The sequence below is a fragment of the Mus caroli genome, unplaced genomic scaffold (assembly GCF_978045245.1).
Source record: "Mus caroli unplaced genomic scaffold, Mus_caroli_1 scaffold_17, whole genome shotgun sequence".
Taxonomy (NCBI): domain Eukaryota; kingdom Metazoa; phylum Chordata; class Mammalia; order Rodentia; family Muridae; genus Mus; species Mus caroli.
In genome coordinates, this window is record NW_028227272.1 from 56,285,857 (window position 1) to 56,357,945 (window position 72,089).

The window sequence follows — 72,089 nt, forward strand, 5'->3', positions numbered from 1 at the left end:
TCCCCATTCGATATTCATAGGGAGGAACTGAGTATAAGAAGATCTTAGTTGTCTGTGTCCCTGTTTGGAGGTGGGGGAGGCAGGGTGGGTAGGGAAGGATACAGGGAACCAAACACAGAAAGGCTCTCTCGGACATAAATGCCTCTCTGCTGTACTCTGTATGCCCTTTAAATCTAGTCAGCTTCCAGTCCATACTGCTACTGCCTGGGTCACTGTGCAAGCCCCATTCAGGGGTTGGGGGGCAGTGAATTTTCATCTCAGGTTAGTTGAATTTAAGTCAATACATTGGATGCCATTTTGTTGAGGTAAATCTTCTCCCTAATAAGCCCTGGCAATGAAAACACAACACAGTTAATATGAATACATACTGTGTGCCTAGATTGGGCAGATTTACCAATACACTAGGATCTTCCACATCTATGAGACCCCTTAGAACTTGTGGTTTCTCCAGGCCATGTGCTTCTACTCTGCTTTTCTTGCTCTTCCATTTTCTCCTTCTTCTCTCTCCTACCTTCTGCTACACATTCTCTTTTATCTGCCCAATCATCAGCTCTCCTTTATTTTACAAATTAAGGTGGGTAGCAGGTTTACAGGAAATCACCTGAGTGCTGACTCACTCCTTGTTCACAACCACTCACAGGAAAAAGGAGTTAATATGAAATATAATTGGCCCCAGCTCTTTGTTGTTGTTTCCTGTTGTTTTATGAGAAAAAACACCATAATGTTGGGGAAGTATGGAGGTGAAAAATACCTGGGAAGTGTTTAAGAATATGTGACAGAAATATAGACATTTCCAGAAGTCCTGTTAAATCTCACATAAAGAGTCATTTTAGGGCTGGAAAGATGGATCAGTGGCTAAGATGATTTTCTGTGCAAGCATGAGGACCTGCGTTTAAATGCCCAGTATCCATGTAAAGAGTCAGGATCAGGAAAAAGCAAGTCTGGGATTAGATGGCCCCCATTTTGTGCCACAGAGGCACAGCAGGAAGGGACTTTTATTTGAGACAACTCCTGATGACCACAAGTCCGGTGCCAAGCAGGCAGAGGTGGAAATAGCATATCCAAGATGTCCTTGCCTGGTGCCACACTGCATGAATGGGCATCACACTCTTGAGACCACTCCTGAGACAACCCCAGACACTCACAGACCACAGGCATGACTAAGATGTGTAAGTAAATGTGATGGTAAAGAAATGGAAGATTAAAAGAAGCAGAAGGATGTATGCATAATGAAGAGAGGCAGAACATGAGGGAAGTGAGGAACAGCCTGATGTAAGTAGAGAGTGATGTCAACTATGGCCATGTTGAGACCCTGGTCCTCATTGCCACTAAGAGACCTATCTATGTCTGTGGCCCTGCAGCAATAGAGGTCTAATATTACCAAAGGCCAGGCAGATGTCCCTGGTCTGGGTTTCCACCCAAGTCTGTGTTGATGCCTGAGGACTGTGCAGAATTGGCCCCACCTGTCACCTGGATATTATGGGAGAGCTGTTCCTGATGGCATGAGAGCAAGAGAACTGCCCCAGCCCTTTGCCAACTGCTATACTAGGGAGATCAGGTCCTGCCCTCATTGACTGCAACAACATTCAGAATAGCAGGCCCTTCATCTCTCTGGGGTAGCACAGTAGAACTGACCCTGGTAGCGGGGTGACCAGTGACAGGCCCCAGAGAGTGAGCATCTGAGGTTTTTAAAGAAGAAACTTGCTGTGCAACTTGTCTGATGGGTGGTTCATTGGTAGAGGGAGAGAAATCTTTCCCCTCATCACCCTCCCACATTCCACCACCTTCACCACCTATAGTGGGCAGAGGAGCTGGCCCTGGGATTATGAGAGTGGGAGACCTAATCCTATCTCTTACTGGCTGCAACACTCAGGAGAGTGAGTCCTGCACCTTACCTGTGCAGGAAAATAGAGCTTGCCCTGGTTGTTGGGGTTGCAGGTGAGCCACTTCCAGGGACATCAAAGTGGGAGAGATTTCCTAATGCATTGTTTGCAGCAGCACTTAGGAAAGTGGTCCCTGAAACTCCTTCTGGGCAGCACAATAGAGCTGGCTCTGCTGGCATGGGTATGGGTGACCTGGATCCAGGATACTAAAGATAGAGAGTTAGCTATACCCCTACTGGCTGCAGCATTGGAGGAACTAGCAGCAGCAGGGTTGGAGAGCTTAACAAGGTAGTATGGGTTTAGGAAAGCTGGTGAACTGATCAAGTCAAATACTTCCAAGTCTCAGATCAAGGGCTTTGAATTGATCCAATCCACCAATGAACTGTAGGCTAAGATTTCTCAAAACCTACTTTAATATGGGTGCTTAAATACTCCAGCCTTCCTTATTACCCACTGACCAAAGGTAGGGGAGAAAAATGGTTAATAGGACAAGGAACTTGTGGACCTGTTTAGAAATAGTTCTTTGAGGGCAATTCCAATGTTCACTATCAGGATATCTGCAGTCCAGTTCAACAGTGTCCACATACATGAATCAGCAGCAGAGGCTTCATCTAGAAGAAACCACAAGTCTCTGCAAGTCCAAGGAAGTGGCAAGCAACAGCAAGAAAACCTTCAGAAGTTCTTTGGTGCACTTTTCTCTATAAAGTCACACGTGAAGGTCAGCAAAGACCAGTGTAGACCAGCGAAGTGTTGCAACGCCACCCAAGGCAAGGAAATTGTCAGTGAAGATCAGTGAAGTATTGCAAGGTGGACCAATGCAAGAGCATCCTCATACTTTCTGTGGGACTATATTTATATATTTTCTAAACATCATTTACCCTCTCAAATCTTAGCAAAACATCACATGACCTTTTACAAGAAAGCCTCCAACAAAATACCACATGCCTTTTCAATAAACATCCTCTCATATGTGTGCTTCAGCAAAGCATCCCCTCATAAGACAGCTTCCAAAAAAATCATATGACACAACTGAGTCTCCAAAGAAACCAGAAATTTCCACTTATTATCACCCTTTCTGTTAAAAAAAAAGCCTTTTCTCTAACATTACCAATCCACATACAATAGAAATAATTATAATAGCCATTAAGCTAGACCATCATATTTTAAATAAACAGCTTATGTACAACATAATCAAACAAAATAATATTAAATTTCTACCGATATACAATACTTCAAATGAAGCTACCTTAAATTTCTATCAATATACAATAATTAAGCAAAGCAACCTTAAATATTCCTATCAATATACAATAATTAAGCAAAACAATCTTAAATTTCTATCAATATATAATAATTCAAGCAAAACAACCTTACATTTCTACCAATCTCTGATCATAACCAATAATAACCTACTACTCTAGATATAAACTATAACATATCAAACAACCAAACTACCCACCCCAGCTTAAGGGACTGGGAAATGTCTTTATAATTGCTTCCTGCTGAATTGAAGCAAAGAATTTCTGTTTAGGGCCCAAGGAGGTAAAAGTCTGAAAAAGGTATCTATGGCATTCGTTGTCCAATCCTTGTGTTGTCCAGTCTCTGTGTTGTCTGTCCAGTTAATGTGCTGCCAGTCTCTGTTTTCTGTCCAATCTATGTGTTATCCAGTATTTCTCTGATCAATCATTTGGGCTAGCCCTTTTGAAGTTGATTTGCATGCACATTTTGGAGAAATCAGTAACTGAGACAATCTAGGGAAGTGAAATACTTGGGCTGTTTCTTTTATGAAGACATTCATGTTTCTGTTGATAAAAGGGTTTCCCTTGTTAGATCTAATCTTTATAAGTTTTGATGGTAACTATATTTGTTTCATTTCCTGTAGATACATAAGTATAACCACATTTACATCGTAAAACTATTATAGATTTCCATTCTAAGGTCAACAAGCCCTTATTCTGTATTGCTTGGCCTGGGTCCTTGGTTCTTTTGATAACCCAGTGTCTCTCAGCTGTTATTGTTCCTTTTTCACCAACATTCAGAAAATTTAGAGTTAACAAAGCATTATTTAGTCTGACCCTGGAACTTTTACACTTACTTTTTGTTTAATAAGTATCACTTTTAAAGTATGATTGGTCTTTCTATAACTATCTGTCCTGTAGCATTATATGGTATACCAGTAACATATTTTATATTGTATTATGCAAAGAATTGTTTCATCTTCTTGGATGTATATTCAGGAGCATTATCAGTTTTAATTTTTGCAGGTGTAATTGCCATCAATTCCAATTAAATGTATAATTACACAATCATACATTAAAGCAGCTTTCCATTGAAACCCTGAGTACATGATGGTGGAATGTTGTATATACAATTATTTTCCATCTTCTGCAAAAAGAAAAACATTCATCTGACAAATATTATTTTTTTTTTATACGCTTACAGGTGCAACCAACAGGTACCTTAAACAAGGTACTTATAGACATGAAGAATTTCTGTAGAGAATAAATATTCAATGCAGTATTAAAAATTACATAGTATATATAAAATTTATCTGAAAGAGTTTGATTGTGCTATAAATATTTAATTTGCTGATGTAATTTTAGTATATCATTATGGATTTAGAATACCAAACAATTAAAAACTGCCATTAAAGTGCACATTATCATTTCACAATCTTTCTATGAAAATTATATAAACTAAAGATTATACTTCATCATTTAGCAATATATCAGCTTACTATATTTGATAACACAAGGTTAGAAATTTTGATATATTCAATAAATAAACACCAATTTTATCTGAAAAATATTTATGGCTTCATGATTTTTCTCAGAGCCCCTAAAACTTCCTTGTTTCTTAAGCTGTAAATGAAGGGGTTTAGTAGAGGAATCACAATGGTGTAAAACAGAGAATACATCTTATTCTTATATTTACTTGGTCCAGACCCAGGGCTCACGTACATAAAGAAGAGAGTTCCATAGAACAAAGAGACAGAGAGCAGGTGGGCACTGCAGGTGGAGAAGGCTTTTCTTCTGCCCCTCTCAGACTTTGTTTTCAGGATGGAAAAGAGGACATGGGCATAGGAGACTGCAATACTCATGAAGGTAACAGCTTGTATTACAGCAGAAAAAATGAAGACCACAAAAGCATTAATAGATGGGTCAGTGCAAGAAATTGTATAGAGTGGCAGGATCTCACAGTAAAAATGATCTATTATATTGGATTTGCAGAAGGTTAATCTAAATAATAAACCTACATGAATTAGTGGATGCAGAAAACCGATTATATATGAGCTACTAATCAGGCAAGTACACACTCTGTTGGACATCACCACAAGATAGAGCAGAGGATTGCATATGGCTACATAGCGGTCATAGGCCATCGCTACCAGAAGGAAACATTCTGTGGTTGCACTAGATCCAAAAATATAATATTGGGCCATGCATTCAAAGAGGGAAATCATCTTACCATTGTCTAAGATATTAACAAGCATCCTGGGAGTCACAGAGGATGAAGTACAGGCATCAGCAAAAGCTAAACTTCCAAGGAAATAGTACATGGGAGTATGAAGATGAGGATCCTTCCAGATGAGAAAGATTAAACCAAGGTTGCCCACCATAGTGGTGACATAGATGAAGAAGAACAGGAGAAACAGAGGGACTTGCAGCTCTGTACGATCTGTTATTCCTTTGAGAACAAACTCAGTCACCTGGCTTCTGTTCACCTCCATAACATCTCTTCTCGCTGTTCACTGAAATGAGATTTAGATGAAAAAAATATTACCAAGTTTCAAACAGGATGGAATGAATGTTAATATCACATCTTCTCTCTTAAATGCTCTTTAGTAAACACTTATGAATATAGAAACTTTCTATTTTTACAAATACATCTTGCATACAAAGATTTTTTTAGAATGGTTTTGAGATATAAAAATTTTAATGATATGTTTTTATGAGAGATATTGAGGAATACAGTATGTCATAGTAATTATAAGTTGTATAGATAGTTATATTTTATGCACCAGTAAAAATCAAAATTATTTAATGCATTATGCACTACAGTTATTTTAAATAATACTGAAAAATGTTACATTAGTATCAGAATATATTTAGTTATTTAGTTAATAAATATCCAGCAGATTGGCTCTGTAGCATCTTCTAACATAAGCCTTTTTCTTTTTAATTTCAAAAATTTTGACACTCAATTATATCTCCGAATTACTGGGTTATCTGCTTTTTAAAATTTTTCTCTGCAGTGTTGGACTCACCAAGAAGCACACTCTCAGGAATCCATAAGACTATGCTTTTTCATTGACATCAATAAGCAGCATATCTGAAAGGCTAACCATAGAGGTCTTCATGAATTCACATGACTGAGCTCCAATTTCTGGTCTATAAGCACCTAAGTGTTTTTCCATCAGGACTGAAAGCATCAGACCAGATATTTCATAGATATTCTTTTCAAATCAGTACTGCTTTTTACTGCATTTTTGAGGATAAATCCTCTCAACAGATATATTCCTTGTATATTAGCCCTTTTATGAAAAAATTAGTATTAGAAGATTCTACTTTGAAAAAAATTACCTTCAAATAAAGTACTGTATCCTCGCCTAATCCTGGTACAGAGATGTGTGGATGTGTATATGCAGTGGAAATTAAAACATCGTGAAGAACTCTTAAGATGAAGGACAAAGATAGCACAGACAATTGCTCTCTTCAAGTTAATCTTCTTTAAGAGAGGTTGGGATAGAAAGATTTTTTTTTTCACATCTTAAATGTTATCTCTGATGTTAACAATGAAATTCCCTTAATGCTGTGAAAAGAATCCCAGTAGAATAGCCAGTCCCCAGGTATTTTGCAAAAATTAAGAAGTTACTGCTAGGGAGCCTATTATAACAATTGTTTCTCATGTTTTCTTTCTTTCAAAAACAAAAGCATTACAAATTAAAAATAATAAAATTGTATTTAATTGAGATCCTTCTGGACTTTTAGACGTAACTGTCTTTCCAGGTAAATTTGGTTTAGGATAAAAACAACTGACTACAAGTTCTGGAGGGAGTGTGGGACAAAGGGAACCCTCATTCACTATTGATGAGGTTGCAAACTTCTTTAGCCTGTATATAACTAACTATGCTTGTAGAGCTTAAATAATTATTTTCCACATGAGATTTTGACACTCCCTTCAAGAGCCAAAGACCATCAAACAAAAATCTCAGCATCAGACAGGAGATGCCCTCATTTGAGTTATTGGTCAGAGTTTTCTAAAATTTTCCAAAAAAAATTATAAAACATTTTAGGCTATTGCTGTTGCTCTTTGTTGCATCCAAGGGTAGAAGGTAAGCCCCTATCACTGAAGATACCATGCCTGAGCTAGAACTGGCCTGAAAGCCTCCTCCCTGAGAATAGAAAATCATTATTCCAGAAGGTAGCATGTAAGTTTCAAAAGGATGGAAAGCAAACCATAATCCTACGTAGGAATGGTGTCTATGAACCACAACAATGACCAGCATGGTAAAATAAAGTAATAGGGAAGTACTGGGAGCATGTGTACCTTGACAGTACCTAATATTTCTCTAATTGGACCTAAGACATGTCCAACAATAGGGAAACCATGCTTAATACTGGAAACCTAGCTAAATACCCAGTGCTAGTGAAGTCATGGTTCTTGAAGAACCTACAACTACCACTTTATTAAATGAGCAGAATATCTAACTAAACTCTAAACATTTGCCGGCATAACCACAGGTAAGTGTAGTCTCCGTCCCTCAAGAACTTATATTTGCAATAGACAGAGACCACTACAGAAGACTACAACCAATCAAAATGCAGCTGTGGTGACCAGCCAACACATCTACAAAACACACCCACAGCTAAAGCTCAGGAAATATTATAGAAGAGGAGGCTAAAAGAGTATAAGAGCATGAGTATCAGGAAGTGTACTGTGAAAGTGTGTTCTCTCGTAATATCAGAAGCTACAGCCATAATGTTTCAGTAACATGACTGGCTAAGCATGAGCCAAACAAGACTAACAACAGGCATTCCAAAGTTGATGGAGGACAGCCCATGAGGCCTCAAACCTACACAAAGAATTACAGCAAATAAGGAATGCTAAGTCCCACTGAAATCACCTTTCCCATTAATATCAATTAATGAAAACAGAAGGCATGGATCTAAATGAGAGCAAGGGCAAGTTTATAGGAGGGATTCGAGAGAGGAAATCGAGGGAGGGACAATACAATTATTTTATGATTTTGAAAGTAAAAGAAAAAAAAAGAGAATATAAAAGAAATAGAATCAGAGTAGAAGAAATGAAACCTTCTTCTATTACTCTTAGGTTTGGTATTTTCATGGTGTCTCACATTTCTTGCATGTTTTATGTGTGGAACCTTTTAAATTTAACATTTTCTTTGACCAATATATATATATTTTTTGTCCTATCTTCTATGCCTGAGATTTTCTCTTTCATCTCTTGTATTCTGCTGGGGATGCTTGCTTCTGCAGTTCCTGTTCTCATTCCTAGGTTTTCCATCTCTAGGATTCCCTCTGCTTCTGTTTGCTTCTATTTCCATTTTTCAGGACTTGAACAGTCTTGTTAATTCTTTTCAACAATTTGATTGCATTTTCCTGTATCCTTTAAGGGATTTATTCATTTACTCTTTAAAGGCCCACATCATCTTTATAAGATTAAATTTATGGTCATATTCTTGTGCTTTGGCCGTAGTAGGATAACCAGGGCATTCAGTAGTAGGATAGTTGGCCTCTGGTGGTCCCACAGTGCCCTGGCTGTTGTTGATTGTTTCTTATGCTGTCCTTTAGCCTTCTGGTTGTCCCTGGTGTTGGTTTGAGCTCCAAACAATGGAACTCGGGAAACTGAGCACTTCTCACGTATTCTGGCTGTGTCCCTGTTGGACCTGATGTTCCAGGGGCCTCCTCAGGAAGGCAGGAAGAGCTCTGGGCCCAATGATAGATCTCAGGGGATAGAAATCAGTTCACTACTGCTAGCTATGTCCCTGGGGGAACACAGCAGGTAGTGGATTGACTGGGAGAAGATCTCACATGGATGTACCTGAGGCCTAGCAGGTCTTCTTGGCAAGGCAGGCAGATCCATGGCTTGGAAGATGGGATTCAGGGGACACCTCTGCTGGCTGTGCCCCATGAGTAACCTTCACTGTGCATACTTGTACTCAAGATTTCAATCCACTAAGCAATAAAATTGGTCCATTAATCTCTTGTATTCCTGGCTACCCCTGCCATCAAACCCTCTGGTTCATGTTGTGCTTTATGTTGATGCTTATACCTTGCCCCATCCAGTTTTTAAAACTTCAGATAATAGTGTTACAATAAATAAATAAATAAATAAATAAATAAATAAATAAATAAAATATTTTAAAAAAAAGAATCATGCTAATCCCCATTATAGAGGTTGAGGACTTTGGTGACATTTGTCCATTAAAAACAAAACAGGGCCGAAACCCTGATAATTAAGGTTGAAGTCTTCCATTGCTAGGATAACCTTCTGAGCTTGGCACAAAATGGGGGACTTCCTTTACTATCAGGGCTTCTCCTCTGAACTTGTCTTGAGTCAGGCCTGTGCTAATGCTACTGCAGGGCAACCAGCATGGAGCTTTGAAATGCTTACAGGTCAGGGTATATGGACAATCAATTAGCATACCCAGTGCAGGACTATGATCAAATCAATCAGGCAGCAGTGAAAGCCTGGAAAGCATTGCCTAATCGAGGAGAAGTATCTGGTAACTTGACAAAAATTATTCAGGGAAATAATGAGCCGTTCTCTGAATTTGTGGCTCACATGATGGAAGCGGCAGGATGCATATTTAGTAATTCTGAGGCCGCAATGCCATTAATTGAACAATTAGTTTATGAGCAATGTACCAAAGAATGCAGAAATGCTATCACACCATGGAAAGGGAAAGGAATACAAGCATGGATGAAAGCCTGTAGAGAAATAGGAGGACCCCTTTCAAATGCAGGGCTGGCTGCCGCAGTTTTGATGGCACAAACAAAAGAAATAACCTGCTATAATTGTGGACAAACAAGTCATATGCAAAAGCAGTGCACAAAAAGTAGAAAGAGTAGGTTTGAAAAGACAGTACCAGGTATTTGTCCAAAATGTGGGAAAGGAAGACATTGGGCAAATGAATATAGATCAGTCAGAAATATAAAAGGAAGGCCAATAACTCAGTCTAAAGTACAACAGACAAAAAACAGAATGAGGGGCCCCCGTCCCTAGGGCCCCTAAATATATGGGGCATTTCAGACCACAGTGTCCATGAGGTCACCCAGAGACCGAGGAGAGCCACTCCGGGTTCAACAGGATTGGACATCTGGGCCACCTCCAGAGTAATTCTTACACCTCAAATGGGGTGCCAACCTATTTCATCAGATTTTAGAGGTCCCTAACCAAAGGATACAGTGGGCCTACTGTTGGGTAGGTCCTCGTCTGCTTTGAAAGGATTGATGATACATCCCGGAGTTATAGACTCAGATTATGAGGGTCAAGTTAAGATTATGTGTTCTGCACCCCGAGGTATCATAGCCATTTCTCCTGGAGATCGCATTGCTCAATTGCTGATTCTTCCTAGTTTGCATAAAATGTTTCCTAGTAGCCAGGATTCCCGAGGAGATAAGGGACTTGGTTCTACAGGAACTAATGTGGCATACATATCTTTAGATTTGGATAATCGTCCCACTTTACAATTACAAATAGAAGGAAAAACCTTTCAAGGTATAATGTATACAGGAGCAGATAAAAGCATTATAACCAGTAATTGGTGGCCTGCTTCTTGGCCTGTTAATCAATCGTCACATAGCTTACAAGGATGAGGATATGAGGCTACCCCAACTATAAGTGCAAAATCCTTACAATGGAAAGATAAAAAGGAAGGACAGGGCTTTTTCAACCTTATGTACTCCCTTTACCTGTAAACTGGGGAAGAGATGTGTTGTCAGCCATGAACTTTATACTGACTAATGATTATTCTCAGAAAAGCAAGGAAATGATGAAAGGAATGGGATATATACCTGGACTAGGTCTTGGAAAAAAATTTACAAGGCAGAATTTCACCAGTTAAAGCCACAGAAAAAGCAGATAAGAAAGGGCTGGTTTTTTTCAAGGGGCCGCTGAGGAGCCTTTGCCCATTCCGTGGCATACAGAGGACGCGGTGTGGGTTCCTCAGTGTCCTTTACCCTCTGAGAAGTTAAAAGCAGCTACAGAATTAGTACAAGAACAATTAGACCTGGGACATGTGGAACCCACACAATCACCCTGGAATACCTCTATTTTTGTTGTAAAGAAGAAGTCAGGTAAATGGAGATTGTTACATGACCTCAGAGCCATTAATGCACAAATGCAAGTTATGGGTCCTGTACAAAGAGGACTCCCCCTACTCTCGGCTCTACCTAAGGATTGGAGAATTATAGTAGTAGATATTAAAGATTGTTTCTTTTCCATTCTATTGAATGAGAAAGATCAACCTAGATTTGCATTTACCCTGCCTTCTATTAATCATATGGAGCCTGATAAAAGGTATCAATGGCGGGTATTCCCCCAAGGAATGGCAAATAGCCCTACCATATGTCAGTTATACGTAGGAAAAGCTTTGCAACCAGTTAGAGATGGTTTCCCCTCCTTAAAAATTTGTCACTATATGGACGATATTGTGATTTGTGGACCTGAAGAAGAAATTATACAGCAAGCTTATGGCTTGCTTAATGAAACTTTAAAAAATAATGGCTTGATTGTTGCACCAGAAAAGGTACAGCAGTCTAATGTTAGTCATTTTTTAGGAGCCACTATTACTCTACAGTGTGTTACCCCACAAAAGATTAGTATAAGAAAAGATCATCTAAAGACATTAAATGATTTTCAAAAATTATTAGGAGATATAAATTGGATTAGACCTTATTTAAGGATCCCTACTTCGGAATTAAAACCTTTATTTCAAATTTTAGAAGGAGAATCACATATTACCTCATTGAGACAATTAACACCTGAGGGTTCTGATGTTCTTAGGAAGATGGAAAGAGCTATCCAAAAGGCACAGTTAGATTGTATAAATGAGCAAGAACCTTTGTACCTAACCAAAGAAACTTGACATTCCACAGTTGAAGGGTTTGGGTGTTTAGTTCTCCCCAGACAAGATCAAAGAAGTATAAGCCCTGCTGATAAAAGGAGTCCCCCATTTGCTCTGAGCTCAGAAGGCATTTCAGACAATGGTAGTCTTTGACCTTAATTAGCAGGATTTCTCCACACCAAACTAACCAAAAAGCAGAGACGGAATATCCAAGCTATCAAACTGGAAATGAAGAGGAGTGCATAGTAGACACTGAGGAAATGCAGAGAATCATAAGGACAGACTTTAAAAAGCAGTCAAATAGCCCAAAGAGTTGTTTGTGAGCTTTGAAATCTGGGGCTGAGAACATAGCAGAACAGGCCAGGACATGCCCGGGCAGGCCTGTCATTACATGTCCAGACTGGCCCGGCACCTCCCTATCTCCCACCCTCAGACCTAAGTTAAATGTTAACAGGCTGCTGATGTTAACTGTGCTTGCCTGGAGCACTGCTCCAGGGGTGGGGAAGTACAGTCTGAGCTGCTGAACAGCTGAAGCTGGACCAATCATGTGAGACCGCACCAATTCCTCCCCAAGCCCCACTCCTTTTCTATAAAAACCCCTAGCATCCAAGCCTCGTGGTCAATCCACTGTCTCCTGTGTGAGATACATTTCGACTACCAGCAGCTTCTGCAGACTCTATTCACAACCGAGGAGAGAGAGAGGATTCTCCTCGAGGCTCAGAAAAATGTCTGAGACTAGGCTGGGTGCCCTGTCCAAACTCCAGCTGAGATAGATGAAGGATTCCCAATAACCCGGCCTGGATGGGATTATAATATGGCACCAGGTAGGGAACGACTGTCCAATTATCATCAGGCCCAGTGGTGTGTCTCAGAGGTGCTGCTCGGTGGCCCACGAATCTGGCCAAGGTAAGAGAGGTTATGCAGGGAGCGACTGAGCCCCCCTCAGTCTTCCTCGAAAGGTTCATGGAGGCTTACAGGAGATATACCCCATTCGACCCCACGTCTGAGGGTCAAAGGGCCTCAGTGATTATGGCCTTCATTGGCCAGTCGGCTCCTGACATTAGGAAGAAGTTACAGCGAATTGAGGGCTTGCAGGATTACACCATAAGGGATGTAGTTAGAGAGGCAGAGAAAGTGTATCATAGGAGAGAAACAGAAAATGAAAAGTTAGAGAGAGAGAAAAGAGAGGATGAGGATAGGAGAGACAGGAGGCAAGAAAGGTTTTGACTAGGATCCTGGCTGCAGTAGGAGAAAGAGATAATGGAAGAAGAGGTAGACAGGGAACCTGGGAGACAAAAGACAGCAGGGACCAAGGAGACCCAGAGAAGGCAGGCAGTGCCTGGAGAGGAACCAATGTGCATATTGCAAGGAAATGGGCCACTGGAAGAGCGACCACCCCCCCCCCCCAACCAAGAGGTAAAGGTGCTTTCTCTTGGAGAAGATGAAGACTAGGGGGAATGGGGCTCACCCCCCCCCGAGCCTAGGGTAACCTTAGAAGTGGAGGGGACCCCCGTGGACTTTCTAGTCGACACAGGAACAGAATTATCAGTACTCAAAACACCTCTAGGAAAAGTGAAGAAAAACGAAAAAGCCTTGGTGATCAGGGCCAAGGGACAAAAATCGTATCCATGGACCACATCCCCAAGTAGTAGACATAGGGCGAAATCGAGTAACTCATTCGTTTCTAGTCATTCCAGAGTGTCCTATGCCTCTATTGGGGAAAGACTTACTAACCAAGTTAAAAGCACAAATAACTTTCACCTCTCATTGACCAGAGATTTTCTGGGGAATGAAAGCATCCCAGACTCTAGAGCTGTCCTTACAACTAGGGGGGAATATTGACTTTACCAAAATAAAGTAAAGCCCCTGAGGGATTACAGGACTGGTTGAATCGATACCCTCATGTGTGGGCAGAGATGGGAGGAGTGGGGATGGCAAAGCTGCCCCCCCCCCGTGGTGATTGAACTTAAGTCTGGGGCCACCCCTATAGGGGTCCGACAATATCCCATGAGCAGAGAAACTCAAGAGGGTATACACCCCCAAATCAACAAACTGCTCCAACAAGGGATTTTGGTCCCATGCATATCCCCTTGGAACACTCCTCTACTTCCAGTAAAATAAAACACAGGGACCAGTGACTACTGTCCAGTCCACGACCTTAGAGAAGTCAACAAGAGAGTTCAGGACATACACCCCACAGTGCCAAATCCTTATAATCTCCTCAGCACCTTGCCTCCCGGTCGGACATGGTATATGATCCTGGATCTCAAAGATGCATTTTTCTGTTTGAGGTTACACCCCAACAGCCAGCCTTTGTTCGCTTTCGATTGGTGAGACTCCAAGAGTAGACAAGCCAGACAGCTCACATGGACGAGGCTGCCTCAGGGATTCAAGAACTTGCCCACTTTGTTCAATAAAGCCCTACACTGAGACCTTGCCCTTTTCCAAGCCAATAGCCCACAGGTGACTCTTCTGCAGTATGTAGATGACCTCCTCCTAGCTGCAGAAACAACCGAGGACTGTGAAATTGGGACCCAAAACCTCCTGGGCAAGTTAGGTAAACTGGGGTATCAGGCGTCTTCTAAAAAGGCTCAGTTATGCCAGACAGAAGTGACCTACCTAGGATATGTCCTGAGAGATGGACAACGGTGGTTCACAGAAGCCAGAAAACAAGCTGTTATGCAGATCCTGGCACCAACCACTGCTCGCCAGGTAAGAGAGTTCCTGGGGACTGTCGGGTTTTGCAGACTCTGGATTCCCGGATTTGCCACACTGGCAGCTCCTTTGTATCCACTAACCAAAGAGAAAGGAGATTTCAACTGGACCAGAGAACATCAGCTAGCCTTTGAAACTCTCAAAAAGGCACTGCTGCAGGCTCTGGCATTGGCCCTGCCAGATTTAAACAAACCTTTAACCCTATACATTGATGAAAGTAATGGAGTGGCAAGGGGAGTCCTTACTCAGATTTTGGGATCATGGAAGCACCCGGTAGACTACTTATCAAAGAAGCTGGACCCTGTGGCCAGTGGATGGCCCTTCTGCCTGCGAGTGATAGCAGCCATGGCTGTGCTAGTAAGAGATGCTGACAAACTGACTATGGGCCAGAATGTTACCATAGTGGCCCCACACTCTCTTGAGAGCATTGTCAGGCAACCACCAGACCGCTGGATGACCAACGCCCAAATGATGCACTACCAGAGCCTATTGCTGACAGAGCGAGTAAGTTTTGCACCCCCAGCCATTCTCAACCCCGCTACCTTACTACCTGAAGATGACAAGGCCCCTGCACATAAGTGTGAAGAAATACTGGCAGAAGAGACTGGAATCCAGCCAGACATCACAGACCAACCTTGGCCAGGGGCGAAGACCTGGTTCACCGATGGAAGCAGTTTTGTGGTAAAAGGTAAGGGAGGGCTGGGGCAGCAGTAGTGGAGGAAAAGTCTGTCATATGGGCCAGCAGCCTGCCAGAGGGTACATCAGCTCAAAAAGCAGAACTAATCGCACTAATTCAAGCTTTAAGGCTGGCAGAAGGAAGGGCTCTTAATGTCTATACCGACAGCCGGAAAGCTTTTGCCAAGGCTCATGTTCATGGAGCAATATACCGATGCTGTGGACTGCTGACGTCTGCGGGCAAAAATATCAAAAATAAAGAAGAAATTCTCAGCTTATTAGAAGCTGTTTATCTGCCCCGTTTGGTGGCAATTATCTATTGCCCAGGACACCAGAAGGGAACTGAGCCCATTGAAAGGGAAATCAAATGGCAGACCAAAAAGCTAAAAAAGCAGCCCAAGGGCCAATGACTCTGGTGGTGAGAACCCAGCAGCCCGCTGCTGAGGAAATAAATAAAAGAACCCTCACAGAAGAAGAGGGGCGAGATTACTTAGCTAACATACACCATCTGACTCATTTAGGAACTAAAAAAATACTAAAATTGGTTAGTAAGTCCCCCTATTACATTTCTGGATTAAAAAGAATTGTAGAAGAGATAGTAAAAAACTGTCGCGCTTGTGCACTTACCAACACTGTGTCTAGCAGGCTCCAGGAAGGAAAATGACTATGAGGAGACAGGCCTGGAGCCTACTGGGAAACCGACTTCACTGAGGTGAAACCAGCTGGGTATGGAAATAAATATCTCCTAGTTTTTATAGACACCTTCTCAGGATGGGTCGAAGCATTCTCCACCAAGAAATGGCTAATGTAGTGGTCAAGAAGATACTTGAAGAAATCCTTCCCCACTTTAGGATACCTAAGGTAATGGGGTCAGACAAAGGACCTGCCTTCATCTCCCAAGTAAGTCAGGGATTTGCCAGACAACTGGGGACAAATTGGAAATTACATTGTGCATACAGACCCCAGAGTTCAGGACAGGTAGATAGGATGAATAGAATGCTAAAATACTCTGACTAAAATAGCCTTAGAGGCAGGCAGAAGCAATTGGACAGCCGTTCTCCCTTATGCCTTGTTCAGGGTTCGCAATACACCTGGACCCCTTGGCCTAACTCCATTTGAATTAATGTATGGGGCGCTCCCACCCATTTTTATGACCATTGGGAATAAGAATTGCCCAGATGTGTCTTTCTCTCCTTCTTCTAGTCTTTTTGCTCGATTAAAAGCTCTCGAAATAGTAAGAAAAGAGGTGTGGGAACAGCTAAAAGAAACCTATGTTGCTGGTGACACACAGATGCCACACCAGTTTGAAGTAGGAGACGCAGTCCTGGTGAGGAGACACTGAGCGGGGAACCTAGAGCTGAGGTGGAAGGGACCCTACTTGGTGCTACTGACAACGCCCACCACGGTCAAAGTGGAAGGAATCCCCACTTGTGTCCATGCATCCCATGTCAAAAGAGCACCCCCTGGAGTCAGCCATGATGAGTGGACTTTGGAGAAGACTACTAACCCTCTTAAGTTGCATCTGCTTTGTAGGAGCAATCCCAAAGGACTTCAACCCCCACAGTCCTGTTCAACAAACATGGGAGGTACTCAATGAAGGGGGTAGGGCTGTATGGACAATCGCTTAGGTACACCCTCTGTGGACTTGGTGGCCTGATCTTTTCCCTGACATCTGTAAGTTGGCTATAGGAGCCCCTCCTGGGTGGGATTTGGAGGGGTACTCTGACATTCAGAGGGCACCTTTAACACCCCCTCCATACGTAGAAAAACATTCGAGAGACCCATGGGGTGGTTGCTCTAACCAAAGGGATAGAAGTATGCTTCAAACCCATCCCTTCTATGTCTGCCCCGGGCCCCACCGAAGTCAGTCCCTCAATCCAACATGTGGAGGTAAGGCTGACTTCTTTTGCAAGAGCTGGGGTTGCAAGACTTCAGGTACAGCCCGCTGGAAGCCCTCCTCAAGCTGGAACTATATTAGGGTAACAGCCAACTATTCCCTAGCATCTTATGTACCTGGAAGATTTGACCTAGACGAATGTACTGACTGGTGCCATCTGCTCCATGCACCTTTACTTAACCAGAGAAAAGAGCTCTGGGATGGACAAAAGGGTATAAATGGGGTTTTAGGATTTACAATGAAAGATATGAGGGATTGTTCACTATCAGATTAAAAATAGAGACCCCCTACAAAACTTTAGGCCCCCCAACCAAGTCCACACCCCTCACCCATACCATTACTCAGCCTACTCCGGTGATTGCAGACCCCCTTAATATGGCCGCTATCACCCAACCTCCCACTCCTCAGGTACCTCTATTACCCCTGCAATTCCTTCAACAAGACAGAGGATGTTTAACCTTTTATGCCCTTAATAGAACTGATCCAAGCACTACTGAGGACTGCTGGCTATGCCTGTCCTTGGGTCTGCTTTATTATGAAGGAATTTCCTTCAAAGGAGATTTCAACAGAACCAGCAGCCATACTTCCTGCTCTTGGGGAACAGAACAAAAACTGACCCTGACTGAAGTATCCTCTGACCCTGACTGAAGTATCCTTGAGGAGTCCAGGTCTCTGTATAGGCACCCCACCTTCCACCCAGAAACACCTATGCAGACAAATTCAGTCCGTGTCCAGGACTGAAGCTAATTACTATCTTGTACCTTCCCTGGTTGGCTGGTGGGCTTGCAATACAGGACTTACTCCCTGTGTATTAACTAAGGTTTTTAATTCATCTCATGATTTTGTGTCATGATCCAGCTATTACCCCGAGTATATTATCACCCTGCATCCAGTTTAGAAGAAAGCTATGCTGGCCAGCAGTCAAAAAGAGAACCAATTACTTTAACCCTGGCTGCATTCATGGGAATAGGTAAGGCAGTAGGAGTGGGGACGGGAGTGTCAGCTTTGATAGAAGCAAGGGAATTCAGTCTTTGAGGGATGCTGTCAATAAAGACCTAGCAGCAATAGAGAAGTCCATTGATGCTTTAGAAAAATCTTTGACCTCCCTGTCTGAGGTAGTTTTGCAGAACAGGAGAGGTCTTAATTTGTTGTTCCTAAAGGAAGGAGGACTGTGTGCGGCCCTTAAAGAAGAGTGCTGCTTCTATGCAAATCATACAGGAATAGTTAAAGACTCTATGCAGAAACTGAGAGAAAGATTAGAGCGAAGGAAACGGGAACGGGATGCTCAATGGGGGTGGTTTGAGTCATGGTTTGAGTCATGACCATCATGGACCATTCCTTCCTTTAGGAACAACAAATTAAGACCTCTCCTGTTCTGCAAAACTACCTCAGACAGGGAGGTCAAAGATTTTTCTAAAGCATCAATGGACTTCTCTATTGCTGCTAGGTCTTTATCTTGGATAACTTCTTTGATTTCCACTGTAGCCGGACCAGTCCTTATGATATGCTTAGCTTTAGTTTCCGGCCCTTGTATAATAAATAGAGGAATGGCTTTCATCCAGAGTAGAATCCACACAGTAAAACTCATGGTTCTTCAAAGGCAATATCAACCTATAGTTCAGGTAGATGAAGAGTTAGGGGACACCAATCTCTAAAATTCTATGATTAGAATTAGTCTAAACAGAAGAAGAGGGGAATAAAAGGAAATAGAACTTGAGACCTGTGATTCATGTAACGTATGTCAAATAACCCAAAGACTTGTTTGTGAGCTTTGAAACCTGGGGCTGAGAACATAGCAGAACAGGCCAGGACATGCCCGGGCAGGCCCGTCGTTACATGTCCAGACTGGCCCGGCACCTCCCTATCTCCCACCATCCCACCCTTCTGACCTAAGTTAAATGTTAACAGGCTGCTGATGTTTAAATGGACCAATCATGCGAAACTGCGCCAATTTCTCCCCCAGCCCCACTTCTTTTCTATAAAAACACCTAGCTTCCAAGCATCGTGGTCAATCCACTGTCTCCTGTGTGAGATACGTTTCAACCCGGAGCTCCGCCATTAAACTACCTCATGTTGCCACATCAAGGTGTTGTGTTCTGTTCGTGATTCTTGGGTGCACGCCGAATCAGGAGTTGAGTGGGGGTTTCCCCACTAGGTTCTTTAGCCAACAGAGAGGAATAAGAGAACTGTAGGGAATACAACTTGGAAAGGAAAAACTCAAAGTATCATTATTTGCAGATGATATGATAGTAAAAAGTGATCCTAAAACCCTCTGTGGAACCCCTAAGTTAATAAACACCTTCAGTAACATGACTGGATACATGATTAACTAAAAAACAAAAAAGATCAGTAGCCCTCCTATCTACTCCTGACAAATATACCAGAAGAAATCAAGACAACACACTTTATAATAACCTCATACGTTAAAATATTCTGAAATAACTCTAACCAAACAAGTGCTTAGCCTCATTGTTTAATAAGCAAGAGATCATAAAAATAGTTTGGACTCAGAAAACTGTAATTTGAATTCACAATCAAGGACAGACATCCACATGGTTGAATGTCTGGCTGCGTTGCAGAGGGAAATGAAATGTATGCCTATTTGGGATTAGTGGCCAGTGAAGTGGTAAAGACAAGAGAGACCAACTGTGTGTGGTTATAGATGAGGGCACTGACACAGATCAGCATGACCAGAACAAGGAGAACTACTCTGTGACCATTTATCACACTCTTAATGAAGGTTACTTCCAATAGATCAACCAATTCACAGAGTGCTAGGGACATTAGGTAGAGAGTAAGCTGTTCTTCTGGTAATACCCACACCCATTCATAGACTGCAATAGTGATTCTTATTGGAAGGAACATCTAATTTTGGGGCTGTATGGCAGTGGAAATCACCAGTAAAATTACAACAGTGGGCATTGTCTTGAGTTGTGTATCATCAAGGAAGGCAAGACAGGCTCAGTTCATATATAGCCCTATCTATGTAAGTATATAATTCTGAGAAAGAAGAGTGAGTCACTGTCCCATAGCCCTATTCTAGTGGGCTCCAAAATGAGACATTTGTGAACAAAAGCTGTTTTAATTTTTTATTCCTTTACCAGAAAGAAAATAGTTTTGTGTTTGTATTGGGGTTACAGTGAGCAGACACATATTGGCACATACATATGAGAGTCAGATGTCTTCTTCGAGTACTTCTGTACATTGGGTGTCTCTGTGTGTATATGTGTGTGTGTGTGTCTTCCCCTGAACCTGGTGTTTACAGATTGGTTAGACTAGCTAGATAGCAGGCCTCAGGATTCTTCTATAGCTTCCACATTGGTATTATTTGTAGGTATGCCCTGTCCTATCTGTAGGATTGTAGGCCCTCATTTGCTCTACCATGGGACAGAGTTGCTTGGGGAAGCAAAATGCTGAGAGTTTGACTGTACTTATCCCACAAAGCTGCCAGGGCAGGTGCTAGTCTATAGGGAAGCACTGAGATACTGCTTTAGGGGTGAGAGAAAGCCAGAGCTGATTTGAAGGTCCCTGGGCCTGCAATGAGGCTGGGGCCATGGGGTTTTCAGACTCTTGGACATCCAGGTGCCACTGAGAGTCACAGAAGAGTAGAGAATGGAGTCAAGGGGCCCATGGGCTGGTGACAGCATCTAGCCGGGGATTAGAGAAAGGGCAGGAAGGATTCCAGCTTGTCCCATGGGGATTGTCCTTATCTTGATGGAGGCAGGCTTGGTGATGGTTGTGACTAGGAGCATAGAGAGGCCTAGATTAGGCTACAGCTTTGTAGGTGAAAGCCATCCTCATGGCTTCTCACAGCAGATCTTGATGGAAAGAAGACAGGCTATAGTTCTAAACTGTGTATTGTCGTGATAGAACATGGATTTGTAAAACCATACCGCACTTTTCAGGGTGGGCCTGAGATTAAATACCTTTTGCAGGGAGGAATCTCTGGGAAGAGAAGTTTGTTGGCTAAACCCTCCTGGCTTCTAGGTACCTCATTAGCATGAAGAACTCTGTTTTGGTCCTATGTGACCATAGGTCATGTCTTTTATCTGACAAACATGGTACATGTTCCAAATCAGGAGTCTGTCAGGGAGCTGGGAGCCACCTTGCCCACCAAGTCTTTGGGTCTCATCCTGCTCTACTTTACCAAACTTCCTGGCATGGTTTTAAATCCCATACCTACACAGCTTTCTTAATGAATGTTGCACATCTCAGAGCTTCATACTTGTATCGCAAGAAGTTTTTCACTTGAACTATCTACATAAATATTATCTACTTCAATAATTTTTATTAATTTTTAGACAGTTCCATTCAAGTTATTTTGATCCTATTCACTACAACTCTACCCAATATTCCTCCCATATCTGCCCCCTTTCCCTATTCCTTTCCTATTTATGTCTTCTTCTTTCCATTTTTTTAAAAAAAGAAGTGCCTATCTCACAGTACATTGCTCTTCCTTTGGCTCTTAAAATTGTTCTGCTCCATCTTCTCTAGCATTTCCTAAGCCTTAGTTGTAGGGTTGTGTTGCAAATGTATTAATTAGAGATAGGCACTCAATAGTCAGTTTTGATCTCTGCATTTTGATCCGTTCTGGCTTTCTATAATTCTATCGACTGCTGCAGCTCCTGCTGGGGGAGGGGGAGGGAGAAGAGCTTCTTTGATGATGCATCAGAGTTACACTTATCTGTGGATGTAGGGATCAGCATTTATAATACAGTTAGAAATTATACATGCGTAAGCAAGTGGCAATAGTAGGTTCTCCTCTAAAATTGATCGTTTCCCAAACTACCCATGTTTGGCTAAGTTCACTTTTATAATAAATCTATTTAATATTTTGAATTTGCATTTATATAATTTTCCCAGTTATTTTAATGCCTTTACGCCATATCATTTTCTCTCTTTACCTTGCTTCATTACTCTGTTTCTTAATATTTCTCATTAATTTTATGTATGTATATATGTACCTGTCTCTACGTGTGAATATGCATACACGTGTGTACAAATATGTAGTAGGACCATAGGCGACCTCACGTTCAGTCTTCAGGTATCTTCCACCTCTTTATCTGGGGTATAGGATCCGTCACCATTCTGGAGTTCAGTGAAAGACTAGACTAGCTAGCCTCTCTCCTCATATTCTCTCTCTCTCTCTCTCTCTCTCTCTGTGTGTGTGTGTGTGTCACCAGCTGTGTCCTTATTCATATATATCCCTTTCCCTATTCCTACACCTATTCTTATCTCCTTTTCTCTGTGTGTCTGTCCCCGTCCCTCAATCTACCTCTATATAAAATGTGTTTGGTGTATAAAAACATATATGTATGGGAGTACTTGTATATGTTCATGCACACAGAAGAAATAGAAGAACATTGGTTATTCCATTTTATGTGCTTGAGACAAACTTTTTTTCCCTAAACATGAAGCTATGCTGATGGCCAGAAAGGTCTAACAATACTCCTGTCTCCATTTGTCTCCAATACTCGGATTAAAAGTGCATAAGGGGCTGGGCAGTGGTGGTGAATGCCTTTAATTCCAGCCCTTGGGAGGCAGAGTTAGGCAGGTTTCTGAGTTTGAGGCCAGGTTGATCTACAAAATGAGTTCCAGGACAGCCAAGGCTATACAGAAAAACCCTGAATCAAAAAACCAAAATTTAAAAACAAAAAGTGCATAAGGCCCAACATTTGAATGGGGGTGCTGGAGATTTTACTTCAGATTCTCATGCTTGGGAAATACAGTCTTTTCTGCTGAGCCAACCCTTTGGCCCAAACTAGATATTTTTTATATCTCATATAAATTTTACAGCCTCCACTAAGGTATTAAACTAGCTTGAGACTATTTTCTGTTTTAGATTGTATGCACAAATGGTGAAGAAAATTTTAAGAGTTAGATCAGTTGCACGCAAATTAGCAAGATAATCTTCAAGCTGACTTTAGTAGAGAGCATGTTCTCATTGGGCAGTTTTAATTAATTTCAAATAGTTCATATTTGTTAGGACTTAAAATCTCTATAGAAACATATTGATGTCAGAGTTGGGAAATCCTCTTAGGATTTGACCAATGTCTTTAAGTTTGTAGTCCAGAGTCCATAGCTATTATAGTGTATGATCTTCAAATTTTCCTCCCATTTGATCCAAGATCAAGTTACATAGGTATTCTTAAATTCTGAGACCTTCGCTATTAAGCAAATATGAACTTTCAGAAAGCACAACTCAGTGAAATGCAGGTAAGAAAACTAACTTTTTAACCTTGAGTACAGGTATGATAAATGTTTACCTTTCTAATTTTTAAATAAATGATCATTTTCCCTAGATTTTGACTCCTTTCTTGACTATTTATTCCATCTTAAATTCATATATATGTGGGACCAAGTTAAAGTTTTAATGCTGTAGTCAGTCTTATTTTATGATTATAAAGTAGAATCCACAAATATATAGGTAAGATCACAAATGGATTAATTAAATAATTGAGGCATATATTAAGAGTACTTGTCAGTAATATCTTATATATGTCCTGAAATTATTTTTCAACAAGTGTATTTCTACTAACATCTCTCAATGTTTTGATTGCCAAACAACAAAATCACTTTGGCCATAGAACTTATATTATTCAGTTTGTCACCCAATGTGTCCCAGTGAATCTCTAAGTATTGACAGTAGCATTCTAAAGCAAAATGAAACTTAGATTCAAAACTCTACAATTTAAGCTTTTTTTTTAAAGATTTCAAACCATAAGTAAAGAAATGATCCTACCTTCATGGGACTCTAATGTGCCATAGTACACTTGAGAGAGCATAATTTTCTAAAGAAATAAAATCAGAAAAGTCAGGGGAGTATATAAGAATCCCTCCTCCAAACACTTGATGACATATTTCACAGAAGTAGAATACACCTAAACTCAGAATGCATTCAATGTAGTGAAAGTGTTCAAATACATATAGAAAAATAAATTAATGTAGATCATACACAAGAAATTCTGACTTTTAGCTAACTCTGTGGCCCTAGTCTCTAATCCTTGGTATTTAGAAGATAAAGTCATGGGGACTGAAAATTGAAAGTTTATCTGAATTTCAGAAAACCTTCAAGGAAAGAGAGGTTAAAAATGAAATTGTCTTAAAAATCAAAAATTTAAAAAAAAATGGACTGGGAGATCAGCTCAGTGGTAGACAAGATCGGTATAACCATGATTACCAGCATATGTAAATTAACCTTACAAGCGAAAGAAGGACTTAGAGCTTTAAAAAAAAAATAGTGTGATTAATGGAATAGAATCAGTATTTACAAAACTATGTATGATAAGGGATGAAAGAAGTTACAATCATTATTCTTTCAATTTTACTTTATATAGATATTTAGATATCTAAATTTAGATAATTAAATATCTATAATTTTCTTTAGAAATATGTATGCATTCATTGGTCCATAGTAGTATTTGTGAAATTCATTAAAATAAATTTAATTTATAAACAAAATATGTTTGAGAAAATGTTTCTTTCCCACTGAATACATTAAAAAGATTGTTAAATAAACATACAGTTATAGAAGTTTTTATTCTAAATTTATTTTGATGATCTTAACAAACCTGGCATGAAAATTATTTTAGAACAATAAGTCAAATATATGTACACTAATTTTTATGATATAGTTACATAAATGCATTAAAATTTTTTTCTACAGAAATAAGTTCCTTTTTACAATTATAAAAGTACACCTGTCAATTCTGAGTTAAAGTTAGAGATAATAGACTCCAAAATTTTAAGAAATATATACTTTCAACAACCTTCATTCCAGAGAAAATAGCAGGTACAGTAAAAAGAAATTTTCCTCTTATAGAAAAAAAGGAAATTATATTCTGACCATTACAATTTTATATCTTTGTGATTCCAGTGGCAACAGACAAGGTGAGATGGCTGAGAATAACTATTCTGTGACAAATGAATTCATCCTGGTGGGATTCTCAGATCACCCAGACTTGAAGACACTTCTGTTCCTGGTGTTCTCTGCCATCTATCTGGTCACCATGGTGGGGAATCTTGGGCTGGTGGCCTTGATCTACATGGAGCCTCGTCTCCACACACCCATGTACATCTTTCTGGGCAACCTGGCTCTGATGGACTCCTGCTGCTCCTGTGCCATCACTCCCAAGATGCTAGAGAACTTCTTTTCTGTGGACAGAAGGATTTCTCTCTATGAATGCATGGTACAGTTCTATTTTCTCTGTCTTGCTGAAACTACAGACTGCTTTCTTCTGGCAGCGATGGCCTATGACCGCTATGTGGCCATATGCAACCCTCTGCAGTACCACAGCATGATGTCCAAGAAGCTCTGCCTTCAAATGACCATGGGATCCTACATAGCAGGAAACCTGCATCCTATGATTGAAGTAGGGCTTTTGTTGAGATTAACTTTCTGCAGGTCTCATGTAATCAAGCACTTTTTTTGTGATGTCCTTCCATTATACAGAATCTCCTGTACTGATCCAAATATCAATGAACTGATATTACTTGTCTTGGCAGGTTCAATTCAAGTCTTTACTATCTCCATAGTTCTAGTGTCTTACTCCTGTATCCTTTTCACTATATTCACAATGAAATCTAAAGAGGGTAGAGGCAAAGCCTTATCAACGTGCGCTTCCCACTTTCTGTCTGTGTCAATATTCTATGGGTCTCTTCTCTTCATGTATGCTCAACCACATTCAGCCAATGAAGGAGACAAAGATATGCCAGTAGCTATTTTTTATACTCTTATAATTCCTTTGTTAAACCCTTTCATTTACAGTCTAAGAAATAAGGAAGTAATAAATGTAATGAAAAAAACTATGAAAAAGAGATAATTCTGCAACATTACAAAACAAGGATCATCTGATTTGGACAACTGATTTAAAGTTCAAAATACCTTTTTCTAAACCCATAAATAATTAGAAAGGGTGAAATGAAACTAAAATCTTAGCTAAATGTATAAATCATAAGAACACTTGAATAAAATTAGGTCATAATGAAGAAATTCTGTTAAAACATGCTTGGAATTCTCAGGAATAAATTAAAGAACTGTTGAAGTAATGGAATGTATCTAGTCACAGTTCACAAAAGATCTAATTAACTTTTGGAATAAAGTTAGTACCTCAAATGGTAATTTCCACTTAATATCACTAGCAAGTTTAACAATTTCAGATATTACAATTTCAAGCAAATTATAAGCTTTTTATTTATAATCTTATCATAGCATTGCCATCAAAGGAAGATAAACTTCGTGGTTCAATTTGATTTTCAACATGACATTTGATTTTAAGAGATTATATTTTAACATATACTCATACAAAATATTTACTTTCTAACAAGAATGTTTTCACATTTATTATTAGTCATTTTATGCTTACATTTTCTATAGTTTATGTATAAGGCTTATCTATCTATACTTCAAAATGATGTTATTACAATGAAATATCTATATTTTAATTATTTTCCTTTATTTGATTAGTTGTCCATTATACATAGCACTGCAACACCTAAGTGTATCCATTAAATCACTTTTTCTTCTCAGTGTTATTATCATTGATTATTGATTGTTAGGAATAACACCCTCACCAGTTCATCGGAAATCATTGATATGTTCGTCATTTAAAAAACAGTGAGATGTCAGTCAAGCAAGGTAAAGTTAAAAAAAAAATAACTGGTGAAATCTCTAAATCTCTAAAATATCTAAACAAAACTCATCAAAAAATAAAAAGGATTACCCAGGAAGGTATTATTTGTTGTGCTAAGTTTTTGGTATTTATCTCCTGTTGAAAAATTAGGCATTCTTTTGTTTTCTTCAAATAAATCTTATACACTGAAACACTCAGTACTTTTCCATTTTCACTCTGATTCTGACAAGAGTTTGAATTAATATTGCCTTTTCTCTAGATGATTGAAAGCTGTGGAAATACAGATTATGTTTTAAAATCTTCAACCTTATACAAGTAACTACAAGAAATCTAAGGAAGTCTAAGAATAGGAGAAATGTTTTCTCTACAGAAAGAGACTTGAATTGGTTATCCAGGACCAAATGGTCGGCTCAAAAAAAGTGAAGATATTGTGAAGATATATTACTGACTGTGAAGATATGTTTTTGTGAAGATATACATATATATATATATATATATATATATATATATATATATACACATATATATATACACAATAAATAGACTAAGTAGGTTATATTATATACTTAAGAATATATATTCTTATATATTCTACGTAATAAATAGAACATACATAAATATATATAAATATATATTCTATTTATACAAATAAAATATATAGAAGGAAATACATATTTTATTTATATGAATAGAATATATATGAGTATATATAGAGAGAATATATAGTCATAATTTTTAACACAGATAGGTGATATTATTTTGAACACTTACAGATGATATGATCCTCAACACATATAGAAATAGATGGTAGATTGGCCAATAGATAGATAGATAATAGACTGATAAACAGGAATATAGATAGATGATAAATAGAAATGTCATAATACTATAATCTCAAAAATTATTTTTAAAAAGACTTGGTCATTATATAACATCAGACACAAAATGTAAGTTCAAGTTAATCTTTTAGGAAGTGAGTGCTTCAGTGGAAATGGAGCCTGTTTGAGAGACATGGGACAGAACATGTGCAGTAGGAATATGTCTAGAGGAAAGTCTTGCAGTCAAAAGCCATGTTTCCTTTTAGTTATTGCCTTTTATTCTGGTTGTCATTTCACTCTCTCTGTGACGATATTTGGGGATTTCCACTCTGCTGTGCCTTATTGATCACAGAATAACATTTTTCGGTATGTTTCATTATTTACTTGTGCACTTTCCATCCCAATCACAGTCCCCCTCCCTCCTCTACTCTCAGTCCCACCTTCACAAGCCCCTCCCCTGATTCCCTTCTCAGAGAAGTGGAAGCCCCAGCCCCCTGGACACTACCCAGATCTGTGACATCAAGTCAAGACAGGACTAAGTGCATCTTCTCCCACTAAGGCCCTAGAAAACTGGGCAGCTAGGGAAAGGGGATCCAATGGCAGCAAATAGAGTCAGAGATAGCCCCTGCTCTAATTGTTAGGGGATCCACATGAAGACCAAGCTGCACACCTGCTAAAACTGTGTAGGGGGCCGAGAGTCCCAGCTTAAGCATGCTCCTAATTTGGTGGTTCAGTCTCTGTGAGCCCCAGCGGTCAAGGTTAGTTGGCTCTGTAGGTCTTCTGTCCTTGACCACTCTGGCTCACTCAATCTAGTCACCCACTTTTCATCATGACTACCTTCATCATGACTCAGACTCTGTCTGATGTTTGGCTGTGGGTCTCTGCATCTGTTTCCATAAGCTGCTGGATGAAGCCTCTCAAGAGAAAGTTATGCTAGGTTCCTATCTGTAAGCATATCAGAGAATCATTAATAGTGTTAGGGATTCTCTCTCTCTCTCTCTCTCTCTCTCTCTCTCTCTCTCTCTCTCTCTCTCTCTCTCTCTCTCTCTCTCTCTTTCTCGATGGGTCTAGATTTAGAAAAGTCATTGGTTAGACTTCCCTCAGTCTCTCCTCTATCTTTATCCCAGTGCACCTTGTAGGGAGGACAAATTGTGGGTTGAAGGTTTTGTGGGTAGGTTGATGTCCTCCCTCCCTCCACTGGAAGTCCTGATTGGCCATAGGAGGTGGTCAGTCTCTATGTACACCCTGCTGGGGTCTCAGTTTGGGTCACCCCCATAGACTCCCTAGAGATTCCCCTTCCTTGGGCCCAGGCTATTTCCAGAAATTCACCCCAATCAATATCTATTCTCTCTCCTCATCTTCCACCTGCCCCCCCATGCACCTGAATCCCATCCCACTTCCCCACCTTACTACCTCTTCTACAGATTTCACTCCCTCCATACTCCTCTGATGTCTATTTTATTTCCCCTACTGGGTGATACTTGTTAACACAGTTTTCTAGGTTATAATAAATTCTTTTTCCTTCTCCTTCACTGTTTAGTTTTTACTCTTCCTTCCATCTCCCCCTTCTTTGCCTCTATTTCCTCCCTTACCTCCATCTTCTCTGCTCTTTCTTCTTTTCCTCCTCTCCTCTTCTTCCCTTTCTTCTCCTCTCCTCCTTTCTCTTTCCTCCTCTGGCCTCTGTTTTCCTAATCTTCTGTTCTCCTGTTCTCCCTTCCCTCCTCCCTTTTCCTCCTCTATTGACTTCCCCTACTACCCCCTCTTCCCTCTTTTACTTTTAGCCCTCTTCTGTCCCTTCCTTACTTTCTTCCTCTCTTCCTCCCTGTTCCCTCTTTCAGTTTCTTTTCTCTCTAAATATTTAATCTTCTACTTACCCAATGATGAAAAGCTTGCAGGTATAAAATATATTAAACTCACCTAGAAACACAGACCCTATCAAGTTTATTTCCAATTTTGGAACAAATTGTTCTATTAATATATCTGAGCACCATTAACTTGTTAAAAACAATCACTGTAAATTCCTGAAATTTAACAAATTTTCTCACTCTAATATCTAATTATGATTCTTCAGCTAATAGAAGCTCAACTTGAGAACTCCAAGGTAATTACTGAATCACCCTGTTGTATCTCAGTACTTTTTGACACATTTCTAGCTGCCAGTCATGAGAATCTTGTATTAGTTTTTGTTTTTGTTTGTTTGTTTTTTATTTTTATTTTTTGGACAGGGCATTTGTAAAAGAGCTTATTCAAGTGACACTTTTCTTATTTTTCCAGTCTACACTTTATGTGCTTACTTTAAAACAAACAAACAAACTGTGTATAAAAACATTTAGGGCACTGAAGTGGTTTATTTGCTAAAGATGCCTGCCACAAAGCTAAGTGACTTAAATATGATTCAGAAGGTACACACACGGTGGAAGAGGAGAACGGATGATGGCAGGTCTCTTGCAATATCCACATGGATCAACTAAGATATCACCTGCACTCACATCCACACAGGACAAGTAATAAGAGAGTATGTAGGTAAGCAAGTAAGTGATAAGACATTTAAGGCTCACAGTTGTGCACCTTCTTCTATGTTCTCTCAATAACCACATTCCAATTTTGTTAAAAATTACAGTATATCCTTGTACTCTTTCTATACTTGCATGTAAGAATATTTGAATTTCATTTTTCCATTTTACAAATATTTTCATATAGATTTGTTGTGTGGTGAACTATGGACGGACATTGAAGCATTTCTCCACACACTTTAACTGCTGTAAACTACAGATCAGTTTATTATCATGAATTTAAATTGTGCTTGAAGCTACATACTTTGAATCAGTGAAAGTTCCAGGTTTTCATACTCAAACAAAAATGAAAATCTTCTGATATATGAGTTAAAATCATATTTATTTTATGGTAGTTTTATTCTGACCTCAAACATTATTTTGTACAAAATTTACCAAATATATATTTATAGTTACTATTATCTTGTTGAGAATAGTCTTGTATGTGTTCTTTATAAAAGTTCTGGTATTTTGTCTTGTATGTACTGTGTTTTCACTGTGCCTTTTATGTTAAGACCTTGAATATATGCTGAGTTACTCTTACCTGAATTTGCAATGCTATTTTCGTTTGTCTGAATGAAATTATTTTGCTAGTAGAAATACTTATGTAAGAGTAGCTCATTCTTTTCTAACTCTCTACTCTGTTATATTTCACTTACATTAGTTTCATTCTGTTTAATGCCATGAGGTTTAGAAAGGAGTAACAGAACATAGTAAATGGTTTCCCTTTCCTTGCCCTTCTCCATAACCATGACCATCTATAAACCTACAAGCCTCATTCTAGACTTGTGGCCATAAACTCTTTATGTGTGAACCACCTTTGTCTGGTAAATCACTTCTTCCTTTCACCATTGGACCAAGGAATGGCACCATTCAGAGGTGTGGCCTCGTTGGAATAGGGTTGACCTCCACTGCCCCTGTAATCCAGCCCCAATTAAATTTTATTTTTTATAAGACTTGCCTTGGTCATGGTGTCTGTTCACAGCAGTAAAACCCTAACTAAGACACTATCCCTTCCCTGGCCCCTCACTCTCTGCAAACCTACAACTCTAGTTCCACCCCATGACATAAGAATGTTGTTTGTTCCTGAGATACCTGTGTTAGGTAAATAGTTTCTTTCCTTTCCCATATATCTCCATTTCCACCCTGCCTGTAGCAATCTTAACACCCATAGGCTTAGCTTTAAATAGGAAACTTTCAAACATGCTTTCTTCAGAGCAATCTTTGGCAAGTCACTCCTTCTTTCTACCATCCTTCCTCTGTCCACTGCCATCTCTGAATCCATAGACCTGGCTCTAGATCCATGTTTGGGAGACATTTTTTCCTGGTCCAATTAAACAGTTCATTTACCAGCTTTATCTGGTCTTTGTTCAAGTCATGCATCTCATGCACTGGCCCAAAGTAAATAAGGCTAGATTATCACATCAGATACACAACCAAAGGAAGAAATCTACAACCTAAGTCATGTTGCAAGAACAAAAACAACATGAATGACCACCATATTATTGTTCCTGCTGAGCGCATTAATCCTATAGAAATGTTCTCTACTAAGAACAACCTAGATTACCCCAGGACATAAAATTTAAAACAAAAACAATACATGTCATCAAAGAATTTAGGGAATTTAAAGAAGACACAAACAAATATTTCACTGTACCCCAAGAACATGACAAATATTTGAATATTTAAGAAAATGAAAACACATGGCTGAATGAAATGAAAATAATTCAGGATTTGAAGACTGAATTTAATAAAAAAAGAGAAATGTCTAAAACTACTCAAGCTGAAATGAAGATGGAATTGAGAACATCAAAACTTCATTAAGAAAAATTTGGGGACACCTGGGAAATGGTTGTCAGAAGAGCAGGTAAGATGCCAATGGACCTTTTCCAAGTTTACTGTTACCATAGACTCTGTCTTAAAAGTTGCACCTAGTACAACAGAACATTAGCTTCAGCTTCCCTTACCTGATTCCAATCTTCCTGTGGATCATACAACCATCCTCCCTGTCCTTCCTCCCTCACATTCTTACTATGTCCAAGCACTCAACTCAGGTGGATACCTTTTGTTCAACCACAGGACATGCCTGCCAGATGACTAGGTAGTCTGCACATGGATGTTCTCCCTTCTCTGTTTCTCCTAACCCAACTCTCAAGGTCACCCAAAGCACTGCAACAGGCCTGCCCTTGCCCAAACTCCCAATACCAGGAAGTATTCTTGGAACACACCAGCCGAGTAGACTAGTGACTTGCAACAGATATAATACACTCTAAAAATTCAGAGAGGAAACAGAAAGCAAGGAATAAAACACCAACCCATCAAAGACAAATCCAGAAATCAGAACAATAATTACTCCAAACCCAGATGCTTGGATGCCAGCATAAGAACAATCAATAAAAGCCAGGACAATAGGTCTCCACTAGGACCTGAATATTACAATGTGCTAAAGCACCATAAAAGCAACTATGTGAAGATAAGAGAAATCCTTAAAGAAGAAATTAATAAATCCTTCAGAGAAAGTCAGGAAAACACAGGCAAACAAGTGGAGGGAATGAATAAATCCCTCCAAAAAAAAAAAAAAGCCAAGAAAAAAACAAACAGTTGAAGGAAATGAGTATTTCAAAACCTAAAATTAGAAACAGATCAATAAAGAAAACACAAATTGGTAGAATTTTATGGAAATGAAAAATTTAGGAATGTGAAAAGAAACTATTGAGGAAAGCTTCAGCAACAGAAAATAAGAGGTAAAAGAAAGAATCTAGAGCAATGAAGATACAATAGAAGAAATAGAAGCAAAAATCAAAAATGTTAACTCTAAAAGAATTCTGACCCAAAACATCCCAGAATATGGAACAGCATGAGAAGACCAAACTTAAAACTAATAGGAATAGAGGAAGAAGGATACCAGATCAAAGCCCAGAAAATATTTTCAAAAAAAACATAGAAGAAAATTTTCCTAACTTAAAGGTGATGCCTATAAATGTACAAGAAGCATACTGAACATGAAATGGATTGGATCAAAAAAGAAATCCTCCTTGCTATATAATAATCAAACCATGAGATTACACCTTACCACAATCAGAATGGCTAAGAATAAAAACTCAGGTGACAGTACATGTTGACAAGGATACGGAGAAAGAGGAACACTCTTCCATTGATGGTAGGATGGCAAGCTGGTATAACCACTCTGGAAATCAATGTGAAGGTTCCTCAGAAAATTGGAAATAGATCTACCCAGCTATACCACTCTTGGGCACATACCCAAAAATGACCGACCATGCCACAGGGGTACATGTTCCACTATATTCATAGCTGCCTTATTTGTGATAGCCAGAAGCTAGAAACAACCCTGATGTCCCAAGACAGAAGAATGGATACAGAAAATGTGGTTCATTTACAAAATGAAATACAACTCAGCTATTAGGAACAAAGACATCATGAGTTGTTCAGGCAAATAGATGGAACTAGAAAATATCATCCTGAGTGAGGTAACTCAGGATGACCCCAAAAGACATGCATGGTATGTACTCACTAATAAGTGGATATTAGCCTAAAAAGTACAGAATACCCAGGGTACAATCCACAGAACTCAAGAAGTTTAACAAGCTGTAGGGCCCAAATTAGGATGCCTCAATTCCACTTGGGAGGGTGAAGAAAGCAACCATAGGAGGGACAGAAGGAGAGAGGGAGGGAACTGGTGGGAAAGGGGACAGGGCGAGAAAGAGGGGAATGTGATCAAGTATTGGGTGGGGAGAACAGGACTGAAGCCCTGAGGGCCAGCAGAAAGAGTGGAAACTGGCAACGTTGAGAGGTAGGAGGTAGGGGGACCCTCTAGAATGTACCAGAGACCTGGGACGTGAGACAGGGGTTGTGGGGGGAGAAAGGGTATGGGATATGGAACAGCCAGAAGGTGGACCAATATAGGGATAAAGTCTGGACTGTTAAAAAAAGATTAAAGAATAAATAATAAAAAAGGCCAGGATCAGAACTAAAATATTATAATAATCAAACCACTAAATATACAGAACAAAGACTATTAAAAGCCCCCAAGGGAAAATAATACCAACATTTAAAGGCAGACCTATTAGAATTACACCTGACTTCTCAACAGATACTCTAGAATCAAGAATGGTCCAGAGAAAATGTCTTGCAACCTCTAAATGGCCCCAGATACCTTGCAAAACTTTCAGTCATCATAGATTTAGAACACAAGATATTCCATGATAAAGTGATGGGTTAAAGTCAGTTTACAAGTATTTGATTGAATTTTGCAAGTACGTTTCTAAGGGAAATCTGTCTGCAATTCAGTTTGTTAAGTCTTTTTGTAGTTTGGATAATAAGTGTATAGTTGATGGAAACATATTGTAAATACACCTTACCTAAGACCAAATAGTTGCAAGATGTTGTGACTGATTATAGTGCCTGGTGGCTTTTTAGGCTTGTCAGGGAAAGGAGCAAAAGTGAGCTTTACAATCTGATCAGGAAGTCAAAATATGAAAGTCTCCTTTGGGAGGGCATAATGAAGTAAATAAAGGAGGTAGAAAGAGAGTAAAGTGAACTTTGGGGAACTGTAAGTTGAATTTCTATAAGAAGTGGAAGTCATAATTTCCCAATAAAATGTAATCAAAGTACTTTTCATATTTCTATCAATATTCTCTAAGTTTGTGTTAGTTGACAGACATATAGCACTTCCTCTTCACAAAATGTAAATGTGCTGTGAGTCTCCGTGCTGTCAATAATATCATATCTATGTCTTTTTCACAGGTGTTACACTACTACAACAGCTAATGTATGTATGTATAATCTCATGATGAGTAACATATGAACCTGCCAGATTGTTTTATTTTGATTTCTAACACTTAGTTTATTATACTAGAACATTTTATTAAAAGTCTTTGTGTGTATCTTAGTTTGGGTTTTATTTGTGTGAGGAGACACCATGACTAAGGCAACTCTTATAAAGGCAAACATTTAGTTGGAACGGGCTAACAGTTTCAGAGGTTCCGTCCATTATCATCATGGCAAGACGAATGGCAACATGTAGGCAGAGATGGTGTTAGAGGAGCTGAGAGTTCTTCATCTTGATCTGAAGGCAGCCAGAAGGAGAATAAGTCTTCCTCACTGGCCAGAGCTTGAGCACTAGGAGCCCTCAAAGCCGCACCTACAGTGGCACACCTCCTCCAATAAGTCCACACTTCCGAAGAGTAAAACATCCCACGAGCCAAGCATATTCAAACCACCACATTCCACTCCCTGGCTGTCATAGGCTTGTTCAAACACATGAGTGTATGGGGGCCATACCTAGTTATAGCATAATGCAAAACATATTTAGTCCAACTTCAATAGCTCCATAGACTAAAAACATTCTCAACAATGTTAAAAGTCCAAGTTCAAAGTCTCTTCTGAGATTCATCAAATTACTTAAATGTAACCCCCATAAAATCAAAATTGTAAAAAAACAAATCATATATCCCCAACATCACAGTATATACATTACCTTTTCAAAACTTCATAGTGAGGAAATAGTGTACCAAAACAAGACGAAAAACCATCTGGACAAACTCCAAACTCTGTATCTTCATAATTGATGTTAAAGCATTCTTCAGATTTCCAACTCCTTTCATCTTTGTTGACTGAAACAAACTTCTTTCTCTTGGGAAGTTTCCACTCCCTGTTAGCAGCTTTTCCTGATAGGCAGATGATCTGGTATAGTTAATATCTTGGGTTCTCCAAGGCAACATGAACTTTACAACTCCTGTTCCACTGTCTGAGTTTCACAAATGATCTTCTGGAATCTTACAAAGGGTTTGATATCCTGTTCTACCATTTGTAACACTCTAGACTCTGATTGACTTCACTCCACTGCTGCAGCTGTTCTTGGTGGTCATCCCTTGGTACTAGCATCTCCAATATAGTGGAGACTTCTACTGCAACTAGGCTTTACCAGTAATCTTTCCTAAGTTCGCTTCAAGATGTCAAGCCTCAGCTTCTTTCATGAGCCCTTCAGCCCTGGGCCTACAACTGCAACTGAGGCTGCGTCTTCACTAATGGCCTTTCCTGGCCTCTTGCAGTGCCAAGCCTCAGCTGATATCTATGCTCCAAACCAGTACTACCTATGTGATTCTTACATATTACCAGCTGGAGCATGAGGTACAATCTTGGGTATCTCTAAAACACAGTTTGTGCTCTCAGATAATATTTCTCAGAAGATTTTACTGATTCTGGTCTTTAATCACCACAATTCTCTTAGCTCTAGTTAACCAACATCAACTGTCCCAGTAAACCCTTGTATCACTGACTCTAACTCCAAAACCACATGGTCAAAGCTGCCAAGCCCTGCTGCTGCCTGGGGCTGGAAAATGGCCCCTTCATTCTATTACATTCTCATCAGCTTTTTGGTTTCCAACTTCTTCACTACCTAAGCTTGGGTGTATTGGAATTTGCTCTGTAGACTGAATTTGAACTCACAGATCTACATGCCCCTGTCTCCTGAATTCTGGGATTAAAGTCATATACCAGCACATCTCGACCTAAGCTTTTTTTTCTATTTGTAACTTGCACTGTCCTAGGCTGGCCTTGAAGTCAAAGATCTGCTAGCTTCTAACGCCTGGGCTTAATAGTATATACCATCATGCCTAGGCCTATTTGTTCAATTATTCCTCAAGATCTGGCTCAAAAGAGTGTGTCATCCCATTCAAGACTAGGGTCAAAAGCCTGTGCCTTCCAACCACAAATTCTAGATCACAGGTGTCCACCCACATTTCTTGATTGGGTTCATTACAGTTTGAAAGTACAAATGAAAACAATAAGCAGGTAATAATTCCTAAAATGATATAACTATCCATTGTCCAACTGCAAACATATAAACAATAAACCTAGCTGGTTGCAATCTTGCACTGGGTCGCCACTTCCTTAATTCCATTTAATATGCTTGAACAAGGATTTAGCCCCATTGTACTTCCTGGTGTCCTTTTACTGCTTGAACCATACATTTTGTGTTTTTCTGTTCTAAGATTGCTATGCTTTATCAAAACATTATTCATGAGAATAAACCAGAGGATAAAGTCTATCTATGCCAGGGATTTTTTTTTATTTTTTTTATTAGATATTTTCTTCATTTACATTTCAAATGCTATCCCTAAAGCCCCCTATACCCTCCCCCCACCCTGCTCCCCAACCCACCCACTCCTGCTTCCTGGCCTAAGACTTCTCTAAGATTATATGCCCCAGTACAGGGGAATGCCAGGGCCAGGAAGCAGGACTGAGTGGACTGGGGAACAGGGTGCGAGGAGGGTATAGGAGACTTGCTGAGGGGAAACTTGGAAAGGGGTTAGCATTTGAAATGTAAATGAAGAGAATATCTAATTAAAAATTAAATAAAAAAAAGACTTCCTTTGCTAATGCAATTAATCTAAATCTCTTCACATTAGCCTTAGGCATATTTTACAGACAAGAACCAAAAAGGCAACATTTTTCACCAAAACATCATAAGAATAATCTCTCTACACACCAGTGTCTTCCATATTCCTACTAAGATGGTCCTTTAAGCACTTAAAGCATTCCATGGCTTTCCAAATTCAAAGTCCCAAAATCCACATTCCTTCAAACAAAAACATTGTCAGGTCTATCACAGCAATATCCCTGGTAGAAATTTCTGTCTTAGTTGGGGTTTTATTTCTGTGAAGAGACACCATGACTAAGGCAACTTTTTTAAATATTTTTTTCATTTTGTAATTTTGTTTTACTTTCATTTTTACTTTAATATTTTCTTTATTTACATTTCAAATGTTATCCCCTTTCCTGGTTTCGCTTCTGAAAACCCCCTATCCTGTCCTCCTTTCCCCTGCTTATCAATGCACCCACTCCTGGTAAATTCCTTCCCTGTCTTGGCATTCCTCTACACTGGGGCATTGAGCCTTCTCAGGATCAAGGGCCAATTGGGTCTGGCTTACATTTTGAGGTGTTCATTCCAGTATCATTATAGTGAGAAGCATGGCAGCATGCAAGCAGACATGGTGCTAGAGAAGAAGCTGAAAATTCTACATCTTGATATGAAGGCAGCTAGAAGGAGACTGACTCTTCTTCACCCGGCAGAGCTTGAGCCCTAGGAGCTTTCATAGCCTTCCTACACAGTGATACACTTCCTCCAACAAGCCCACACCTTCTAATAGTATCACTTCCCATGGGGCAAGCATATTCAAATCACCACAGTATTATTTAAAATTTATTTTAAATATTTTTAAGGAAATGGATACATAGACAAGGGTTCGTTTAAATGGCATCTCTCGAGAAAAGGATATGTTCAGAAGGTAAGAGCATTAGCTCCACAAGATGAATATGAATAATTGTGTTTACATCCACAGGAGCACAGCATACAAATATCAATAGAAAAGGATTTAAGATTTCACTGTTGATAAGATCATGGCCCCACAATTTTCTATACCATCTTTGGTGTGGGTGATATACAAAGGAGGATTGCTGGGTTTAGCAGAATATGAACCTAGCTTGGGAAAAAGCTTTCTCTTTCAAGAAATTACAGTGATAGAGCAGGATGCCTGGTAAATTCCTTTAGCTTTCCCATATGTGCACATGGTGAAATGTACATAAGTGTACATACACTATACACATAAACTCCATACATTCACAATCAAAAAGGAAAGCAACAAAAACCTAGGGTAAGCACAATGCAAATATTTTAGCAAGGAAACAAAATTAAGCTACATGCAGCCACATGATTTCTGTGGCATTTTAATAACAATATACCTGAATATAATATGAGATCTAAGTGTTTTTCTTTAAGAATTTTTCCAGTGATTTTTTTACTTGCTTATTCCTCAAACTGTAGATAATTGGATTCAGTACAGGAATTATAACAGTGTAAAATATAGAGTCCATCATATCTTGATCATCTACTTGTGGAGATGCAGGACGCACATACATGAAGAGAAGAGAGCCATAGTACAAAGAGACAGAGAGGAGATGGGCTCCGCAGGTGGAAAAGGCTTTCTTTATGCTTTTGATAGATTTCTGCTTTAGGATTGAAAACAGAACAAGTGTATAAGAGATAAGAATAGTCAAAATACTGAATACCTGAATTGAGCCAGAGAAAATAAAGAGCATCAGGTAATTGAGAGAAGGGTCATTACAGGAAATCTTTAACAGTGGCATAACATCACAATAAAAGTGATGTATTATGTTAGAATTACAGAAAGTTAGTCTGAATAAAAAGCCTTCATGAATCAAAACATGAATGAATCCACCTACAAAGGACAATGTTAAAAGACGTACACAGAGTCTATTTGTCATGATCACTGGGTAGAGTAAAGGTTTGCATATGGCTGCATAGCGATCATAGGCCATTGCTGCCAAGAGAAAACATTCTGTGGTTGCACTGATTCCAAATGAAAAAAACTGTATCATGCATTCAGAGAAAGAGATCTGTTTACTCTTGGCAAAAAAGTCTAAGAGCATCTTTGGTGTCACTGTGGATGATAACCAAGTATCCACAAAAGCTAAACTCCCAAGAAATAAGTACATAGGAATGTGAAGGTGAGGGTCATTCCAGATGAGAGTGATCAGACCAAGGTTGCCCACAATGGTGATGAGATAGATGACCAAGAACAGGAGGAACAGGGGGATTTTCCACTGGGGCAGATGGCTGAGTCCTGTGAGAACAAATTCTGTCAGTAGTGTTGTATTCTCTATTCCCATGTCCTTACTGGATGTCCCTGAAATGAAAGGCAGTGAAATTCACACATTATTTACTGTTTGGAAGGTGAATTTCTCAATTGTGTAATTTAAATGCAGCCATATAATTATAAGAATGCCTTTTTATTTTATCTAGTGTTATGATAATAGATGGAAACTATCCTTGAGATCGATAAATGATGTAAGTTCATCATACAAATTCTTTTTTTTTTCTTATTAGTTACTTGGTTTATTAACTGGACTCTGTAAACTTTACTACAAACAATGATAACATTCAACATCATCCAAATTCTACATATGAATACACCAACAGTTTTGTTGGAAATAAGATGTCTTCCAACATTCATAAAATTTGTAGGTGTCTCATTTGTCTAGGATTGAAAATATCATATCTAAGTTGTATATTTTCAGTCTAAACAAAATATATTTTATGTACTTGCATTGTAATATAGACAGAAATGAATAGTCTCAATCAACTGGAAGTATAGTGACTAACTTGCAGGTGAATATTAAGAATAAACAGTCTCTGGAAAAATGCTTCAAAATTAGTTCTAAAGTAATTACACAGTAGTGGAACAAAACAAGTTTCTGGGAGGGGAAACTTGAAGCAATAGTATTAGAAAGCTGTACTCTATTCAGAGATACCCAAGCCGAGTATATATCAGGATTTTCTGGGAACATTTGTATGAAATGTCATTTAGAAATTGATGCATTAGTATAAACAGGGCCTAAGAGTCTGCCTTTAAAAAACATACCCAAATGGATTTAAACTGTGGGAAATGAAACATATATGTTAATTAGAGAGAAGAATGATAAATCACAAAATATTCACAATACATACCTACTACTAAGCAGTGTTATATGGTATGCTAACAATACGTTCAATGATAAAGGAGAAAAGTAAACTACCTGCGAACTTTGTATTGAGTCTTTTAAACTTGATCTTGATAAATTAGATACAGTAGTCTGCCATTTTTATCATCAACAGGAGAGTTGGTCTACCAAGGCTTAAGAATAACTTGTGACCTGGTCACTTTCCTCTTATTCTATAAGGCACTCCACTCCCCACTAGAATTTCTATATTAGAACCAACATCATTTCCTAAGAAATAGTTCTTGTTTTAACAAAAAGCTTACATTACTCCAATGAAAATATACAACTATACCTTGGGCAGAAGGTAATGGATACTTAAGGTTTTAATCCCTAAAAAAGGAAAGGTAACAGGAGGAAAATGTGAAGTACAATAAACTATGGATCCCTGGATGGTGATATGTAAGGATTTTTAATGGCTTTGGTGAAAAGTTTTCTGCATGATAGAGTCCATGTTGGGAAACAGAAGAAATAAGGGAAAATAAGAGGAAAATAAGGTAAAGGAATGATGAGAATAGCCTAAGAAATGTGGAGGACTTTAGGAATTTGTCATCCACACATTTGTCAAGGCTGTGGAGAGCTTTCAACTAAGTATAAACGAGTAAGATTAGGAGAGGACACATGGTAAGGAAAAACATGAGGAAGATAAGCAAAAATGAATACATATATATACAAATACATACATACATACATACATACATACATACATACATACATACATACATAAAAGGAAATCTAATGTAGTTGCCCTGCAGTAAAGAGAGCACAAACCCTAACCAGACACCTTTAGCCAGCAAAAAAAAATACTACAGTACTGTGAAAGAGTTACCTCTATTTTGCATGTTTGTCACTAAGATCACATAGATGATCCCCAACCCCATCCCACCTCCACGAAGCATCACAGCCTATGCCTTTTACTCCTGGCTACCCTCCAGAACCTGATAACAAGATACTATTTTGCATAAATCACATACTCAAGTCACAGACCACGGAGGTATCAATTAAATACTAGTTTCATGAGATCTTAAATGTCATTATGCTAAAAATTATAACATTTTCAAAAGAACCATTAAAGAGAACAATCCAAGCTATTTTGATTATACATATTTAGGAGTAATGTTAAATTATGCCAGCAATTCTTTGTTGTTGTCTTCATTTATATCTAGCTGTAGAAATCCAAATTCAAATAAATTATAATGGAATAAAAAGTATACTTGAGTATCTATGAAAAGCATGATGGATATTATAGAACTCATTCCTCACTTACGTATATCTTGAAAGAAACCACTGAGATCTTTAAAATATGTTGGCCTCTCTAAATCAGAAAAGAATGCAACATCACGGCAAGGCAGTAATGTTTGTAGCAGTTCTTTTCACAGTGAGACATTTTGGAAATTTAACAACCCATGCACAAAATATAATATTTTGTTTCCATGAACTCCACCCTTCAACACAAGAATCAAATTGTACCCTTGCAAGGTTCCCATAGAAGAGAATGTATTAGAGAATGAGAATTCCCATTTGGCTTAACTGTTCTCTAGAGAAGAAAGGAAGGATGCTCTGCTGGGCTCCATTGATTTGGACCCCAATGAAATGTCCAAATTGGTCCCACTGAGTGTCACAAACTTTAACATTATAAATTTCTAATGCTTTAAGAGTCTCAAATATTAGTGATTGACATTTCAGAGACAAGCCACTTCCTTCTTAAGAGCCTAGGCCAGTAAGAGTGATTCTTCCTTTCCTCCCTTCCCAAGCTTCTGGCCAGCCCACAAATTCATCCTGGATCCCATAGCCAGTGGCCCAAATTACTCTGGCCACTCCCCCTTCACCCCACAGGTTCTGACATGGACCTGCCCTATATACCTCTTCTCTATATCCCACATCACCACCCAGCCATAAATCTCACAACCTTCTCCAGTGTCTAGACTGGACCTAGTATATCTGCAATGACAAACGGGTCACTTCTCTATATCCAACAACTACATCTAGCCATACACTCCATAACTTTCTCCAGTGTCTATCCCAGACCCACTATATCTGCCACCATCCTCTAGTCCATTTTGTTACTAATATGATATTGATCCTTTATTTTATGTAAGCACTTAGTGCTATAAACTTACCTTTTAGAACCACTGTCTTAGTGTTTCAATTGCTTTGAAGAGATACCATGACCACAGCAACTCTTATAAAGGAAAGAAATTAATTATGAATGGCTTACAGTTTCAGAGGTTTAATCTATTATTATCATAGTGAGACATGGTGGTGTGCAGGCAGATCCTGGGGGAAGAGCTGAGAGTTCTGCAACTTGATATACAAGCAGCAGAAGGAGACTGTGTGCCTCACTGGACAAAGCTTGGACGTATATGACATAAAAGTCACCTCCATTGTGACATACTTCCTCCAACAAGGCCACATCTCCTAATAGTGCTACTCTCTATGACCAAACAATCAAACACATTCATCTTTGGGGACCACACCTATTCAAATGATCATAACTACATTCATTGTGCCTAATACGTTTGGGTATGTTGTGTTTTCATTTTCATTCAAATTTTTAATTGGGTATTTATTTGATTTACATTTCCAATGCTATCCCAAAAGTCCCCCACATGCCCCCCCCAACTCCCCCACCCACCCACTCCCACTTCTTGGCCCTGTCGTTCCCCTGTACTGAGGCATATAAAGTTTGCACCACCAATGGGCCTCTCTTTCCACTGATGGCCGACTAGGCCATCTTCTGATTCATATACAGCTAGAGACACGAGCTCCAGGGGGGGTACTGGTTAGTTCATATTGTTGTTCCACCTATAGGATTGCGGATCCCTTTAGCTCCTTGTATACTTTCTCTAGCTCCTCCATTGGGGGCCATGTGATCCATCCAATAGCTGACTGTGAGCATCCACTTCAGTGTTTGCTAGGCCCCAGCATAATCTCACAAGAGACAGCTATATCTGGGACCTTTCAGCAAAATCTTGCTAGTGTATGCAATGATGTCAGCATTTGGAAGCTGATTATGGGATGGATCCCTGGATATGGCAGTCTCTAGATGGTCCATCCTTTCATCTCAGCTCCAAACTTTGTCTCTGTAACTCCTTCCATGGGTGTTTTGTTCCCAATTCTAAGAAGCGGCAAAGTGTCCACACTTTGGTCTTCGTTCTTCTTGAGTTTCATGCGTTTACCAAATTGTATCTTATATCTTGAGTATTCTAAGTTTCTGGGCTAATATCCACTTATCAGTGAGTACATATTGTGTTAATTCCTTTGTGATTGGGTTATCTCACTCAGGATAATGCCCTCCAGGTCCATCCATTTGCCTAGGAATTTCATAAATTCATTCTTTTTAATAGCTGAGTAGTACTCCATTGTGTAAATGTACCACATTTTCTGTATCCATTCCTCTGTTGAGGGGCATCTGGGTTCTTTCCAACTTCTGGCTATTATAAATAAGGCTGCTATGAACATAGTGGAGCATGTGTCCTTCTTACTGGTTGGAACATCTTCTAGATATATGCCCAGAAGGGGTATTGCGGGATCCTCTGGTAGTACTATGTCCAATTTTCTGAGGAACCACCAGACTGATTTCCAGAATGGTTGTAAAAGCTTGCAATCCCACCAACAATGGAGGAGTGTTCCTCTTTCTTCACATCCTCGCCAGCATCTGCCGTCACCTGAATTTTTGATCTTAGCCATTCTGAGTGGTGTGAGGTGGAATCTCAGGGTTGTTTTGATTTGCATTTCCCTGATGATTAAGGATGTTGAACATTTTTTCAGATGTTTCTCAGCCATTCGGTATTCCTCAGGTGAAAATTCTTGGTTTAGCTCTGAGTCCCATTTTTAATGGGGTTATTTGATTTTCTGGAGCCTACCTTCTTGAGTTCTTTCATTCAATTTTTTTAAAAATGTTTTAATACCCTTCTTGATTTCTTTCTTGACCCATTTTTTTTCATTCAATTGTCAGTATGGTTTCCATAAGTTTGCATGGGGGTGTTTTGTTTTTGTTTATATGTAGATTTAATATGTATTGGTCAGTTAAGATACAAGATGGATTCAAATAGGATTTCAATTTTCTTATATTTGTTGAGACTTGCCTTGTGTCCAAATTTGTAGTCAATAATAGATGAAGTTTATTGACCTGCTGAGGAGAAAGGATATTGTTTCATGTTTAGGACTGCAATGTCCTTACAACAAAGTTTTCTTTTGATTAGTAGATGGTGTTCTTTCCCTCTGGTTAGTTTCTGTTTAAACTCTATTTAATCAGATATTAAAATTACTACACCTGCTTGCTTCTTGGGTCCATTTGCTTGAAATACTTTTTCTATCCTTTTACCCTGATGTAGTGGGTCCATTACAGTAAGGTGTTTCTTGTAGTAGAAATATGGATACTTTTTTCTAACCTAATATATTTCTCTATGTCATTTTATTGGGCAGTTAGTTGATACCATTAATGTGCAGTGTTTACTGATCACTACTACCTTGTTCTGGTATGGATGTTTCTCCCACTTTGATTTGGGATTATTTCTTTTATCTTCTTGTGTGTGGTTAACCTCTTCTGTCTTAAGTTTTTTTTTTTTTTCTAATTCATTCTGAAGAACTGGGTTAGAAGCTAGAGATTGCATAAATTTGATTTTTATCATGAAATGTTTACTTTCTCTGTGAATTGTTATTGTTATTTTTATCAGGTATAGTAGTATAGATGTGCAACCATGATCTCTTGGTGTTTATAAAACATCCATACATCCCTTTCTGGCCTTTAGACCCTCAATTGGAAAGTTAGGTATTATCCTAATAAGCCTGCATTTATATGTGTCTTAGTCTTTTTTCCATGCAGTTTTTAACATCCTCTTTTTATTCTGTACATTTAGTGTTTTGATTGTGTATCATGGGAAATTCTTTTCTGACCCTGTATATTCTTCCTTTACTTGATAAACACTTCCTTCTCCAAAGTAGAAAATACTATAAGATTGTAAATTTTGTTAATATTTTCTGTTCCTTTGAATTGCAGACTTCATCTATCCCAATTCCTGTTTGTAAATTTGGTCTTTTCATGATATACCTGATTTCCTGGAAGTTTTGTGTCTGTTTTCTGCTGCTGTTGTTGTTGTTGTTGTTGTTGTTTTAACATTTTCTTTGACTGAAGTATCCAGTATTTCTATCTTTTCTTCACCACCTGAGATTTTCTACTCAGCCTCTAGTAAAGGTTGTGAGGCTTACCTCTGAGATTTTTGTTTGACTTCCTAAATTTTTCACTTCCAGTTTTATTTCAGTTTGGGTTTTCTTTAGTGAGTCTATTAGTACTTTTATATCTTGGACCCTATTCATTATTTCGTTCACATTCACATGCTTCTTTGTGTCTTTGGAGTCTTCTTTAAGTGATTTATTCAGAATATCATCAAAGTTCTTAAACATATTTGTAGTTGTAATTTTGAAACTCGTATCATGTGCTTCAGCTCTACCCTATCTCTCCTAGCTTATGTAGTAGGGTTTCTGGGCTCTGGTGGAGACAAAATGTCTTGTATGTTCAAATTTTTGTTTTTGTTCTGGGATCTAAGCATATAATATTATGTTTCAGGGATTTCTTAGTATTAATATCTGGTCTTGTCTTTGTTGGGTGAGTGTCCTAGGCAAGTGTGGTGGTTATGTTGCCCCTAGTAGATAGTATTTCTGAAATCAGTTGAGGGTGTAAAAGAATGCAGATGGTCTAAGAAGAAAAGCTGAAAGGGTCTGTGGCAAAAAACTAAGGAAACTAAGTCCACACCAAAAGGTGAAGTCCACAGGGAGTAGCAGTATGGTAGGAAAACCAGGTAATTTTCTGCGTCCTCTTGACTGGTACCTAAGGTATCTAATAAAAAAACCATTTCTAGGTATATCTGTAAGGGGATTTCTTTGTTAGGGGTGTTAACTATGCGGAATGGTGGAATAAATAAGTTATTAGATTTTCTCCAAATATATGGGGGCATCATTATGCTAATTTAGGTCTTCAGTAAAATGAAGAGAAAAGTTGAGTTTATTTTTCTCAAATCTTAATCATTAGTATTCATCTTGCACGTACACATCAATTCCAGGCTTTCAGATTGAGAGTGGATAACACCATCAGTTATTATACTATCTGAACTTTGAACTAAGCATGGAGTTCCCTTTTTAGCTAGGAAATAGAGAGCAAATATGGATTTTGTATGTCTTTATAACCACAATTAATACAGTACTCACTTCATATTTGATAAAATTTTTCTTGATAAACTAAGAAAATAGCATAACATAATTGCAAGTTACTGCCTTCAAATAAATTTCACATAAAATGAACATTATCAAAGAAGTAAAAATAATATTTTTCAAGATAAGAGATTTCTTATACATGAATTTTGAGAACTATCATCTAAAATTGTGGACTTGCAAAATAATATTGTTGTAATTAATAAAAGCCCTTACAATAACTATTATCACTGGCAGAACCAGATCAATAGAGAAAATTGACAAATTCCCTTTGTACTTCAACCTTTGAAATAGATTCTATATTGAATGATTTATCTATCTTACTAAGTATGGAGGGAGGAAGTAGATGGTAGCAATCTTACTATTCCCTTATTCCCATTTAAATAATTAATGTTAAATGTGTAGCATTTCAGTTTGACTTATGTAGAGATACTTTATATAGAATTTTACAAAACATTATTTTAGAGCACTTAATAAATTTTATTAACATTACTGAATTAGACACTATCAAGATATAACAAATTAAGATGTGTTTATTACTTTTAATTCCTACTAAATATTTAAAGCCTGATTTTAAAGACTCAACCAGCCAATGAAATAAATCAGTGGCACCCTTTAAAGAGTGCTTGACATATCACTGAAAACATAGTCAACATCACTCTGCTATAACTAGGAAGCCACACAAACTGATTATTAATCCTCTGTGTCTTACTTGGTTCTCTGTTGCTGAGAGGGAATCCATGAACAAAACATTCATTTTTTATTATTTAATTTACTTTTTGTATAACATATCCTACATCCAGGTAACAGCTTTTGGGAAAACCCACATTTCAGTTGTTCAGGGCCCACATGAATACTAAGCATCAGTTGTTCAGGACCCACATCTGCTACATATGTTCAGGGAGGCCTAGGTCCAACCTATGTACATTCTTTAGTTGGTGGTTCAGACTCTGAAAGCCCCAAGGGTCCAAGGTTAGTTGACTCTATTGGTTTTCCTGTGGAGTCCCTATTCCCTCAGAGCCTGCAATCCTCCCTTCTATTCTTTCATTAGAGTCCCCAAGCTTTATCCATTGCTGTGGGTGTCTGTATCTGTCTGAGTCAGCTGCTGGGTAAAGCTTCTCAAACGACAACATACTCCTGTCTGCAAGCATAACAGAATGTCATTAATAGTGTTAGGGATTGTGCTTTCTCATGGGATGGGTCTCAAGTTGAGTAGGTTATTGGTTGGCCATTCTCTCAGTCCTTGCTCCATCTCCTGTGCCTGTATTTCTTATAGACAGGATATATATTGGCTTGAAAGTTTTGTGGGTGGGTTGGTGTCTTTATTATTCCACTGAGGTTCCATCTGATTACAGGAGGTGACATCTTCAGATTCCATATCACTAATGTAGTGAATCACAGCTAACATTATCCCATTGATTCTTGGGTGCCACCCTGACCCCAGGTCTCTGTCTCATCCTGGAGATGCCTTCCCACTTCCTCACCCCTGTCAATTGTAGATTTCAATTAATTTTCATGGCTATCCATCCATCTCTCCTGTCCTTCTGCACACCTGTTCCTGAATCCCCCATTCCAGTCCCCATCCTCCTTCACTCCTGGTTACCTCCCTCTATCTCATTCTTATGCCTATTTTATTTCCCCTTCTAAGTGAGAATCAAACTTCCTTGTTTGAGCCTCCTATCTTATTTAGCTTCTTTGGGTCTGTGGAGTGTGACATGGTACCTGTATTTTATGGCTAATTTCCACTTATAAGTGAGTACATACTATGCACATCCTTTTTGGATTGGGTTTCCTCACTTAGAATGAGTGAGAAGCAGTTAAAGAAATGTTCAATGTCTTTATTCCTCATGGAAAAGCAAATCAAAACAACAATGAAGTTTCATCTTACACACATCAGAATGACTAAGATCAAAAACTCAAAAATAGCACATGCTGTCAAGGATGTGGAGCAAAGTAAACACTTCTTCATTGCTGGTGGGAGTGCAAACTTGTAAAAGCAATTTGAAAATCAATTGTCATTTTCTCAGAAAAACTAGAAATAGTTCTACATCCAGATCCAGCTATACCACTCTTGGGCATATACCCAAAGATTCCACAAAGACACTTGCTAAACTATGTTCATAGCAGTTTTATTTGTAATAGCCAGAAACTGGAAACAAACTAGATCTCCCTCACTGAAGAATGGATAAAGAAAATGTGTTTTATACTATGGAATACTAGTCAGTATTAAAAATGAAGACATCATGAATTTTGCAGGCAAATGGACCAAATGAATCTTAAGGAGGATAGAGTTTATTTCAACTTACAGCTTATAGTGCATCATCAAGTGATGTGGAGGCAGATACTGAAGTCAAGATATTGTAGGTGTACTACTTACTGCCATGCTTTCCATAGCAGCTCCCCTGATTTTCTTACATAACTCTGAACCACCTACCCAAGGGTAGCACTTCCTATGTAAGCTGGGCCTTCACTTGTCAATCATCTGCCAAGAAAATGCCCCCAGAGAAATGCTCACAGGCCAATCAGATGGAGGAACTATTATAATTGAGCCTCCCTCTTTCTAAGCTACTCTGATTTCTATTGACAATAACTAATCAGCACATTGTGGTTATTGATAACACCTAAATCATAATGGTTTTTCTTCTTTATATAAAAGATAATATTGTCAATAATTTCCTAAAAAATAGAAACATGAAACGTATATACACAAATACACATAAAGAAAGAATGATTCTTTTAAAAATATCCAAGTTAATAAACTAGTAAAATATTAATAATAAATATGATAAATATGTTTTTAATATTTCACATTCCTGGTCATATGCTTCATGCTTTTGTCTGTCATTAAAACACAAAACTGTACTTTTAAAAATGTAAACGTGATATGAGTCTCTAAGCTAAAAAATTAGCTATCACACTGAAGTCTTTTTCAGAGTGTCACTGTCCTACAGCCACTGAAATCATGTTCAAGAACATGCAAAGAAATTTGATAAGCAGCTATATTTATTTTATCATAATATAATATGTGATTATAAGTCTTTGTATGATTGAATATGCACATGGAACAGAGTTGTGCATTTACACATTAGTTCATTAAAATGCTAGAACAGGTGCAATAGGAAAATACTTTAGACCATGAACAAAGTACAGCCACATTAAGCCAGCATACATTTGTGATATTTTGACTAAAAGACAACAGATGGTATCATGAGACCTAAACATTTCTCTTTAAGAATTTTTCCAGTGAGTCTTTGATTTGCTTGTTTCTCAAACTATAGATGATTGGATTCATCACGGGGATTATGACAGTGTAGAATACAGAGTCCATCATGTCTTCATCCTGTGCTTTTTGGGATGCAGGAAGCAGATACATGAAGAGAAGCGAACCATAATATAAGCACACAGAAAGGAGATGAGCTCCACAGGTGGAGAAGGCTTTCTTTATGCCTTTGGCAGATTTCTTTTTTAAGATTGTAAAGAGAACAAGTGTGTAAGAGCCTAGAATAGTTGAGATAGTGAAAACTTGAATTGAGCCAGAGAAAATAAAAACAATCAGGTAATTAAGAGAAGGGTCGGTACAGGAAATCTTTAACAGTGGCATAACATCACAGTAAAAGTGATGTATTACATTGGAATTACAGAAGGTTAATCGGAACAGCATGCCTTCATGAATTGAAGCATGAAGAATTCCAGTTACAAAGGTCAAGACTAACAGACGAACACACAGTCTATTTGTCATGATCACTGGGTACAGTAAGGGTTTGCATATGGCTGCATAGCGATCATAGGCCATTGCTGCCAAGAGAAAACATTCCATGGTTGCACACATCACAAATGAAAAGAACTGTATCATGCATTCAGAAAGAGAGATCAGTTTGCTCTTAGCTGTGAAGGTGAGGAGCATCTTTGGTGTCACTGTGGATGATAACCAAGTATCAACAAGAGCTAAACACCCAAGAAATAGGTACATGGGTATTTGAAGGCGAGGGTCATTCCAGATGAGAATGATCAGACCAAGGTTCCCCACAATGGTGATAAGATAGATGAACAAGAACAGCAGGAACAGGGGGATTTTCCATTGTGGCTGGTGACTGAGTCCCGTGAGAACAAATTCTGTCAGCAGTGTTGTGTTCTCTGCTCCCATATTCTCACTTAGAAGTCCCTTAAATGAAAGGCAACAAATGTTAGACAGTATTTAATAAAGACTTGTAAAGGGAAATTTGGTAGTGGACTTGAAATGTAACAATATATTTATCAGAATGACCTCTGTTCCATTTGACTAAACTAAATGGAAACTACTCTTGAAATTGAAGAAATAGTTTTAACTCATTGATATAATTTTAACATGCAAAAGTTAATAGATTTTTAAAAATATGTTATATTCTAAACATACCATTGGTATGGTAGGAAAATTTAGTATCTGCATCATAGACTCACTGTTACCGCAAAGATGTTTAAACCACACAAATTATAAAGCAAATAGAGTTTTATGGTTTTAGTTGATTAGAATATACTTTCTTGATGCAGTGGAAACATATTAGAATAATAGTAGAAGAAAGTATCTCAAAACTAAATTTAATTAATTATATAGTAGCAACAAAATGGGGTTCTGGTAGGAGAAACTAAATTCAGCAATATTAGAAAGCTCTAGTAGAAACTCCTGAAGCAGATTTTATATCAGAGTTGTCTGGAAACATTTGTGTAAAATTTAGATTGTGTGTTAAAACTACAGAAACTGATTGAGTAGTTTATAAACAATTACCTAACCTTTAAATCATTGCCAGATAGTTTTTAAACTAATGTAAATTTAACTAGTATCTGTAAAGGGTCACTGGAAGGTATTTTGAAAACAAAGAGATAACCTGCCAATGATTTATAATGTAGAGTCCATACTGTATATTGTTTTAAGTAATAAATTGTACATTCAATAAAATAGGAATCAAAGTTGTTGATAACCCTGTAGAAGGTGTAGAACATAGCTTGACCATTTAGGTACACTATTCTATTTCTTGGTATCATAAACCAAGCTGGAGGTATGAACTTAGCTTTTTTGGTTCTTCTTAGGCTTAATTGCAATTATTACTGCCTGGCCCAGTGCCAGAGGTCAACATAAAGAATATGATTAAATGAGTGACTACAGATTTCTGAGTATTAACAATGAAGAGTTTGTAATATCTGAGGTTAAACAGCTTCTTCCATATCATAGAGGTGATATAAAAGGACAACAGGGATAGTGAAAGGTAAAAAGCCATACAGAGAAAAAATTATGCTAAAGAGCAGGAATAATATCGAATATTCTAGAAACTGTGAAGGACAGATGACATTTTTCTCTATTAGGCTATGCTAAGAAAGGGTGTCTAAAAGGATAAGCAAAGAGGACAGTAATGATAAGAGAAAATTCACAGGAAGACAAGAAAGGGTCATTTAAGTAGGTGAAAAAGAATAAAATGAAGAGAAACAAGAAGAGTGTGAAAAAGAAAAGGGGGAACAACTTTAGGGAAAGGAAGACAAATAGGAGAGAGCAAGTATTAGAAGACTGAAAATTAGAAGGGCGAGTTCAGTGACTGGGGATTAAAGTTTGTTTTAGCCTTTGTGTTTGTGAGCTATAGGGAATACTGATTTTTTTTAACAAAGGACACCATTGCATGAATAAAGAGGCAGACTAGAGAACAGAGAAGAATCTGACAAAGGCATAATATCTAGAACATACAAAGAACTCCAAAAACTAAACATCAAGAAAACCTCAGAATACCCATGTTACAACTCACAGACCAAATGAAGCTCAAGAAGAAGACCAAAGTGTGGATACTTCAGTCCTACTTGAAGGGGGAACAAAATAAACACAGAAGGTAGAGAGAGTGAAGGACCTGGGAGGGAGAGAGGAGGGGGATAGAAAAAGGGGGGATGGGGAACTTGGGGGTAGCCACCAGAAAATCCCAGGTGCCAGGGAAACGAGGTTCTCAGGACCCATTGGGGATGACATTAGCTTAAATACCCAAAAGGGGGAGATAGAACCTGTAGAGACCATATCCTGGTTGACGGATGGAGCCAACCACCCATCGACAAAATTTTAACCCAGAATGGTTCCTGACTAAAGGAAATGCAGAGACAGAGAGTGGAGCAGAGACAGAAGGAAAGGCCATCCAGAGACTGCTCCACCTAGGGATCCAACCCATCTGCAGACACCAAACCCAGACACTACTGCTGATGCCAAGTGCTTGCTGACAGGAGCCTGGAATAGTTGTCCCCTGAGAGGCTCTGCCAGAGCCTGACCAGGGGAGGATTCTTATCTGACATCAATAGGGAGGAAGGCCCTTGGTCCTGTGGAGGCTTGATGCCCCATGTATAGGGGGATGCTAGGGCAGTGAGTCAGGAGTGAGTGGGGGAGTGGGGGAGCACCCTCATGAAAACAGGGTGAGGGAGATGGGATAGCAAGTTGACAGAGGAGAAACCAGGAAGGGGGACAACATTTAAAATGTAAATAAATGAAATAACCAATTTTTTAAAAAAAGAAAACCATTAATTTTTTTTAATGGAACCTGTAATAAAAAAATTTTTCAAAAGAAACACAAATGGCTGAGAAACACTTTTTTAAATGGTCAAAGCCCTTACCTATTAGGGCAATGAAAATCAAAACTAGTTTTAGATTTCATCTTATCAGAGTCAGAATAGCCAAGATCAATAAAACAAGTGGAAGAACCTGCTGGTAAAAATGGGGGAAGGGGATGCTTATTCATTGCTTCTGGGATTGCAAAGTGATTCAGCCACTGTGGAAAGCCAGGTTGGAACTTCCTTTAATAGCTGACAATAGCTCTACCATGAGAGCCACCAGCATCACTCTCAGAATACAGCCAAAGAACGCTACATCGTACTACAGAGATAACTTGGTTTTGTTTTGTAAAAGTTAAAACATATTTCCCTTTAGAACATATTTTGTAAAATGTAATTATCAATGCTTCATTATGTTTGTGTTGTTCATATATAAATAGAGTCACTGCCTAAAATTTCTTCCTGTGTTTACATGCACTTTTCTAATATAACTAAAAATTAGAAAAACATTTTTCTTGAAGTCTTATGAAGTTTCAATTTTAAATTTTATATTAGAACACATATATCACCAATTATTTTTGTCCTGCTCTTTTAACAAAATAAAATTAATCAGACTGGCTCCTATACATTGATGATAAACACAATACCAAAATTATAATTTTTAGATACATTTATACAGATACTTCTCCTTCTCTACAATCTCAATCAAAGAAAACCAATTTCTTTTTTTTTCTCATGTTATATAATACACTTTAGTAGAAAACCAAATTCTTAAATAACTTGGCATATGGGTCATAGTTAAATAACAAAAGTTATGAGAAATATTTCCTGTGTATTTCATATATATATATATATATTCCATGAACTATATTCAATACATATTCTCTGCTGTGCATATATTCATATATAATGTAAAGTTTGTGTATTGTCTAAAGTGGAAATAAATATTTTTTTTTTACTCACCGTAAACGCTTTAGTCAGAGAATGTGATTAAACAGAACACAGTCCATCCTTGTACTAGAACTCATCAGGATCATTGCTTATTTGACAATCATTATTACATGGATCTTTAAACTGAGTTTAAAGTTAAACCTCTAGTTCATGAGAACTTAAAATGCAATAGTTAATTTAAAAAAAAAATGAAAGCATCATTTGAGAGAACAATCCAAGCTACTTTGATTGTTTGTATTTAGCCATCAAGTTAAAATATACAAATAATTTGTTGTTGCTGCTGCCTTCATTTATACCAAGCTCTGTAGGTATCCAAAATCAAATATAAGATGATTATGGGAAAAAAAAACCATTCTTAATTCTCTAGGGAAAGGACAGTCCATAATGTAGAACACTTTTCTATCCATATCTCAAAAGACATTGTTATAATCTTCACAAAGACTGGGTTTTCTCAAGCAGAATGGAATACAGAAGGCAGTTACCATACATAGAAATTCTTTTGCTGGTGACACATTTGGAAGTCTCATTGCCCAAGCACAGGAAACTTTGTTTTTATGAATTTCCCCTCACCAACAACAAAAACCCCCACCAATTCCATCCCTGAGTAATTTTTCCAGAAGAAAAAGGACTAGAGAACTAAAATTCCCAATAGCCCAGGGTTCTCTGGAGGACCATGTGACGGTGTTCTACTGGACACTGTGGGTTTGGACGCCTATGAGAAGTCCAAATTGGTCCCTTAGGGTATCACACACTTTATACTAATAAATATTCAATTCAGCAAGATATTATAATTTTTTTTTCTTTTTTTTTTGGTTTTTCGAGACAGGGTTTCTCTGTGTAGTCCTGGCTGTCCTGGAACTCACTCTGTAGACCAGGCTGGCCTCGAACTCAGAAATCCGCCTGCCTCTGCCTCCCAAGTGCTGGGATTAAAGGCGTGCGCCACCACGCCCGGCCCTAGATATTATAATTTTAAGAACCAAAGTTCTACTTTATACTATTGTGTCCCAAACTACTGTTTAATATCGTTTGATTTATTGTGTCAAAATGGCGATTTTGACAGGCTTAAACAAGCCATACATATGAAATTTCACCCTCTGAAGCCTTTGAACAGGAGATTTTTGTCTGAATTAATTTCAAAAATTGACTTATAGCCACAGATCTAAACCCCGGGTGTTTAGACTACAGGTTTTGATCCCCTATTATGACATAGTTGGCAAGTGAGAAAGGTTTCTGGATTCATAGCAACCAAAAAGTATTTTCTTTCAAACTCAAGTAGTGAACCTGAGGCTCTGATGGCAATGCTGCTAAGTTACAGTGGGACTTCATTTAGGTCTGTATATTGAACCCAAAAGTAGAACTATAGACAAATAAGGAATGTGAGAGTTGCAGAAATAGTTCTCCCCAGGGAAACACACCCTGACTGGTTATCCAACACCAGATGGTTATCCCTAAAGCATATATACACGTAACATTATGCAAAGGACGATATATTTACGTACTGAGAACTGTATATAAAAACAATTTTGAAAAGAGACAGGGTACATGGGATACTTTAGAGAGAGGAAATGAAAGGGAAAAAATATGTAATTATAGTGTCAAAAAGTGTAGCAAGCCGTCCCATGGCTTACAAGGACCGGGTAACGTGGGAGGCAGGCTGGGGCTGAAAGAGAGAAGCTAGACAGTCGAAAGAAATAATGGAGCCAAGACGATTCCCTGTTCAAGGCTCAATGTTTATTAGCAGTTTGCACTTATAAAGGGGGGAAGCCCATCCCCTGCCAGCCAGGCTTCTTGATGTTTCCTTGCCAAGTTGTTAGCATTAGTCCACCAGAGCCATTAGCAGTAAGTCGCCAGTTCCACAGGTAGTCAGCTATCTCAGGAACATCTCAGGAAGACAGGTTCAGCCTCTTGGCAGGTAGAAGAATCTCGGGACAGTTGTCACTTCAAAAGAAGCAAGCCAAGTCAGAAAGCTGCACCGCAGGTAGCCCCACCTCAGTGGTGACAAAGTCTGTACCAGCCCGCTTCAGGCTGGGGGAGGCTACAAAAAAGTAAAAGAAATGATTGTTTTTAAAAGTATACATTTTTTTTCACCATGGCAAGCAAAACCAATGAACTCATTGTGAAAACAGCTTCATTCAGATTCCAGACTATTGTATGTTATTGAACCACTGTGCATACAAAGTTTCTGCTCTTACAGAAATATAATCACTTAGTTATAAAAGGCTTTTTATTTTCTTCTACCAACATTCCTCATAGGAATCTTAAAATAGAAAATTTTAAGAATTTCTAACACATACGTCCTTTAGATATCAATCAGCAAATGGCTGCCATCTCACTGTAAGATAAAGCTAACAAAAGCATACACAGAACTGAGGGTCTCCAACCTAAGCTAAAATCTTATATTGGAAGGCAATAGGAGAAAAGTAAATACAAGAACAGAACTACATTGGAAGGAGTCACACATCCGTGGTTCCCAAACATCTATGTCTGACCCCTAAATTCCCTGGGGATCTGGTTAAAAGGCAGGCTGCCTTAGTGGTTGCTGGTCAGACTCAGAACTTTCCTTTATAGCGAGGGAATATTTATGAAAAATCACCATCTTCAGACCCATTATCATTGAAGGCCCAAGACAATGAAACAACCATGAACATTACAGAAAAAACAATTATAAGTATGGATTGCCTCCAGAGAAAGAAGCATGGCGGTGGGGAAGCAGATGTGTCCAAGGAAGTGGGAGATGTGAGTTCACACAGAATTTGAAGGCATGGTCAGACCCTAAGTAGATTCAATTAGAAGGCAACTCTAGATGAGTTCGGACAGCACAGAAGCTTGGATAAAACTAGAACAGACACGCATTCAGGAAAACAGTTTTATTTACTTATTTATGACATCTAGATGTGATACCCGAATAACAGAATGCAACTAAAAGTCGAACTGAAAGTGTGGGTTGTTTGTTTCCTACTTTCACGAGTTTTTCTGGAGTACAGATTGATCAATTATATAGATTTTTGTAATTTTGAAAGTGACAAAGAAGTATGTAGAAAATAATATAAGGAAGTAGAGTCTGGGCCATGAATGGTAAGTACACAATTTTTAAAAGAAACTTCATAGACAAATAAAAATAGGCAGACTTCCTTCTTTCCTTCCTCCCTTCCTTCCTTCCTTCCTTCCTTCCTTCCTTCCTTCCTTCCTTCCTTCCTTCCTTTTTCTTTCTTTCTTTCCTTCTTTTCTTCTTTCCTTCTTTCCTTCTTTCTTTCTTTCTTTCTTTCTTTTTCTTTCTCTCTTTCTCTCTTTCTTTCTTTCTTTCTTTCTTTCTTTCTTTCTTTCTTTCTTTTTCTTTCTTTCTTTCTTTCTTTCTTTCTTTCTTTCTTTCTTTCTTTCTTTCCTTCTTTCCTTCTTTCTTTTTTTTTTTTTGAGACAGGGTTTCTCTGTATAGCCCTAGCTGTCCTGGAACTCACTTTGTAGACCAGGTTGGCCTCGACCTCAGAAATCAGCCTGCCTCTGCCTCCTGAATGCTGGAATTAAAGGCATGTGCCACCATGCCCAGCAAAAATGGGCAGATTTAAAGAGGAAATTCACTGAAAATGTATCCACATAATAAATAGCAGGAAAACATGCTGGATATTGTGAGTTATCAGGTTCTTAGGGTCAGTGCTTGGGAGGCAGAGGCTAGTAGACCTTTGGGAGTTCAAGGCTAACCTTGTGTACATGATGAGACCCTAAGATTTAGAAAAAAAGAAAGGAACTATGAAGACTCTGCAAAAGCATAGTATAAAAATATACTACAAAGGAATAGCTAATAACTATTAAAAATTTGATGTAAACTGACTGTTCCCTTAAATTTTGTGTAATTATCTGTGAGTAACAAAATTAATTTTGACTACAAAAGCTCTATTATCACACTCCACAGGGAAAGATTCCAAATACATTCATCATAATCCTTGGGTAGTGGCTTTCCAGTGACTTTTTCTTTCCATGTACCGGATGATTCATTCGGTCCAGCATGTTTTCCTGATGCTATTTGACACATAGATATATTTTCAGTGAATTTCCTCTCCAAGTGTTTGTTCTGGTCAGGAAAATGTTTCCTTTCACCTATGAGTTCAAGGCTATTCCCTACTTTGTGTCCTATAATGTTTAGTGTATCCATTTTTAGGTTATTTGATCCCCTTAAACTTGAGTTTTGTTCACAGTGATAAATATCAATTTATTTGGATTGTTCTACATGCAGATATCCAGTTAGACCAAAACCTTTTGTGGAAGATGCTTTCTTTTTTTCCCCACGGTATGATTTTAGCTTCTTTGTCAAAAATTGAGTGTCCCTAGGTATGTGGGTTTACTTCTGAGTCTTCTATTCAATTTCATTGATCAACTTGTTTCTATACCAATACCATGTAATTTTTATTACCATTGCCTTGTAGTACAGCTTGAGATGAGGGAGAGTAATTGCTCCAGAAATTTTTCTATTGTTCAGGATTGTTTTAGGTATCCTATTCCCCCTCCCCATGAAGTTGAAAATTGTTCTTTCAAGTTCTGTAAAAAAAAAAAAAAAAAAAAAAAACTTGCATTGAACGTTTAATGGGAATTGCATTAGATCTGTAGACTGCTTTTGGTGACATGACTATGTTCACTATGTTAATTATACCAATTAATGAGCATGGGAGAACTTGCATCTTCTGATATCTTCTTCAACTTCTTACCTCAGGAACTTGAAGTTCTTGTCATACTAGTCTGTTACTTGCTTGGTCAGAGTTATACCAGAATAATTTATATTATTTGTGCATTTTATGAAAGGTGATGTTTCTCTAATTTCTTTCTTAGACCATTTATCCTCAATATGTTAATGTGGGTTCCCTTGCATTTAGGGCATAGCTATTCCGAATTGAGACATCATCTTGGTGGATATTTCCTTTAATGAGAATGAAGTGTCCTTTTCCCATCTCTTTTGATTGCTTTTTGTTGAAAGTCTATTTTATTAGATATTAGATACTAGAATGGCTACTCCACCTTGTTTCTTGGGTCCATTTGCTTGGGCAACTTTTTTGTAGCCTTTTACTCTTAGGTAATATCTTTCTTTGTCGCTGAGGTGTGTTTCTTCTTTTATTTCTTTTGATTAGATATTTTTTTATTTACAATTCAAATGTTTTCCCCTGTCCAGGTTTCCCCATCAGAACCCCCCCATCCCATTCTCCTCCCCCTTCCTCTATGAGGGTGCTCTCCCACCCACCCTCTCTCATCCTCCTGCCCTGGCACCAAATTTCTAGGCCCAAGGGGCTCTCTTCCCACTGATGTCCATCAAGACCATCCTCTTCACATATGTGGCCAGTGCCATGGGTCTCCCCGTGTGTACTCTTTGTTGTTGGCCCAGTCCCCAGGAGCTCCAAGGGTACTGGCCTGTTGACAATGTTGCTCCCTCCATGGGGCTGCAAACTCACTTAGCTCCTCCAGTCCCTTCTACATCTCCTCCATTGGGAACCCCCAAGATCAATTCAATGGTTGGCTGTGAGTTTCTACCTATGCATGTCAGATGCTGGCAAAGCCTCTCAGGAGACAGCCATATATGATAGATCCTGTTTAGGTTCCACATCCTTTTGTTTGTTTGTTTGTTTGTTTTGTTTTGTTTGTTTTTGTTTTTTGTTGTTATTTTTTGTTTTTTCTATTTTTTATTAGATATTTTCTTTATTTACATTTCAAATGCTATCCCCAAAATTCCCTATACTCTTCCCCCACCCTGCTCTCCTGCCCACTTACTCCCACTTCTTGGCCCTAGCGCTTCCCTATACTAGGACATATAAAGTTCGCAAGACCTAGGGGCCTCTCTTCCCAATGATGGTCAACTAGGCCATATTCTGATACATATGCAGCTAGAGACATGAGCTCTGGGGATAATAGTTCATATGGTTGTTCCATCTATAGGGTTGCAGACCCCTTCAGCTCCTTGGGTACTTCCTCTAGCTCCTCCTTTGGGGGCCCTGTGTTCCATCCAATACATGACTGTGAGCATCCACTTCTGTATTTGCCAGGCACTGGCATAGCCTCATGTGAGACATCTATAACAGGGTCCCTTCAGCAAAATCTTGCTGGCATATGCAATAACGTCTGCATTTGGTTGCTGATTATGGGATGGATCACCAGGTAGGGTAGTCTCTGGATGGTCCATCCTTTCAACTTAGCTCCAAACTGTGTCTCTGTAACTCCTTCCATGGGTATTTTGTTCCCTACCAATCCTAAATCTGATAGGGGACTAATATCCAATATATACAAAGAGTTCAAGAAGCTGGACTCCTGAAATTCAAATAATTCCATTTAAAAAATGGGATTCAGAGCTAAACAAAGAATGCTCAACTGAGGAATACTGAAGGGCTGAGAAAAGTTTCATCAGGGAAATGTAAATTAAAACAACCTTGAGATTCCACCTCACACCAGTCAGAATGGTTAAGATAAAAAATTCAGGTGACAGCCGATGCTGGTGAGGATGTGGAGAAAGAGGAAGACTCCTCCATTGCTGGTTGGATGCCCCTCAACAGAGGAATGGATACAGAAAATGTGATACATTTACACAATGGAGTACTACTCAGCAATTAAAAACAATGAATTTATGAAATTCTTGGGCAAATGGATGTATCTGGAGGATATCATCCTGAGTGAGGCAACCCAATCACAAAAGAAGTCACTTGATGTGCACTCACTGAGAAGTGGATATTAGCCCAGAAATTTAGAATACCCAAGATACAATTTGCAAAGCACAAGAAAATCTAGAAGAAGGAAGACCAACATGTGGATACTTCACTCCTCCTTAGAAAAGGGAACAAAATAGGTTCCACATTCTTAACCTGTGTGTTTTTATTGAGCAATTGAGTCCATTAATGCTGAGAGATATCAATGGCCAATGATTGTTATTTCCTCTTATATCGATATTAATGGTGTGTGTGTGTGTGTGTGTGTGTGTGTGATTTCTTTTGTTTTTCTAGTATGGAATTATCAATTTCTTGTATTTTCTTGAGTATCATTACCTTCTTTTTGTTGAGTTTCCTTTGAAGTATCCTCTGTAGAGCTGTATTAGTCAAAAATATGTTGTTTAAATTTGGTTTTGTGGTGGAATATCTTGTTTTCTCAGTCTTTAGTAAATGAAAGTTTTGCTGAGTATAGTAGTCTGAGCTGGTATCTGTGATCTCTTAGAGGTTGATTGTAAGACATCTGCCCCAGCCTTCCATCTTAAAATCTCTGTTGAGAAGTCTGGTGGAATTGTAATAGGTCTGCCTGTATATGTTATTTGACTTTTTATCATTTTTAGCTTTTAATATTCTCTCTTTGTTTTGTACATTTCTGTTTTGATTATTATGTGGTGGGAGATTTTCTTTTTTGGTCCACTCTATTTGGTGTTCTGTGAGCTTCTTGTATTTCTATAAGTATCTCTTTCTTTGGGTTAGGGACATTTTCTTCTATGATTTAGTTGAAGTTATTTTCTGGGCATTTGAATTGGGAGTTGTCACCTTCTATTCCTACTACTTTTGAGTTTGGACTTTTAATGGTGCCCAAAACTTCCTGGATGTCTTGTGTTGGGATCTTTTAAGCTTTAGCATTGTTCTTTTTGACCAATGCATCAATTTCCTCTATTGTATCTTCAATTGGGTAGACTTGAGATTCTCTCTTCCATCTCTTCTATTCTGTTGGTGATGCTTGTGTCTGTAGTTCTTGTACTCTTTTCTAGGTTTTCCATTTCCAGTATTCCCTCAGTATGTGCTTTCTTTATTGCCTCTATTTCTATTTTCAGTTCTTGAAACTTTTTTTCATGTCCTTCACCTGTTTGATTTATTTCCTGTATTTATTAAAGGGATTTATTCATTTTCTTTTGAAAGTCCTCTATCATCTTCAAAACATTAGACTTAATTTCACATTTTCTTGTGATTCAGGTATGTTAGAATGTGCAAGGCTGCTGTTGTAGGATTTCTGGGTTCAGGTGGTGCCCTAATGCCCTAGCTTTTATTGTTTTATTTTCATGATTGCCTCTAGCCATTTAGTTGTCTCTAGTGTTAGGGGCCTGGTGTTCCCTGATTTTAGCAGGCCTCTGGGGGTGCAGGTAGAGCTTTTGTCCCTAATGTTAGCAAGCCTCTAGAATTGAAGGTAGAGGTGGCTGTCCCTGGTAGCATCAGGCTTCCAGTGATGCATGTAAAACTGGTAGTCTATGTTGCCTTCAGGCTGCTGGTTGTCCCTGGTGGCAGAAGGCCTCCAGGGATGCAGGTAGTGCTAGTCCCTGAGGCCTCTGTTTGTCCTGGACAGCAGCAGTCCTCTATGGATGTAGGTGGAATTGTGGCCTCTGAAATGGAGTGCAGAGGGGCAGAGCAGAGCTCACCACTACTCAATTTGACCAGAGGGGCCAGCAGGCAAAGAATTGTGATAGGGGTCTCATCTGGTGATCCCTGATAGCTGTAGATAATCTGGGATTGTTGTTAAAGATATGGGCCAGAAGATGGATGGCAGAGGGGACAGGGCAGACCTCAAGGCTGCTGGACTTGATGGGGACATAGCAGAAAATGGTTTGGGGAATGGGGAGCTCATCTGATTAGCCTTGGCAGCAGCAGGCCTCCAGGGATGCAGGGAGAGCAGTGGTCCATGAAATGCGGTACAGAGGGGGCAGGGGGCACTTACCTGCTGCAGGATTTGCCCAGAGGGGTCAAAAGGGAGGAAATTGCTGTAGGCATTTGATATGGTGGTGGCTAAAGGCTGCAGTTATCTGGGATTTTTGTTAGAGGTATGGACTAGAAGATGGAACACAGAGGGAACAAGACAGACCTCAAGGTTTCTGGAATTGGCTTTCTCATTTCTCTAAAGAAGTGGGAAGTATAAAGGAAACTAACCATCATGCATCACATAGAGTATCCATATGTGTTTGCTTTTCTGTCTTTCATGGTCATATACTAGGCAATATGATATTATGTCTTCTTTTAAAAACGGTATTTCACCTTTTCTAATATATATTCCAATCTTCTTGTATTCATTAGGAACATTTTAATAACTTTTGAGATAGTAATCTTTTCTTATTTACATTACTTAATAGATAATTGATATTCTATTTTCTATTGTACACTTTTCTTCTTCAATATAGACTTTAAATAATTCCATACAAATAAACCTACAAAAGAGCTTTCAAAGCAAAATAAAAAACAGCAGCAAGTCACATCTCATTATTCTTCCTAGAACATACCTACCTCTCTCTCTCTCTTTATATGTATATCCTTTTTTTGTTTATTTTCCAATACAATGCCAAAAGTCAATTTCTACTAAGGATGTAATATTCGACATCCCAATAAACAGAGTAAGTTTAAAAGTCTAGCACCGTTCCTGGCATTTCATCTGGTTTTACCAATGTAAGCACAGCAACATAAAACTTTAATGGCAGTTTTTATTTGTGTTAGTAATTAGCGCCTGATTATTTTGCAAACAACTAAGCAATTGAGTGTCATATTGTTGACAATAAGCTTTATGCATTATGTAGTTGTCTCAGCTACAACCACCTGTATGTTATCATGTTAATTCTTCAAGTAGCACCCAGGTGATTTCATTAGCCAGCCCAATATCAAAAATATCAATTCTTTCTTTCTTTCTCTTTCTCTCTCTCTCTCTCTTTCTTTATTTTGTTCTTTCTTTCTCTGTTCACTCTTTTGCCACCATCTAATCCCAACCCATTAATCAATTGAAATTTCTCAAACTTAATTTCTGTGCAAGTACTTTTCAAATTATAAATACTGGATTTTATAAAGTAAATGACTCATTGAACAGACTACATGAAGAGTTTATAGTAAAACAATTAAGGACAGAAGGTCTACCTTGGTGATACAGCACGAGTATTTGCCCCACACCTGTAACACTCTTAGTTCAATACCCACTACAGCTCTGAATGAAAAAAAATAGTAAATATATTACAAACTTATAAAATTTCAAGGAAATTGTGTGAGGAATGCATAAAGATGATGGTTTAATTCAGGCAAAGACCTCTCTTTTATCTTCTCTTCTTTTCTTCTTTCTTGTCTTCTGTCATCTGTCTTTCCCCGTCTCTTCTTTTCCTTCTCCCCTGTTCCTCCCTTCCTTCTTTTCTTCCTTCCTCCTTATTTATAGTTGTATCATCTAAGTTTTATATATAAGAATTCTTACCCATAATTCCTCATATAAGCCTCAACATCAAACCATTCTGGGATCATTATAAAAATATCTGTTCTCATTCTTATACCAGTTATTTAAGTATAGTAAGATAATCAAACAAGATGTAAAGGAATCAAATAGTGCTTATTTAGTGAAGTATTTTACTCAGGCTTATTCCATTTTAAACAAGAATGTCAAATGAATGAACTAGAAACACTATAGAGACATTCCTTGGTCTTGGTCACTGAATACCATCTGACTGATTGAATGAGCCCAAGGAAGATCAGAACTGGGGACTGACAAATTCTTACTTTAGGTAGCTTAACTATCACCTTGTATTCAGGAGTACTTAGCATGCTTTCATATGTCAGCAAGTCAGTATTTCATAAAAAATATAGGTTAAAAAGTGAAAAACCTTGACTACTAAGTGGAACAATAGATCCATGAACATTTCCATCAAGTAATCACTTCAAGTACATTCCAGTATAAAGATTGTCTTGTGATGAGGCTATGAGTATCCAAATGTCAGTTCCTTCAACTGAAAGGAACTGTTAAGTAATTTCCATACAATGCAGTCTAGAACAAGACATGGAACTTTATTAAAAATAAGGCAGATAAAATTACATATTACTTGTGTGACTATAGAGACAAAAAAGAGTATATAAGTGTATATCATACACAAGAAAATATAAATGTCTCATGAGTTTATAAGTAACTAAAGGTATTTATAACAATACTTTGAAAATACCAGTGGTGAAATGTAGAAAAAAAATTCACTAGGATAAAAATAAACATGTTATGGAAATTTTTACTTTAGTATTTGTAAAATAAATCACATAGGATATATAATATTGTGAAAGTTCCCTTTAAGTGTAGATTGGATGTGCAAGACAATAAAATAAAATATTGTCACAGGCAGAATTTTTTCTTTGTTATTGGAAACCTAATTTAAAGAATCTGAAAGTTATAGTATTGAAGTTACACTTCTCTTTAAAGTATTTTTATCAAGCGGTATGTGATAAAATATATTTGTTTGATACCTAAATATTTAGCTAAAATATAAGGCAAAGTTCTTGGAATTATTAAATTAACAACAACTAAATTGTCATATAAATACTCAGAATTAAGAAACTTTAATTCTCATTTTTATAAATAATTTTCTTAGTAAATGTTCCTGGAAAAGCTAGACTGAGTGAGGAATATGATTCTGTTGTTTACAGTTGATTCATTTAATTCTATGTAATGTGAATAAAATGAAAAATCATGAGCCGCGATAACAACCACTAGATGAGATAGAACTCACTGCCACTTACCAGCCTAGCAAGTTTCTATAATTCATATATATTCCTTTTTCCCTTACCTTCTATTCAAATATTGTTATCAGTGAAAATGGCAAACACAAGGCTGACTATTGACATTTATTTTACTATACCAAAATATAAAAATTTATATATTCTTGGATACATCACTACTTGCAATATCAATACAAATATATGTTGAGTTTTAAGCATGAGTAATAATTTATTTTAATAATCTACCCTTTTAAATTCATTCCAGTTGTTCCCAATATGCTACAATATTGCTTTTAGACTCTCCTAATATTTGTCCTAAAATTCTACATTTCTTGGGAACATATTTGACCAAGAGAAAGTGATTAGATTTGTTTTCATTATTCTACAGAGGTCAAAAATCCAAAAAGCTACATTAACTTTCTGTGCTAGGGGCATTCAAGAAAATAACTTTGTATTCCTGTCTCAGTTGGGACCACATTTTATCATTTCTCATAATTTGTGAGTAGTATTTCCAATTACTCCTCATAAAATTGGAATTTCCTAAGAGACACTTAGTCTGTAGAAGCCAAGTGCTCAGGTGCAAAGGAACATAGTATTTCTGGATGCACTAACTGTGGGTTACATTGCCAAACACTACAAGAAAACATGACTAGATGCTCACTGTCTTTAACAGGAGCTCATGGGCTACTGGTGACCTGGAATAAAAGATTCCAAACCATAATTCTAGAGATTTCCCATCTCCCTTAAAGAAGGAAGAATTGGCCTGAAACTTATCTGGAAATAATTTATTTCATTTTTCTTCGCAGAGCAGCTGTTACCTCTTTGTTCCTCAGACTGTATATAAAAGGATTTAGAAAGGGAATTATTATTGTGTAAAATAAAGAATACATTCTGTCCTTATCTTCACCTGATCCAGACCCAGGACACACATACATGAGGAAAAGTGTGCCATAAAACAGAGTCACGGAGAGCAGGTGAGCACTGCAGGTGGAGAGGGCTTTGCGTCTGCCCCTCTCAGACTTTGTTTTCAGGATGGCAAAAAGGACAGAGAAGTAGGAGACAATAATAGTCATAAAAGTAAAACCTTGTATCAAAGCTGAAAATATTAAAACCAGAAGGATGTTCATTGTAGGATCAGTGCAGGAAATCTTGAATAACTCCAAGATTTCACAGTAAAAATAGTGTATGATATTGGACTTGCAGAAATTTAATCTCACTAACAAGCCCACATGAATTGCTGAATGTAGAAAACCTATAATATATGAAACATGTATAAATTTCATACAGAGGCTATTGGACATCATCACTGGATAAAGCAAAGGGTTGCATATGGCCACATAGCGGTCATAGGCCATCACTGACAGTAGGAAACATTCTGTTGTTGCACTGGAACCAAAGAAATAAAACTGGGTGAAGCACTCAACCAAGAACATTTTGTGATCCTTAGATAAAAAATTGACAAGCATCTTGGGAGTCACAGAAGATGAAGCACAGGCATCTGCAAAAGCTAAGCTTCCCAGGAATAAGTACATGGGAGTGTGGAGGTGAGGGTCCTTCCAGATGAGAGCAATCAGCCCAAGGTTGCCCACAATGGTGATGAGGTAGATGGTGAAGAAAACCAGGAAGAAGGGAACCTGCAACTCGGACCTCTCAGTGAGTCCTGTGAGAACAAACACTGCCACCACAGTCTGGTTTTCTACTGTCATCTCTATCCCAAACAATCACTATAATGGAAGAATAAATAAGGAACAGTCACAAAGAAATGATACAACTGTCATGACTTGTGCTCCTGATGTAGTCCTAAGGGGAGATTTCATTTCATTGTTTATACATTTGTATCACTTGTCTACTTTTACAAAGTCATTATTTTTAATTAAAATGTAATTACATTGTTTTCTTCCCTCCCTTCAACGTCTCCAATATCTCTTCCCTTGCTCTCTCTCAGATCCACAGCCTCTCTTTATTTACTCTTATGTGTATAATACACACACACACACACACGCATAGATACATAGATAGATAGATAGATAGATAGATAGATAGATAGATAGATAGATAGATAGATAGAGATAGATAGAGATAGAGATATATCCCTAAACATATAAACACAATATATTCAGTACTTATAATATCTACTTATATATACACAGTATGTCCTCAAAATAATTTGCTCAATATGGATAATTTAACAAAAAATATTTTCAGTGTGATAAGGTTATAACAATTCTGGTATAGTATATGTTTAGAATTCAAATGCTGTGAATGTTTTAAAGAGATTTTTTTATGCCATTTGTTCCTGAATGTCTTGTCACCATTTAAGAATGCAAATTTTACCGTTTCTATGAAATCAAGGGTTTATTCATGACCTATAGTATCTGAAGGAACTCAAGGTTTCCTCTTTTTTTTTTTTCCTTCTTGATATACGGTCTTACTATGTAGTGTTTGATGGCATGAAACTTGCTTTGTAGATTAAGTCTTGAACACATAGTGATTCTTCTGCCTCTGTCACCTAAGGGCTGGCATTGCAAATGTGTGCTACTGTTTTGTTTATTATTTTTGAAAAGGAAAAAAATATTATTGGAGGTATGTACATACATTGCTATGTTATTTCTACAAATGCTAACTTTCTTATTTATAGAGTCATACTACTGATGCTTGAGGAACATAAAAATATTTTACTATGAGAAAACAATAAAAAACAGGCCTTATGCAATTTTAAAATATAAGTTGATGCTATCTTTTTGAAAGTTAAAAATCACCACGAGTAACCAATTGTGAGCTGCCAGTTTATTTTTACTGAAAATTCAGGAAGAACGAATGAATTTCAAAATCCTTAACTATGAATTATACTGAAAGAACCATTACATAAACAAACCCATAATGTTATTATTACTGTTATTTTTCAGATTATAATATGATCACAGTAATTCTTTCTTCCCATTCCACTCTCTAAATCCTCCCATATACTCCAACTTATTCTTTCAAAGTCATGGCCTCTTTTTTTCATTAATTGTTAAATGCTTTACTTTGAGAATTATATGAGAATTTTGTCCTGAATTAACTAATTCGATTTTCTTTATGAATTCCAACAGCCAAAGTAAGAATATCCCTACTAGCAAAATATGAATCATTCAAAACATGCTGTTTTATAATGCATTCACTTCATAAATTTAGGAGTGAGTGATACATGAGAGATATAAGGATCTTATTATCATCATAATCATTAAACACCCATAATCTCATTACAAACGAAATTAAAAAATTTTTACTGCACACACACACACAGAAACACAAAGGTCAACTTTTTTCATTCTAAAAATAAAATAAGTAATATTTGAGCATCAGATTGTACTTCAGTTAGGAAAAACTTGCATAAAAATTGAATATGTTAAATGCTCTAATCAGTCATTAATTTGATATTACTAGGACTTTACATTCAAAACTTCTGACAGATTTGTTACTTTCACGAACAGTGAAAGTCCACCACTGTGTTCATGTGGATAATTACTGGTGCTAATCAATATTTTGGGGGCTGGTTTTCTTTAAGCTTATTCAGTATTTCAAGTTCCTGTTTAAATGTTTTGTAATCTGCAAAACAGAATCATGCAAACGTTTTTTTCTCACCTAAATCCTTTAAAAACACTAGAAAACTGGAACACTGATAATTTTTCAGGAAGAAACACCAAAAGTATAGCAGCAGCACTACTATTTGTCTGGAAAATCCAGACTATAAGGAGACAACATTTCTTATTTTAGTTTCAAAATGATTCTTTAAACACTTACAAATTCCCTTAATGCTTCCCAGAGAATCCCCAGGAGGATGAAGTCAGTGTTATTCTGGGCATTGTGAGTTAATCACCAAACTATCAATATAACTAGTTCCATCATGTGTTCTGTTTATAAAATATTAGGGAAATAAGTTAATAGTAAGCTTTCTCATTTTGATTTTGTTTTCAGTTTATTTTATTGAAAGTAATTTTTTCATGTGATACATTCTGATTATGGTACCCCCTGCTCCAAGTTCTTCCCCAGCTCACCTCCCATTCAAAATCCACATTCTTTCTGACTCTCTTTAGAAAACAAGGAGGCATATAATGAAAAATAAAATAAAATACTGTAAGATAAAACAAAAATAATTTGTAACAGGATAAAACAAACATAAGAAAAAGAGTCAAAGGAAAAACTCAAGGTACATGGAGTGGCAGAAACACTATATATATGTAATATATATATATATATATATATATATATATATATATATTATATATATATATATACAGGAATTCCATAAATCACAGAAACAAAAGCCATAATAATTATGCAAATGACTTTTAAGTTTAAAAATAAAATTTAGAAACAAACAAACAAACAAAAAAACTCCCTGTCTCAGCATTATGAGACAAAGATTTTCCAAAGATGCCACTGAGGTAATTTTGAATTGACCTTCTGCTTCTGGGTATGAGACCTGCCCTTACGAGCCATTTGTTTCCTTCCTGAGGCTCTCTTGAAGACAATTTCCCAATTCTTTCTTCAAGGCCACAGTTACCGTGATATTTACATCACTTAAAGACCCAAGAAAGAAAGAATTATAGACCAATTTCCCTTATGAATAAAGACCCAAAAATTCTCAATAAGCTACTTATAATCTGAATTCAAGAACACACCACAAAGATTATCCACCATGACTAAGTAGGCTTCATTCCAGGGATGGTTTATTATACAAAAATCAATAAATGTAACCTACCACATAAACAGACTGAAAGAAAAAAAGAAATACATGATAATCTCATTATATACAGAAAAGGCACAACACCTCTTTACGATAAAAATCCTGGAAAAATTAGGGATACAAGGGACGTAACTCAACATAATAAAGGCAATTTAAAGCAAACACATAGCCAACATCAACTTAGGGTTGGGGAGCAAGGCAGGAGGGAGGATATAGGGAATTTTTGGGATAGCATTTGAAATGTAAATGAAGAAAATATCTAATAAAAATATTTTTAAAAATGAAACTTAAAACAGTTCCACTAAACTCAGAAACAAAAAAGAGTTGTTCGCTTTCTCCAAATCCATTCAATACAGCATTTGAAATTTTAAATAGAATACGACACATTGATCGGCAGCAGACATCTTGGTTCTGGGACCCAGCTGAGAGTATTCTGCACAGGTAAGAGTACGGAATACAGAAGCTAAAAGCAGACGGGAGCCACAGAGCTTCTAAGGCAACCCCCTTTTCAGGCCCCAGACATCTGGCCACTTACCCGGCCAGAGGAAAGGGGTCTGCCCAGCGCAGAGTGCTTTGTCTGAGCATCTGCAGCAGACATCTTGGTTTGGGGACCCCACCGAGTGTATTCTGCACAGCTCCAGAGATTACCAGATGGCAAAAGGCAAACATAAGAATCCTACTAACAGAAATCAAGACCACTAACCATCATCAGAATGCAGCACTCACACCCCACCTAGTCCTGGGCACCCTAACACAACCGAAAAGCTAGACCCAGATTTAAAAGCATATCTCATGATGATGGTAGAGGACATCAAGAAGGACTTTAATAACTCACTTAAAGAAATACAGGAGAACACTGCTAAAGAGTTACAAGTCCTTAAAGAAAAACAGGAAAACGCAACCAAACAGGTAGAAGTCCTTAAAGAAAAACAGGAAAACACATTCAAACAAGTGATGGAAATGAACAAAACTATACTAGACCTAAAAAGGGAACTAGACACAATAAAGAAAACCCAAAGTGAGGCAACGCTGGAGATAGAAACCCTAGGAATGAAATCTGGAACCATAGATGCAGGCATCAGCAACAGAATACAAAATATGGAAGAGAGAATCTCAGGTGCAGAAGATTCCATAGAGAACATCGGCACAACAATCAAAGAAAATACAAAACGCAAAAGGATCCTAACTCAAAACATCTAGGAAATACAGGACACAATGAGAAGACCAAACCTACAGATAATAGGAGTTGATGAGAATGAAGATTTACAACTTAAAAGGCCAGCAAACATCTTCAACAAAATTATAGAAGTTTTCTTCTATAATTTTCTATAGTTATATATAGCTCTATACAGAACTCCAAATAGACTGGATCAGAAAA

At 38.0% G+C, this 72,089-nt stretch overlaps 5 protein-coding genes across 6 annotated transcripts; 1 reads left to right on the forward strand and 4 right to left on the reverse strand.

Moving 5' to 3' along the window:
* Positions 1-4,692: 4,692 nt before the first annotated feature.
* Positions 4,693-5,613, reverse strand: LOC110311684 (olfactory receptor 5AC1-like). Its single transcript, XM_021185151.2, has one exon. The coding sequence runs from the start codon at positions 5,611-5,613 to the stop codon at positions 4,693-4,695; it is 921 nt and encodes a 306-aa protein (XP_021040810.2).
* A 19,545-nt stretch (positions 5,614-25,158) lies between these two features.
* LOC110311873 (olfactory receptor 5K3-like) lies at positions 25,159-26,085 on the forward strand. The gene has a single exon (XM_021185448.2). The coding sequence runs from the start codon at positions 25,159-25,161 to the stop codon at positions 26,083-26,085; it is 927 nt and encodes a 308-aa protein (XP_021041107.1).
* Positions 26,086-39,046: 12,961 nt separating this feature from the next.
* On the reverse strand, positions 39,047-43,942 carry LOC110311651 (olfactory receptor 5H19-like). 2 transcript variants are annotated; one of them, XM_021185099.1, is made up of 2 exons: positions 43,934-43,942; positions 39,047-39,964 (listed from the first exon to the last, which is right to left on the reverse strand). In XM_021185099.1, the coding sequence occupies exons 1-2, from the start codon at positions 43,940-43,942 to the stop codon at positions 39,047-39,049; spliced, it is 927 nt and encodes a 308-aa protein (XP_021040758.1). The 2 variants fall into 2 exon arrangements, with proteins under 2 accessions (XP_021040758.1, XP_021040759.1); XM_021185100.3 differs by lacking the exon at positions 43,934-43,942 and adding an exon at positions 42,111-42,211 and having other exon boundaries at positions 39,047-39,993.
* A 6,325-nt stretch (positions 43,943-50,267) lies between these two features.
* Positions 50,268-51,197, reverse strand: LOC110311765 (olfactory receptor 5H19-like). The gene has a single exon (XM_021185285.2). It carries the CDS (start codon positions 51,195-51,197, stop codon positions 50,268-50,270), a length of 930 nt encoding a protein of 309 aa, XP_021040944.1.
* A 15,570-nt stretch (positions 51,198-66,767) lies between these two features.
* LOC110311674 (olfactory receptor 5AC1-like) lies at positions 66,768-67,688 on the reverse strand. The gene has a single exon (XM_021185134.2). It carries the CDS (start codon positions 67,686-67,688, stop codon positions 66,768-66,770), a length of 921 nt encoding a protein of 306 aa, XP_021040793.1.
* Between the last annotated feature and the right edge of the window lie 4,401 nt (positions 67,689-72,089).

Excerpts from the sequence above, each read along its gene's own strand:
- LOC110311684 (XM_021185151.2), bottom strand. The coding sequence starts at position 5,613 with ATGGAGGTGAACAGAAGCCAGGTGACTGAGTTTGTTCTCAAAGGAATA.
- LOC110311873 (XM_021185448.2), top strand. The coding sequence starts at position 25,159 with ATGGCTGAGAATAACTATTCTGTGACAAATGAATTCATCCTGGTGGGA.
- LOC110311651 (XM_021185100.3), bottom strand. The coding sequence starts at position 39,976 with ATGGGAATAGAGAATACAACACTACTGACAGAATTTGTTCTCACAGGA.
- LOC110311765 (XM_021185285.2), bottom strand. The coding sequence starts at position 51,197 with ATGGGAGCAGAGAACACAACACTGCTGACAGAATTTGTTCTCACGGGA.
- LOC110311674 (XM_021185134.2), bottom strand. The coding sequence starts at position 67,688 with ATGACAGTAGAAAACCAGACTGTGGTGGCAGTGTTTGTTCTCACAGGA.